At 50.7% G+C, this 69,544-nt stretch overlaps 3 protein-coding genes and 1 long non-coding RNA gene across 22 annotated transcripts in view; 2 read left to right on the top strand and 2 right to left on the bottom strand.

The window, feature by feature from the left end:
* The window catches only part of RFC2 (replication factor C subunit 2), a 23,371-nt gene extending 20,780 nt beyond the window's left edge, over positions 1-2,591 (top strand). For 3 of the 4 annotated variants that reach the window (XM_070567790.1, XM_070567791.1, XM_070567792.1), the window contains 2 exons: positions 743-856; positions 2,222-2,591. In XM_070567790.1, the coding sequence (XP_070423891.1) occupies positions 743-856; positions 2,222-2,332 (225 nt within the window). In that variant the 3' untranslated portion in view covers positions 2,333-2,591. Of the gene's footprint in view, positions 1-742; positions 1,606-2,221 lie in introns of all 4 variants that reach the window. The other variant, XR_011524717.1, reaches the window with a different exon arrangement.
* A 1,613-nt stretch (positions 2,592-4,204) lies between these two features.
* On the bottom strand, positions 4,205-18,396 carry LAT2 (linker for activation of T cells family member 2). 15 transcript variants are annotated; one of them, XM_008508542.2, is made up of 14 exons: positions 17,120-18,396; positions 13,342-13,469; positions 12,885-12,924; positions 10,054-10,097; positions 9,829-9,889; positions 9,573-9,610; positions 9,227-9,262; positions 9,117-9,147; positions 8,991-9,035; positions 8,566-8,621; positions 7,606-7,665; positions 7,207-7,278; positions 6,697-6,818; positions 4,205-4,977 (listed from the first exon to the last, which is right to left on the bottom strand). In XM_008508542.2, the coding sequence occupies exons 2-13, from the start codon at positions 13,439-13,441 to the stop codon at positions 6,715-6,717; spliced, it is 687 nt and encodes a 228-aa protein (XP_008506764.1). In that variant the 5' UTR covers positions 13,442-13,469; positions 17,120-18,396; the 3' UTR covers positions 4,205-4,977; positions 6,697-6,714. The 15 variants fall into 15 exon arrangements, 13 of the variants coding, with proteins under 13 accessions (XP_008506764.1, XP_008506766.1, XP_008506767.1 ...); XM_008508544.2 differs by having other exon boundaries at positions 4,205-4,957; XM_008508545.2 differs by having other exon boundaries at positions 6,701-6,818.
* A 5,487-nt stretch (positions 18,397-23,883) lies between these two features.
* EIF4H (eukaryotic translation initiation factor 4H) lies at positions 23,884-48,184 on the bottom strand. 2 transcript variants are annotated; one of them, XM_070567793.1, is made up of 7 exons: positions 47,799-48,139; positions 32,926-33,113; positions 30,858-30,922; positions 30,675-30,771; positions 30,313-30,372; positions 26,065-26,202; positions 23,884-25,781 (listed from the first exon to the last, which is right to left on the bottom strand). In XM_070567793.1, the coding sequence occupies exons 1-7, from the start codon at positions 47,855-47,857 to the stop codon at positions 25,645-25,647; spliced, it is 744 nt and encodes a 247-aa protein (XP_070423894.1). In that variant the 5' UTR covers positions 47,858-48,139; the 3' UTR covers positions 23,884-25,644. The 2 variants fall into 2 exon arrangements, with proteins under 2 accessions (XP_070423894.1, XP_070423895.1); XM_070567794.1 differs by lacking the exon at positions 30,313-30,372 and having other exon boundaries at positions 47,799-48,184.
* A 151-nt stretch (positions 48,185-48,335) lies between these two features.
* On the top strand, positions 48,336-49,150 carry LOC139074860 (uncharacterized). Its single transcript, XR_011524722.1, has 2 exons — positions 48,336-48,471; positions 49,002-49,150. It is a non-coding gene; the product is annotated as an uncharacterized lncRNA (long non-coding RNA).
* The last annotated feature ends 20,394 nt before the right edge of the window (positions 49,151-69,544 follow it).

The raw sequence follows: 69,544 nt of genomic DNA, 5'->3' as shown, positions 1-69,544 counted from the left end.
TGGCACCGGCATGATTCAAGACCACTGGTCTGATCACAGCAGGCTTCCCTCCTCCTGCTCCTACCAAACTCAGCTAGAAGCCATCTGGGTTTAGGGCAGGGCCAGCCCCGCTGTGAACCTGGAGTGTGAGGCAGGGAGACTGGCAGAGAGCTGGCATGTGGCCTGATGGAGGCCTGCAGATTTATGAGCACAGAGCTTCCCCAACCGAAGGCACCCCAGTGCTAAAGCAAAGGCAAGACGACTGACTGCAGGCCCTGTGGTCCCTATGGGCTGGGGGTGGGAGCAAGGGCCTGGGGCAGAGAAGGCCAGAGGCTGGGGCCGCTGTCATCCCTGCCCCGCTTGGGGCTGCCCTGCAGGGGGCGCATTAGCTTGCGGCCAGGGAAGGCACAGCGGGTCTCTGGCTCTGCAGCTCCCTCTCCGGGCTCCTCCCTGGGATGAGTGAGAAAGCTTTCTGAGAGCCCTGGGTAGACATTACACGGACGTGGTGGTAGACCATCTTGCAGCAGGTTCTGAAACGTTTGCCATGTTGTTTCTGCCTGCTGGGAAAATTGCTTCACTTGCCCCTCGGGACCTGAAGGGCGTGGCCCGCCCACAGCTCCGAGGGGCTCAGCTCATTCTCAGAATCGCTTGGGCTGTCTGGGACCATCTGCCCGTTCCCAGCTTGTGACAGGCCGGGACTGGCGAGGCTTTGGCCTCGTCTTCCCACAGCGTCCTGTGTTCACAGTTACCTTCTCGCGTCTAGATCCTTGCGCACCTGTGGCATCTCGGCTATTCCCCAGAGGACATCATTGGCAACATTTTTCGAGTGTGTAAAACCTTCCAAATGGCAGAATACTTGAAACTGGAGTTTATTAAGGTGAGTGAGAGCAGGGCAACGCTGCTCTCCTCGGGAGTGTGGCGGAGCTGGCCTTGTCTTGCTCACAGGCCTGGCACCTGGGAGATGCCCGGTAAGTGCCTGTCGATGGTGGGGGCAGGGGCTGCTGTCCTGGGGGCTGGTGGCTCATTTAAGCCGCCTCTGCCAGTCGGTGACCTGCTGTTCCTTAGATGCCTCTCTTCAGTGGAGATTAATTTGTTTATTTCTCTTTAAGGTCATTTTAATTGAGGCATTATTTACCTAGAGTAAAATTCAGCTTCTTAGGTGCATTCTGTTGACAAAAGAATTTGGTCTTGTAAACACACCACCATCAAGGAGTGAACTCTGTCATCCCCTCAAATTTATGTGCCCCTTTGCAGTCAGCCCCTCCCCTAGCACCTGGAAATCACTGATCTATTTTCCGTTTGGGGGCAGAATTTTCCAGAATGCCAGAAATGGAATTGGGCAGAACATAGCCTTTTGAGTCTGGCTCCCTGCACGCAGCTTCAGGCATTTCAGACTTGTCTGTGCCGTTGTCGCCTCTGTCAGCGGATCCTTTCTGTTGCTGAGTCATGTTCCACTCTGTGGACGGACCAGTCTGTTCACCAGTGGAAGGGCGTTTGGGTTTCCAGGTTTTGATGGCTTTGAAGAAAGCCGTTATAAGCGTTTGTGTTCGTGAATTGTTGTGAACTTGGGCAGGCGTTCTTGCTTCTCTCGGGAGAGCGCCAGGAGGGAGGCTGCTCGGTTGAGCGGTAAGTGGAGCTTTAGCTTCAGAAGCAGCTGCCGCCCTGTTTTCCAAAGCGCCGGGAGTGTGTGCGTTGCTGCCGGCGCCGCGCCAGTGTCCCAGGCCGTGCGCGTCCTCGCCGGTGCCTGCACTGCTCAGCGGGTTTTGGCTGTTCCGACCGTGTGTATGGGCTCAGGGTGGCTTTCATTGCATTTCCCAGTGACGAGTGACCTCAGGCACTTTCTCATGAGCTTATCTGCCAGCTTCTGTGCTGAAGTGTCTGTTCCAGTCAACCCATTTTTTAATTGGGTTGTTTTCTTATTCCTGAGTTGAGAGTTCTGTATATATTCTGAATGCAAGTCCTTTATCAGATGTGTTTTATAAATACTTTAATATTTTCTCCAAGCCTGGCTGTGTTTTTGGTTTTTGTTTTGTATTTTCATAGCAGTATCTTACAAAGAAATACCAATATCCTTTTAGGAACTAAATTGAATTTTAGTGAAACGTGATTCATTACCACTCAGAGTTCGTTTTCCAGTTTTGAGTTTGAGACCCTGGCATCAGCTTTGTGTTACCCCCAGCTCGGAGTTAGGCGATGCACCCCCCTCACTGTGAAGCAGGTCGGGGTCCAATTTGTTTTCCAGGAGATCGGATACACTCACGTGAAAATAGCGGACGGCGTGAACTCCCTGCTACAGATGGCGGGGCTCCTGGCCCGGCTGTGTCAGAAGACCATGGCCCCGGTGGCCAGCTAGGGCGGGAGCTCGCTGGCTGGGTACGAGCATCCTCCTCGTGGAAAGGCGGAGCGCAGCCTTCTGACGTGGGAGATCGCCGCCCGAGCCGCCCGCGGTGGATGCGCCTCGGCCTCAGACTCACGGGCGTGGTGGAGGGAGGGAAGGCCCAGAGCCCCTCCAGGGCATGGCATCTGATCCGGGCGTGTGTTGGCATTTGAGCTAATAAAGTCATGCAGTTTTGTTGGCAATAGGGGACAATGCAAGGCTGCAAGGAAAGCCAGCTTCCTGTCTCTGTGTGTGTCCCTGGTGTCCTCCAAGTACAAAAGGTGACTTAGGGGGCTGGCCCTGTGGCCGAGTGGTTAAGTTTGCGCGCTCCGCGGCAGGCGGCCCAGTGTTTCGTTGGTTCGAATCCTGGGCGCGGACATGGCACTGCTCATGAAACCACACTGAGGCAGCGTCCCACATGCCACAACTAGAAGGACCCACAACGAAGAATATACAACTATGTACCGGGGGGCTTTGGGGAGAAAAAGGAAAAAAAAAAAAATCTTTAAAGTGTTTAAAAAAAAAAGGTGACTTAGATAATAGACTGGACAAGCTAGTCTCACTTTCCTAGAAGTCTGGGGGACAGTTCCAGGGGGCGAGGGCAGGGTCTGCTGTATTTTACTGACTGCGTAGACTCCTGGATACGCTCTCAGGACAGCCCGGGCCCTGAGCCTCCAGAAGGGCCTTGCCGGCCTCCCTGAGGAGGCAGCCGGGCGCTCCCCCAGCTCGCCTTTGCTGCGTGGCCGTGTGCGCGCCTTGCTCTAGAGTTCCCCAGGAAATTTTGTATTAATTTGTAGGATTGCCTTTTCCTCCCCACAAGTACTGTCTCCTTTAATTGTGGAAAATATCAATTGTACGTGAAAGTAGAGAGGATGATAAAGTGGCCCTCGCACATCCCCGTCCACCCCAACAGTTTTCCCAGCGGGGGGCCGGTCTCATTGGCTCTGTTCCCACCGCCCTGCCCGACCTCGGGGTTGCTCGGAAGCAGATCCTTGGTGTCATTTGAGAATGGTGTCGAAGGGGGTGGGCTGACTCAGCATCCCCCCATTGGTAGCTGCCCGGAAAGCTTTGACTGAAACGGACTTGGGTGGAGCGCTGCCTCCTGCCCTGGGGCTCCTCCCGTGTGCCCCGAGAGCTCCCTGACCTCGCCCAGCCCGAGCTTGGCTCTCGGCTCTCGGCTCTGCCCCTCTGTCCTGACTTCTGGTGCGGGAGGCAGCAGGTGGGGACAGACCTGATGGCACTTTACTTTGCGCCCTCCCTCCCGGGCAGGTGCAGTCGCTTGTCCAGACCGCATTGCTGAACGGGGACACTACGGACACAGGAAAGGCTCCAGGATCACTGGCCCTTTGGGTTAAGGTTTTGGTTAAGAGGGAAAAAAACAAGGTCCTCAAAAACTGCCAGGTGAAGTTTTACAAAATACGCTCTCATTCCTTCTCAGTCTTACTGTTTGTCTGGAGCCCCCGGATCCCAGTGAGGCGCAGGAGGGATGGGGCCCATTTGGCAGGTGAGGCCCCCAGGCCCACAGCTGCTGCCTGTGGAGGCTGGATCCCGCCAGAGCCCCACCACTCCTTTTCTGGCCTGAGTTCTGTCTCTGAGTTCGTGGGGTCAGGACTCTGGGGTGTGAAGACAACAGTTGGGCTCTGGATGTTTGTTCTCAACTTACCACACCAACTTCTCGTGGAAAGAATTGGAGTGGTGTCCTGGACGGAGGGCTGGACCCAGGGACCAAGTGCCTGTCCCCAGGCTTCCACGCTCCGCGCCTCAGGGTCCCCTTCTAGTCAACAAGAGGCTCGACCTTCATCCCCTTGGAAGGGGTCGCATGGAGCAGGGAAAGCAGACGTGGGAGAGTTTCGGTGCTTGCGCTAGAACAGTTTATTGAGACATTGTGTTTGGAGGAGGCCTTTTTATCCCTCACTCTGGCTGTTCTGACTCAGAAGGGCCCCTCGGGCCCCTGCCCTCCCACGAGACCGTCGTGTTTCTGCCCAGTCGGCTCAGCTGAGGCCAGCCCTGGAGCAGAGGATTTCCGGGGCCACTCCTGGCCACTCCTCCACTCTGCTGTTCCTTCTCCAGAGCTTGTGGTGGCTTGTCCACAGCAGACACTGCCACCGAAAGGTCATCTCCTGAGTGAGCCGAGGCCCAAAGACAGGAGTGCCCGGGCCCCTGAATGTCTGCTGAGGTTACGTGTGTGTAATGCTTACAGGAGGCCAGACAGACAGACGCTACCCGGAAATGCAGAATGTTAAATATGGCTCCACCTATATAAATTAACTGTGCAAACTGACCAATCACAGCAAACCCAGCAGCCGACAGCAGTAAGCAATATGCGATCTAAATCCAAAGCAAAAAGGATGCGAACACCGGAGTTGTGCCATGAATTTTAGATGTGGGCGTGGGAGTGTGGCTGGCCCTGGGCAGCCGGCCAGGCTCCTGCCCCCTGGAGGCTGGTTGGAGGGTGATTCCATGTGGGACTGTCCTTTCAGGTGGATGGTCCTCGGGACGTGCTGGGGTCACCGTGCCTGGGGTCTAGGAGGCGAGCAGCTCTAGAGGAGGGACTCTCGGGGGGCGAGTGACAGTCCTGTGAGCTTGGGGGTCCCTGGGCTCCTTCAGTGAAGATGGAGAGGCTGTGTTAAAAGGAAAGGTTTGCCTTGGCAGAGCGGCTGGTTCGGGTGAGGGAGGGACGCGGCGATGCTCGGTGTGCAGGTGCCCTGCATCTGTGAGCAGCCTTTGCCATGTTTCGTATTCCCAGTGCTTCCCTTTTTCTTTGAAACCCTGACTATGCTGGTCCTGGCCAAGGCCTGGTCATTCCCACCTGCCCTCCATGTCCAGCTCCAGCCTGACCTCTCCCTGAGTGCAGGCGCAGGTCTCTGACTGCCCACCGCATCTTTCCCCCTGCATGGTCATACCTCCAACCCAGTGGGTCCAGAATAAACCCACCTCGCCCCCAAACCTGCTCCGCCTGCAGCCTCCCGGATCTCAGTGCCATGGAGCTCTCCTCGTGGTTCAGGCCCACCCTGCAGCCTCTGCCCCCTGCACCCCACCCAGGGTGGCAGTGAGCCCTGTCAGCTGCACCTGTCATTCATCACCCGCCTCCACCACTACCTCCTGGGCCAACGGGTCATCTGGATTCTGGCTGTCACGTCTTGGTCTCCTGCCCCCCTGCTGTCACCCTGTATTCAGTTTTCTACTCTGCAGCCAGTGTTCCTTGAAAGAAGTCTCTCACATGCCCCATCCCAGAAGACACCCAGTGCCCCTCCCTCCACCTCTGCAGTCCCCAGTCACTCCCGCCTCTTCCTGCTAGCGCCAGACCCCTGGGCACACTCCTGCCTGGGGGCCTGGGCCTTCCCTCTGCTGGGTGAAGAGGGGCTCCTCTCAGATCGCGCCACTGTCCCATGGTACCCCTCCTGCCAGACGGGTCCCCACCCGACACGAAGCATTTCCCTTCTGTCCTCTCATCTTGTGATCATCCGTTCTCTACCCCCGGATGAAAGTTCAAGCAGTCGGGGGTTTTTCTGTATTTGTTTACTCCCATGTCCCCAGCACTTGAGGCAGCACTAGCCCCTGGCAGGTGCTGGGTAACTGTTGGGTGAATGAACAAGCAGTGGGCTGCTCCTGCTCCTGGCTCTGGACCAGCCCGGGCCCGCTGCCTGCTGAGAGGATTCCCGTGTCCCCAGATCGGGACATAGGACAGCCTTCAAGGGCCCTTGCCTCCCACACAGTAGCAGAGCCTGGGCTCCAATGTCGGAGTGCTTGGGTTTCCGTCCCCGTCTCTGCTCAGCATGTGAACTCAGGCAGGTGGCTTGTCTGCTGTGTGCCTTTGGGGTGCCACGGATGGAGTGTGTGAGCGCTTGGCACCATGTCGGCTGGTGCGGTGGCTCCCCAACATTTCAGCCACTATTGTCATTGGCACCGCCTCCCAATCCCACCCCCGGCCCCGAGTCCACCCCTGGCTGAACCCTGCTGGGTTCCTGCTTCACACCCAGTGTCTCGTCTAAGACATAGGGCCCATTAGCTCCATTTTGCAGGTGAGGAAAGAGCTCCCTGGAGATTCACTCACTCCCCTGGGGCTGCAGAGACCCCCCCCCCAGAGCCCACCCCTTCACCCCACGACTCACCAGCCCTCCCTGCCTGACACCCCCTCTGCCTGAGACTCCGTGTCTGCCGTGAGTTGGCCACAGGAGTCGGGGGCAGGCAGGCTGGACTGCTCGGGAGCCCAGCACCCTGCAGAGCTGCCCCGTCTCAGCACTCCTGGGTGCTGCCCCACGGCCCCCACCGTGGCTCCTCCGGCCGAGCTCCCTCCTTTTCCCTTCGAATGGGGCCCCTGTGGACCGAGGCAGCTGTACCTGCCTCCCAGGTCTTCTCTAGGCTTCTGTGGCCACCACATCCCCGTTCACATAGTCGGGCTCCCCGCCGTCCTCGTCCGGGCTCCCTGCCCAGGCGGCAGGCGCTTCTCTCAGGACTTGCTCTGCGGATGGACGGACCAGTGGGCAGGTGGTCAGACAGATGATTCACACGGACACACGCAGGAAAGGCTTCCCTGGCCGGTGTGTCTGTCCCGTCTCTGGGATTTGCCAGAGACTTGTCCTACCCCAGGAGCAGGCAAGTGTGACCCCATTCCTGCAGCTGGACGGCCTCCTGCCCAGGAGGACCTGCCCTCAGGGGCACTGTTCAAGGCCTCTGCAGCCGCCGATGCGCCAGAGGCTTCCCTGTGGAATCAGCTGGACTGGCTGCGGGGAAGCCTACCCAGGGCTGGCCCTTCCCCGGCAACTTCCCCCACCTCCCCTTCCAGGCCAGGCCCCTCCGAGCCTGCTGAAGGTGCCCATCTAGGAGCCCCCTGCTTTCCCACCACTTACCCACGACCCTCCTGGACTCCTGCCACTGCTGGATGGATGCCGAGTTCTGATAGTCCTCAGACCCCTCATCGCCTGCAGGGAGAGCGCCAGGAGAAAGGCTGGCAGAGGGGCAGCCACCGTGGCAGTCCTCAGGCCAGCAGGGTGCCCTGGCCTCCAGAGAGGCGTCCTGGCCCTCGTGCTGGGCGGCCCCTTGGGGACGAAGGGATCCCTCAGTGCGTTCCCACTGAGGCCCACGACTCATGGGGCCCCATCCCGGGACACGAGGCGATGCTTTACCCAAAGGCACCAAGACATCGGTGAACCTTCAGGCTTCAAGGCCGGTGACGCCTTTGAGCATGTCCCCTGTGCAGGCGGGGAGGAGACCTGGCTCCCGGCCCGGCGCGGGGCTGGCAGCCTCACCTGACTCAGTGGTCTGCTTGCAGATGAGCACGTTCTCATAGGAATTGGCATCATCGTCATCTGCAGGGAGAGGGGAGGGCTGGGGATGTTGGTGGGCCTGGCCCCACAAGCGGCCTCTTCCTCCCTCCCTCCCTCCCTCCCTCCTCTACTCCCTTGGCAGGTGACCTGTCCTGCCAAGCCCCAGCCCTCTGGGTGCCCCAGAGCCTCGAACACTTTCCTAGACAAGCTTCTTAATGGGCGCTGGCCTGGCTCCAGCAGCCTCCCCCCGGGCTCCTTCATCATCTTTCCAGGTCACCCCTGATTACAGTGGGGAGGGGAGGTTGAGCTGCAATCAGGCCCACAATGGATAGGTGGAGGGAGGGAGGCCCATCTCTGTCAGGCAGTGAGGGACTGGCAGAGCTGCTGGGCAGAGGAGAGCAGGAACCAGGCAGGGCAGGCAGGCTCAGGAGGCTTTGCCCCAGGGCCTAGGCTGGGGGTGGCATGTTGGAGCCTGGCACCCCCTCATCACCCGTGGACCAGGGAAGCTGAGCTCTAACCACCGCCTCACCCATCTGGGGTCCATCTGGGTCAGAGGGGCTCCAAGAAATGAGGCCCCTCCCCAATTCAGAAGCAGCAGGGGCAGCAGAGCCCTCTCTCCAGCACCCCAGCGCGGCCCAGGCAGGACCCCAGGTCGAGGGGCTGGATGTGAGCTCCAGCCCGTGCACCTCTCAGCAGGCACTGCCCACCCTTGGTCCTCAGTTTCTCGTTCTGGAAAGCAAAGCTTAAGGGCCTAAGGTCCTAGTGTCCTCGGAGCCTACGGGGCTTGGCGTCCGTCGGCAAGGCAGCCCGTCCAGGGCCTTCCCCTGAGGCCCCACAGGTGCTCATCCCATGCCGCCTGGCCCTGAGGAGCCAGGACGACCAGGGGCCCAGCCTCCCTGCTGCGCCTGCCTCCTCCCTCCTCCTCCTCATCCTCTGCCTCACCTGCCGGGGGCTTCTGGAACCACCCCCAGTTGTAACACTCCATGGTGATGGGGTCTCTGGCAAGAAAACAGACATGGCCTCAGTCGCTGCACGGCAGTTGGTGGGGCATTGCGGGGCCAAGGCTCTCCAGCTACCGTGCCCCCAGGGCCTGGGGGGCCTGACCAGCTTCTCCCCCAGTCCCTCCATCCCGCTTCCCTGTGCTCCTGAGCCACCCTGGGGCCGAGGGCTGGCAGCCCCGCTCTGGCCACCTCGCCGTGTGACCCGAGGCAAGTCCCCGCCTGCCCTGGGCCTCAGTTGGCCCATCTGTAAGATGAGGAGACATCTGAGGGCGCTTTGTCTCTGGGGTTCCATGGAATTGTCTCTCATGGGATGAGGCTCCTCCCCAGAGCAGGGCCACATGTCTTTCCCCACGAAGCCATGGCCACCTGAGGGGAAACGATGCTCCCGCGAGCCTGCCTGGGCGGTGGGTCCTAGGGCAGAAGGCCTTCACAAATGAGGAAGCTGAGGGCAGGGTGGCCGGGGGAGGCGGCGCCGGCCGGGAAGCCACTCACATGTAGGCTGCGTCTGTCCCATGCCTGCTTCCTGCAGGTGGAGGCAAGGATTAGGCCTGAGCCCGGGCTGTGGGCCCCCAGCGCAGCCCCCCTCCCTGGAGCCCACCCACCTTTGCTGAAGTCCTGGTACCTGGCGGATGCAGGATCTGGAAGGAAGGCCGGGCCCGTGACTCCCTCGCCGGCCCTGCCCGCCTCCCGCTCCAGCAGCCCAGGGAAGGGCCTGCACCCCAAGGCCTGGCTGTTTCCCACCTACACTCGCTCTGTCCCCTCCCTGCTCGGCCAGTCCCAGCAGGCCTCCCAGCCCAGCCCGGGGGTCTCCTCTGCAAAGTCCTCCCCATCAGGCCCGGCTCCCCTGGCCTGGCACAGGCCCCCCCCTGCACAGTGCCTGTTCCACCAGGTAGTCGCCTGTCCCAGCGCCCTGGCCCCTGCCCCGCCCCGTGTCTGAGAGTCGCTCACCCTCGAGGCTGGGGGAGAAGCGCAGCAGCTTGTCCTTCCTGCAGGGGACGGGAGGGCAGGGGCTGAGGAGGCGCCGGGGAGAGCCCTCTGGTTTCTGGGGGTCTGAAGGCCACAGCCCCGCAGCACTGGGGCCTGGGGCCCGAGGAACGAGCGAGGTCTTGGCCCGGGCTCAGCAGGTGGGGACCCCAGGGCCCTCCTCATCGCCTCCTGTGGGGCTGTGAGCCTCGGCCTGGGATGGACAGGGGCTCGTTCCTACCTTGCCAGCTCCACGTCAGAGGCCGTGTCCGCCAGGGGCCCCGGCCAGGCCTGCCTGACCACTGCAAAGGAGAGGGGTGTCGGCCGGGCCCCCAGGGCAGCCCCCACGTCCTCGCCCTGCCGGGTCAGGCCTGGTCACAGCCTCAGGACAACAGGGACAGAGGGGCTTTGATACGGGCACCCCAGCCCCGAGCACCGCCCTGGACCCTTCCATCCGGGGACTCACAGGAATAGGTCCGGGCCACTGCGAAGCTCTGTTGATTCTCATGCCTGGAAACACAAGGGACTGTGCTGCACCAGGGCTGGGCCTCCTGCAGCCCGAGGGACAGAGAGACAGGCGGGACGGACAGACAGGGACGAGGAACAGAGGGAGGGACAGAGCAGGCAAGAGCGAGGAGCAGCTGCCGCCCCTCTGGGCCTCAGAGCCAGGGCTCCCGGTGGCCCTGTTCCCTGGACTACTCCCCTGCCCTCCACCGGGTCCCCCCTTCTCTGCTGCCAGCCAGACCCACTCCCTGACGCGCCTCCCGGACCCCCAGAGAGGCGGCCCTGAGACTCTGGGCACGAGGGGGTCGGGGCAGCTGCTCAGGGACCCAGCGGTGACTTCAACCAGGAGGGACAGAGAGGCTGCCCCCACCTGCCACCCCAGGAGGGTTTAACATTCCCGAGCGAGTGCTCCCCTCTCAAGATGTTCACACACCCCACACTCCCGAATGCCTGGGGGGTGGCGTCAAGGCTTAGCGGACACAGCTAGGCGCTGGTCTCGCCCAGTGTCCCTTCTTCCTTTGAAACAAAGCCCTGGTTTTTGTTTTTGAACATAATGAGGAAGATTGGCCCTGAGCGAACATCTGTTGCCAATCTTCCTCTTTTTTTTGTTTTTTTTCTCCCCAAAGCCTCCCAGTACATAGTTGTTTATCCTAGTTGTAGGTCATTCTAGTTCCTCTATGTGGGATGTCGCCTCAACATGGCCTAATGAGCGATGCCATGTCCACACCCAGGATTTGAACCGGTGAACCCCTGGCCGTCGAAGCAGAGCACGCAAGCTTAACCACTTGGCCACGAGGCTGGCCCCAGAACCCTGGTTTTTATTTAGGCAGCCACGTGCCCATCTAAAAGACTCTATTTCCCAGCCTGCTTTATACCTAAGTGTGGCCACGTGATTAAGCTCTAGGTCAATGAAATGCAAGCCAAAGGTGTTGGGACTTCCAGGAAGGCTCCTTACAGGAGGCACTGCCAACTGAAGTGCACCCTTTTTATCGTTCTCTTGCCTGGAATGCAGAGATGAGGGCTGGAGCTCTAGTTGCCATTTTGGACCATGAAGTGCCCTTGAGAATGGAAGCCACCACTAAGGATGGTGGAGCAGATTACCTAATCATTAAAGCATTTGGGCTCCTTCCGTGGGCCCAAATGGGGACCTGGCTCAGCCTTCCAGAAGTTCCTGGGGGCTCGGGGGTCAGGGTGATCTTATTTAGGAAGGATGTTCTAAATGCACAGGAGAGAGTCAGGCATGGGTTGCCAGAGGAAGTGATGCGGGGACTCGGTCTGGCACACACAGCAGTCGCTTCACGTAGGCTGGCAAGACTGAACCCAAGTGAGGAGGGGAGAACCCAAGTCTCCTGTCCCACCTCCTTCCACCCAGACCCAGTTTCCCACCTCCCACATGAGGAATTTTAGCTTCTGGCTCTGACACTCTGCAGTTCTCAGATCACTCAGGGCTCTGGAGTGGGCAGGACTGAAGGAGGAGGGGAAGGGAGACACTGGGAGAGCTGCCTGGGGCAGGGGCATGGGGGGCACTGGGGGAGCCCAGCCCAGCCCTGGTGGAGGTTGCGGGCGGGCGATCCAGGGGACCAGGTGGCCAAAAGAGTCTGGAAAGGTCCAGCCCCAGTGGCAGGGGTGGGCTTGGATGGGAAAATTCTATTTTCAAATCTCATTGTGGTTTTTCAGTTGCAAAAGGAAATGAGAAAGGGTGTGTGTGCGCATTTGTATGTGAGTGCCTGCCCAGGCGTGCACACAAGGGCTGCATGTGGGAGAAGTGCACGCATGAGCAAGTGTGCAGGGAGCCTGTGGGTGTGAGCGGGCGTGCAGGCCTGTGCACATGTGTGCACGCTGGTCTCAGAGGCCCCGCAGCCCTGGGTCAGTCACTCTCCTGCTCCACGTAAGGACACCAATAGCCACTGCCCTCCTGCGGGGGGGTGTTCCTGGGCCACCCCCTGGTCTGCAGCATCTGGCACAGCTGACCCCCCAGGGCCCAGAGAGCAGCCACCTGCCCCCGAAGTGCCTGGAACTCCACCCCACCTGGGTCCCAGCACTCCGCCTGGGGTCAGTGACCCCAGTTCATGTCTACCCCCACCTCCCTCCTTCCTGCTGCTCACAAGCCCCTGCTTCCTCCGTGGCTCCCCTTGGCCCTTAGGACAAAGGCTGCGGCACCCCTCCCCCGACACAGTCAGGGCCCTCCTCCCTCCCCATCCAGCTCAGCTCTCTCAAGACACCTGCACCTGCCGCCTCATCCCCGGAAGACAGTGTCCACCCTGGGCCTACGTCAGCAACTACCCACTGTTCTCTCTCTCTGGAACGTCCCCTTTTGCCTTCACTCTTGCGTAAGATCCTTCCCTCCTCCTTTGTCGGTGGGGGCTTCCCTGATCCCCCAAGGGACATGCCCACAGCCTCCCCTGGGCTCCTTTGACGTTTTCCAGGGGACATTCGGACACGGCTCACATTCTGCTTCCTGCCTGGGAGGTGGGATTCCCCGTCAGCCTCCAGCACCAGTGCAGCGGGCGCCCCTGGGCTGGGGTCAGAGGCGGGATCTCTGGAGGTGCTCCTGGGCAGGCAGGAGAGTAGCATCGCCGCCTCCCCGAGCCCCGCAGCCCAGGCTGGGGCCGGGCCTGGAGCCCCTGGACGCCCCCTCTCTCTCCCCTACTGCTGGGAACAACTAGAGGCCGGCATGGATGAGGTGGGAGTGAAGGGTGAGGACAGGGTGCAGGGATGTGCAAGGGGACTTCCGTGCAGGTGCCCACGCCTGGGCACACGAAGTCACCAGGCTGGGGACACCGGGGCACTTACAGGCTCCTCTGCTGGTAGATTTTCTCAGACCGCTTCGTACCTGCAAGAACGGACAGACTAGCGGGAGTCCTGGACCTGGGTGGGGGCTGAGACCCAGGCTCCTCGGCTTGTCTCCCCTGTGCCCTGTGGGGGCCTCGGACATGGAGGCCATGGGGGCCGAGCCGCCATCGCTGCGGACAGCCTGACACTGACAGCACGTTCACTTGCCATTCATTCAGGAGACACAGCCAAGCAGCCCAGCCGCCCCTTGTCCAGAGCATCCCCCAGCCTCAACCCTCGCCCTGACCCAGAAAACCCAAGCCCCCCAGTGAGCCAGCCCCATAGCCTCAGGGGCCGGCCCTGGGGTGTCGCCCCTGCCTCAGGAGGCTGATATGGCTGTCCCTCCCACCGCAGCAGGGCTGGCCCACGCAGCCCCGGGAGGACATCATCTCCTCCATGTCCCCACGCCAGGCCTTACCTGGGCGGGAACAGCGCATACACAGGCCGGCCACTGCCCCCAGCAGCAGCAGCAGGGCCGCCCCTGGCCACAGCAGCTCAGTCTCAGTCTCGGTGCTCATGTCCGCTCTCGGCCACTCCTCCTGCAAGCTGCAGTGTGGGCGCCCTGTGAGCCAGGTCAGGGGCTGCCGGGCCACCCCGCCAGGAATCTGCGCAGCCCCACGCCCTCAGGTTTCTGACCCGCACTGTCCCCTGACAGCCCCACAGCTGAGCCCAGGCTGAGGGACACCGCTTCCCTCCCTGCTCCAGGACCCGTCCGGGTGGAACCAGCCCTGTTCCCCTTCTGACCCCAGACCCCGGGGCCTTGTCAACACTTGGCAAGTGCTGGCAGGGTCTGGGCACCCAGCAGACAGCCTGACACGTGTGTGCACACTCCTGTCCACACCCTTGCCTAATTCACACAACCACCCTTTGAGGAAGAGGCTCGCTCCGTTTCACAGGTAGAGACACTGAGGCCTGATCCCACAGCTGCTAAGTGGGAAGACAGAATGCAAGCTCTGGCCTGCGGACCCCGACTCGGGCTCTGCTGTTGCATCCCTTTCCTCCTGTCAACCCAGCCCTGCTCTCCTGCCCCTTCTGTGCAGGGGCCCCAGCAGTCTCCGCCCCAGGGCTCTGCTCTGCCCCATCCATAGCCTTCCATTCCTTAAACGCCTGCTCGCCCAGGTTCCTCCTGCCCTGGGAGCCGGAAGGAGGGAGCCTGAGGGGATGAGGGGAGAATGGGGCTCTGGGCAGAAGGACCTGGTGGGCTGCCTGTGGCGGCCAGTGGTGGGATGTGCTGGGAAGGTGGGGCTGGAAGGGAGATGCGGCAGGGCGAAGAGGCCTGAATCCCTGGCTGGCGTCAGGCCACTGCTTGGTCAGTGGCTGGGCCTACCTCGAGGCCACACTGTGGTTGCCAGGCCTCGGTGAAGCCACAGGCAGCCCCACACCAGGGCCTGGTGTGAGCAAGGGCAGCCCTCTTGAGGGGGCTCCCAGAGAATCGTTGTGGCTATAAAGACACAGCCCCTCACAAAAGGCCGGGGACCCAGCTCAGGGCAACAGAGGGTCTCGGGCTGGCCCCGTGGCAGGCACAGGAGCCCCCACTACGGAGCGCCCACTCTGTGCACAGCTGTGTTCCTCCGGCCTCGGCCACCTTGGAGGAGGGCTGCTCCCCGTCTTACAGCTGGGGAAGGCCAGGCTGGGAGGTCCCCTGAGGCCTGTGCTGCCCCTGCTCCCCTCCCCCCAGCTGTGTGGCCTTGGGCGAGGCTGGAAGCCTCTCTGAGCTTCCCACATCCCCATGGCAAAGATGGCAAGGAGTCTCCCGGCAGCACGGAGTCCCGGAGAGGCCGCCTCCCCCTCCCCAGAGCACCAGCGAGTCAGTGGGAGCACGCGGATGCCCGAAATGCACGACGGGCGGCCTCCGAATGAGGAGACGGGACGACCCCATCACCCATGATGCTGTCCCAGGGGGCTCAGCGCTACCCCCTCAGGGCCTGGGCACTGCCTCCCTCCTGCGACCCCGCCTCCGGCCGGCAGCCCCAGGCAGACTCTGTCCCGACCCGCAGCCTTGACCCCAGGCTGTCTAAGGCTGCCGGAGGCTGGGAGCACCTGGGCTCGGAGGGAGGACTCCTGGGTCACATCCTGCCCGAGCCTCAGTCCCTTGGCCTGCTTTCTCATCGATAAAGTGGGGATCCAGCCAGGGCCTTCCTCAAAGCGCTGCCGGGGAATGATGAACCTGGCCCGGCCTGTGGTCGGGGCTCCTGAGAAACGTGCTTGGGGTCTCGTTTCCGGCCGGCTGGGACGGACGGCTCCCTCGGGCCCCCGACCCTCGGCATCTCTGTCCTGCGGTTAGGACAGATACTCTTCCCACCCCGAAGGAGATCTGGGCACAGATATGCGGGTGGGTCACGCACAGGCTTGCCGGGAGCGCCAGGGTGCCGGGGTCCAGCCCTGGCTACCCTGGGGTCTGCTTAAGACCCCAGGAGCAGGTCCATGCTCTTGGCCTGGCGTTCGAGGCCCCGGGAGCTGGTCTGCTCGCCCCTGCCACCTCCGGGGAAGGGCGGCCCTCCATTCCAGGGGACCCTGACCCCCGGAGGCCCTCTTGCTTCCTGGACAAGTAGCACCCTGGGGGCGCCCCCAGCTCTGGTGATCTCCCCCCACCTGGCACTGGGTGAGGAAGTGGGGGACGTGGCGCACCAGTTCTACCCCAGTTGCTGAATCCCAGCGTCACCCGGCTTTGGTGGCCCCTCTTGTCACATGGGGGAAATAATGACACTCCTCCCTCGGTTTGTCATACCAGGCCCAGCATAAGGCGCTAGTGCAGGATGGGGCACGGTCCCCCAGGTGCACCCTCCCCCCTGCCTGGTCCCCCAGACATGCAGCCTGAGCCCCCTCCACTGCCCCACATGGGCGTCGTGCTGGGGCGCCTGGAGGGGTGGGGTCTGAAGGGGTGTGTTGCTCATGCCCCAGCCCCTCAGCTGTCACAGACACGCACAGCCTCACAGGGGAGACGCAGCTCCTCTCTTCCAAGGAAGGAAAGGGAGGCCCAGAGGGGTGAGTACACTGTCCAAGGTCACACAGCTGGCCAGTCACAGAGCCAAGATCAAACCCAGGGCAGGCTGGACCTGAAGGCCATACACCTTTATCCCTTTCTTGTATTACCTTTTTAAGAATCATGAAATATTTTTTAAAAGAAAGACTAATTTGAGGGAAAGTCCTGTGGCTGCCCCCCAGACGGAATAACTCTGCCCTTTCTCCTTGCTTTGCCACCCGGGTTCTGAGAGCAGGGGGAGGGAGGGGGCTGAGCCCCAGGGGAGGCAGGCCCAGCAGCCCCGGGAGGGCCCCAAGGGGCCAGGCAGACCTAGGGGGGTGGCCACAGCCTGACTCTGCAGGCCAAAATAACACAAAGGGAAGTGGGCAGTTTTCATATGAACAAAGCTCGCAGCAAGCTGGCTGCAGAAAAGCCCTCGGGGCTGGGCTGGGTGGGCCTCCTGGAGACCAGGCTGCTCGCTCTGCAGCCCTCCTCATGCTGTAGATGGGGAAACTGAGGCCCACCCAGGCTCAGGGCTGGCTGGGGGAGTGAGAGGTCCCCTTATCTGCAGGTTCTCCTCGGGGCTTGTTCCGTTTTCCCAAATGACCTTGGCCTTCAGGTGAGGCTGACCTAAAGGCCACTAGCAGAGGCCCTTAATGCCCAGGGGGTCGGCCAGGGGCCTGGACAGCCCTTGGCCCAGGGCATTGGGGGGATGGTGAAGGCCAGGGCCACCTGTTGACAGAGCCGCTCGAGCTCCCCGGGGCCCACAGCCTCTCAGTCCCCAGCAGGGAGCTGGCAGGCCAGGCCGGGCCCGGCAGGTGGGGGCCCAGGGATGGCTGCTCCCCTCTGGCCTGGGGCATGGCCTGGAACGCTTGCCTGGAGGCTCACCCATCCTCCCATTTCACATAACGGTTCCATTTTATAGATGGAGAAACCAAGGCTCATGGGCTGGCCTGGGGAGCTGCTGTCCTGGCCAACTGGCTATCTCTCACCAGTCTCTGGAAGTGATGGGACCCCCCCCGGGGCTGCCCGGGGCTGGGCTGGGAAGGCCGGAGCCCCTTGGAGGGCCGCAGGGCCAGGACTGGGGCCAGGGGAGGGAGCCAGGCGCTTCCACCCCACCCAGCCGGCCGCCAGTGCTCCTGTGGGCCACTCCCGGCCCTCTAGGGTGGCAGGGGGACAGCGGTGGGACCCCCACCTCAGGACCAGGCTCCAGGAGCTCCTGGGAAAGGCCTACCTGGGAATCGGGGCTCCTCACTGCGGCTGCCTCATCCTGACCCACGCACCTGCCCCAGCTGCCAGCAGACGCCGCAGACACTGGCGGGCGGCCGGCCCGGTGGCGGGCTTCCTGTCAGCCCCTGAATCATCCTCACACATCCGCCGCCCTGCTGGACAGGCCCTGCCGTAACAGGCGGGCCCGGGAGCCACTCACAGAGAGACAGAGGGACAGGGACAGAGACAAGGACGGGCACAGGCGCAGAGGGAGCAGAAAGACACGACACACACATGTAAACGTAGTCAGGGAGGGGAAGGGCCACATGCAGAGGGACAGGGAGAAGGAGAATGAAGTGGAGGGGCTCACACACACACAAACCACAGTGAGAGAATGGGAGACATGGAGACACACACACACATAATACACAACACACAGAAGTACATACCACACTGACAACACGTGCACACATACACACCCCTAGACACAAAGAGACAGAAAGAGACGTAGAGGCAGGGAGAGAATGAGAAACACATATGCACACGCGCGCACACACACACACACACATTCACAGAGGGACAGAGAGAGACGGGCAGAGACTGGGCCTGAGATGGACCAAGAGACACAGAGGGAGACGCAGGAAGACAGATTGACAGAGACCCCCAGAGGGAGGGAGGCAGAGACAGAGACACTCAGAGAGCAAAGTCCCAGAGAACCAGACACACGTACACACACACACACGCACACACACAGACACAGACACAGAGCCTGGGACATGGATGGGTGGGGCGGACAGAACAAATGATGGAGACATACAGACAGAGGAACGGACAGTCACAGGCATCAGAAGATGCAGGACAGGGCCGAGCTGAAGGACAGAGGAAGGAGGGACGTCAGGACTGCTCCAGTCCCGGGAGCCACACCTCATTAGCTCTCTTCTCCGGATGGGGCTCAGGGGCATGCAGAGCCCTCCCTCGGGGGGGCCTACAGGGCAGGGGGGAGCCAGGCAACCTGACCCCACCCTGACCCCTGCCCCACCCAGCTCCTGCCCTCAGCGGGGGACCGAGGGGCTGGGAGGACTGGACGGTGGCCTGCGGCCCTCGAGCAGCTGCTTAGTAACCACACACGTCCTTCTGGGGGCCTCGTGTTAGGGGTCATTAAGTAACCTGCCCAAGGCCATTGAACTGTTAGTGGTACCCCACCTGCTAGAGACCCCAGGGAAGCCTGAGAGGCGTCCCAGACCCTGGGCTCCCCAGCTCTGGGGCCGCTGTTGGCCTGGGACTGGGTTTCTCTTCAGCCCCATCCGGTGGCCCAGCACAGCCAGGGCTAGGCGTGGGTGGCAGCACAGACAGGAGGCCAAGCGGAACTGAAACAGAAACCAGGGTCCTGGGCTGCCCGGTGCTGCCACCCTGTGGGAGAGAAGGGTAGCACATGGACTGGAAGCTTGGGGAAATCCCGGGGCCGTCAGGGCCGGGAGCTTGTCTCTGTCCTCGTAGGTAGTGGGACCAGGTCTAAGGCTCACCCCGTCTGACTCCCAGACCTGTGTGGTGCGGTCAGCGCCGTGCTCCCTTGTTCCATGCTGGGCAAAATGCGACACGTGATTCCCATGGTAACTCTCACCAGCTGGACATTAGTTTTCTGACACTGCTGAGACGACTGGAGGCTCATGGAGCTAGATTTGAACCCAGACCCCAAAACCTGTTGTCTCCCCACCACCTGTGAGCAGGGACATCCATGGGTGTGCACCAGCAGCCCTGCTCCGCTAGGACCACCTGCCTGGCCCCTCCTCACACTACAGGGACAAGCCTGAGTCAGTTTCCATCCATACCCGGACTACGGGCCTGCCTGGCATTTCCTGCCCACGGGACGGACAGAAGCCCCATCACGTACAATGGGAATGGAGCATCTCCACACTCCCGGCTTCCGTCCCGGGCCCAGCAACGGCAGGTGCTGGACAAGTGACCTCTGACCACTGGCAAAGTCTCAAGGTCAATCCACAGGGGACCTAGGAGCCCTTCAGGACCCTCTCTGAGCCTGTTTTCTGTCAACAAAATCAGGGGCCTGTCCCTCCGAAGACCCTCTTTGGACCTGAGTGGAAGGAGGACCCTGCCCCCTTTCCAGGCAATTCTCAAATTCCTCCAAGTTCTCTTTTATCTATAAACCATTCCATTGTGAACTAGAAAATAAGCTTTAAAAAACTAGACAGTTGGGGCTGGCCTGCTGGTGTAGTGGCTAAGGTGGTGCACTCTGCTTTGGTGGCCCAGGTTCATGGGTTCAGATCCCAGGTGTAGACGTACGTCAAGCCATGCTCTGGTGGCATCCCACATACAAAATGGAGGGAGACTGGCCCAGATGCCACCTCAGGGCCACTCTTTGTCAAGCAAGAGAGGAAGATTGGCAATAGGTGTTAGCTCAGGACCAATCTTGCTCACCAAAAAAACCCCCCAAAACAAAAAGCTAGACAGTTTTTAAAGTCCAGTTGTATAAATTCTAGTGCACTAAGGGTTTTTTTTTTTTTTACAATTCAATGGTTTTTGGTGTCTTACATAATTTTTTTAAAGTTGTGACAAAATATGTGTAACTTAAAATGTACCATTTTAACCATTTTTAATTGAGCAATTTGCTGGCATTAATTACATTCATAACGTTGAATGGTCATCACTGCCATCTATTTCCAAAATTTTGTCGTCACTCCCACAGGGCCATTCGGCTGCTTGGTTCACAGCTGAGTAACAGTTGTGTGCATGTTTGTTCCAGAAGCAAGATGCCTGGGTAGAAATGCAACAGCTCTGAGAAATAACCAATTCCAAGGCTGAGAGGAAGCTATGGCTTTTCTGCAGAAAAAGGCATCTTGGGGCCACCCCATGGCTGAGTGGTTAAGTTCGCATGCTCCGCTTCAGCGGCCTAGAGTTTCACCAGTTCGGATCCTGGGTGCGGACATGGCACCTCTCATCAGGCCATGCTGAGGCGGCATCCCACATGCCACAACTAGAAGGACCCACAACCAAAATATACAACTATATACTGGGGGGAGAAGATTAATTTAAAAAAAAAAGGAAAAAGGCATCTTCAAAGTGTATACAACCTTCTAGAAGCCCCTGGAGTTGTCTATGTCGTCTGACTGCCACCCCCAACTCCTAGGTGCAAAGGAGCACCGCTCTCCCCTCATCCCCAGCCACCCACAACACTTATCTTTGGTCGTGAGCCCACCACCCAACGGAACCTAGAATATTCCCCCAGTTTCCCGCTTCCCCCAACCTAAGTAGCATCTTTTTATTTTGTTTTTTGTCACCTACATGTATTTCTAAGGTTTTTTTTTTTTTAATTTTATTTTTCTTCTCTCCCCAAAGCCCCCCAGTACACAGTTGTATATTTTTAGTTGTGGGTCCTTCTAGTTTTGGCATGCAGGGTGTTGCCTCAGCATGGCTTGACGAGCGGTGCCATGTCTGCACCCAGGATCCGAACCGGCGAAACCCTGGGCCGCCGAAGCGGAGCACGTGAACTTAACCACTCGGCCACAGGGCCGGCACCCAAAGTGTTTTATGTGTAAGAAAAGGCATCCTGCTGTCTGTAAGCATTCGGGACTCATTTTCCACCCACCATGTTGCTGTGGTCCACACACATTGCTGTGTGTGGCTGTAGTTCATTCCTTTAGATGGCTGTACAGCTTTCCACTCTGAACAGTTTTTGCTGCTGTGACTGTCGGTTCTCCTGGGTCCGTACCTGGGAGGGGAACCACTGGGCTCCAGAGTACGGGAACATTCCATTTTCAAGTTATTGCTAATTTCAAGTTAAACTTCCAGAGTGGCTGTGCCCATCCACTCTCCCACCTCTAAGACCCGAGATGCACAAATTCTCCAGCAACTGGTTTAACAGGCTTCTTGATTTTTGCCATTTGAATGCGTGTGAAATAGTGTTTTATTTCTCTGCAGTCTTGACTTAGAATTCCTTGATCGCTAACGAGGAAGAACGTCATTTTTTGGCCATAGTTCCTCTTCTATGCAATGCTTAATATTTTGCTTAGCTTTCTATTTCTCTTACCAATTTGCAGGAATTCTTGACGGACTCGTCTTTCTTTAGTTTGTAACTTTTTGCATTTCGCTTATGTTGTGATAAAGTACTTTCTAAATCTAGTGAGCATATTCTTAATTTCAAGAGTATAGTACATAGGAGAAAGACTTCTAACAATAGCACAAGGAAGCTTGTACTATTTATAGAATCTCTGGGCTGCTGAAAAGCTGCTTTGATCTGCTCTCCCAACTTCGAGGCCAGTCATGATTTTACTAACATTTACATTGTGTCTCTCAGCTAGAAGAACGGGTACAGGAAACAAATTCTCTCTCGCGCCCAAAGTGAATGCCAGGGAGCCTGCCACCGTGGAATGGTCTGCTTTTCTTTGTACATTTAACATCGTGCAGTTATGGGGGAAGAGATGAGTGGTAGGTTATAATTAAGTACATAGACTTCATTATTTTGGTTCATTTTCACGAGAAAAAATTGGAAAAGGAAGATTCTGAGATACTAGATGTGTTTCTAAGCCCATTAACATCACACAAGTGAGAAAGTAACTGAAACAGCTCAACGTTGTTAAAGGTTGGTCAAGAAAACACTAAAGATAGGGCACAGCTCCTCACCAATAAAGGATGTGTGGCCAGGCCTGGGCCAGCCGCTGCTTCACAGAGCATAAGGAGCCCGGCCCCAGCAGCCCGCCGCCTGTGCAGTGCCCCCAGGGGGACGTTGTTGGCTGTTTCGCCACCCTACACCGGGCAAACCACCCGGGGAGGGGAGGGCAGAGCGAGCGACGATGATGTGACACGCACATGCCCTGCTGTCCTGGACTGAAGGTCCTTTAAAGCCCTGGATGCAGCGCCCGCCTGCCCGCCTCCCCTCCTGACTTCCCTGAGAGCACTGGCGAGGGGTCCCACTGGAGGCCCAGCCCTCTCCCCTCGACCCCGAAGCCCCTGCACAACTGCACTCGTCACTGCAGAGCGAGCCCTGCCTGTGTGTGACCCTGCGTGACCTGATGGCCATCTGGAATTTGAGCAGAGGCCCCAGGGGAATCAAGGAAGTGTGACTCGGGAAAAGTGCTGAGTGCCAGGCTGCTGCAAACACAGGCCCACGGACCTCGAGGCCACAGAGCACTGCAAAGAAATGCTGTTTCTGGTGAGTCGGAGCGGCATTACACGTTGAGCTAATTAGTGCTTCTTGTTCTAGACTAAACTTCTACCACATAATCTCCTCCACCAAGAAACCAGGCTACTCCTTTGAAATCACGAACAGGAAGCGGACGCCAGTGACAGTTCCAACACTTTCCTCCATCACACAAACGCCCCCCTCCTGACCTCTTCCCTTTCTGCCTCCTGCTCACTCAGACCTCCCTAGAGAAACGAGACATCTGAGACATGGTGGGAACCCAGGCTTCTGAAGTCTGCTGTGGAAGCTTCCTCTCCTAGGTCCTGGGGAAGCAATCTGGCCCCTGACAATATGGACTCCAGGGTAAGGACATTCTTAGGAACCTGAGTCCCTTAGTACAAGAACTCACTTGGCACTCCATTTTTGCCCTCTCTCAAGCCAGTTCAGGAGTAGCAGAGAGAAACCAGGCACCAGCTATCTGTCTACACTGCTCTCTGGAACATTGACACAGTTGGTGCTACCTTTTATGAAAATGACCCTTTTTATTTAGGTGCTTATTTGAGAAGACATACCCTCCTCTCTTCACTCGTTTCCTTTACTTACTTATGGATGGGAGGCAGCTCCCAGAACACTTTCTATAATATTTACTGTCACATGGCAAGGGAACAGGAGCTTAGGAGAACCCACCCTTATGAAGTTACAGTGACATCAGGGGAGGCAGGAAGGCTGCGCAGCTGCACAGGAGACATTTCAATCCGCAGAAACTTCTGAACTCCTGGGAGACCTGGGTGACTCCTTCAAGGGTCTGCACATTCCACACGCCCTTCCAAGATGGAACCCAAAGGACCCTGGGAGAGAAGTCTCAGAACTGGATTCCGAGTCTCTGGCCACCAGCCCGTGGAAATCCCTCCAGGAGACCAAGGCCCAGCTCCCCAGCTTAGGGCAGAGGGTTTTCAGTCTCGGGGACTGTCCCCTTAAAGAAAACACTGGCAGGCATCCGGTCCTCTCCTCCACACTCCTGCTCGGGGAGTCCCCCCGCACTCGCTGGCACAGCACCCAGCTCCCCACCTCGTGTCCAGGTTAAGCCGCAGTCGAGGTCCTCCGTGCAGGCACTTCTGCACGGTGCCGGGTCTGCACAGCCGCGCTCCCCGCCAGCCAGGCCTCTCCCAACACGGCTCAAAGCCCTGCCCCGTACCCACTGGGCAGAACCCCACCCAGCGACACAGCAGCACCTGCGAGAACACATGAGCTGCTTGCCACAAAGCGGCGCCCATCGCGGTCAGGACGGGCACCCAGAATTCCTTCTGAAACCAGCAGCCGTTAAAGCAGGCGCATGCTGCACAAAACACGAGTTCCTTCATCCAAGGGAAGAGAGTCCCCACATCCAACCAGAAGCTAGGATCACGTTGTAGCGAAGGTTTCCGTTAGGAAAATTATTTTTAGGAAATAAGAGGGAAAAATACAGGAAAAAAATTGGCATCCTATTTCTAACCATCACTAGCTTTTAGAATAATTTCACCAATCCTGTAACTCTGAAGAGCGAGATGCTTTTAAATCACAGTACACCTGCTAAATGTGGACACTGCTCTCCAAATTCAAACTTGTTTTTTTCACGAGCAGCTAAAAAGAAAGAAAAAATAAAGACAAGCATTAAATATTACGTAAGGTTTTCTTTTATTTAAAAGATCATTCACAAAATACCATATCCATAGATTTACTTTCTGTCATATAGCTGAATGTGTTAAGTGTTTGGAATTCCATTCTTACATTTAAAAGTCAACTGGATTGCCCAGAAGTTGAGAGGAACTTGTGTTGTTCTTAATCTTTCCACACTGAAGACGTGAGTAGGTCATCTGAGAGCATCGTCTGATTACGACCACAGAATGCATGTCTTTCTTAAGTTAAGTACTGGTGTTACACAAATGGTTCTTATTTCAGAAGCAAAGGTGACAGGTGGAAGCAGGAAAGGAGGGAGAGTTCTGTGAATTGCTGAGACCTCATAACATAGACAAAGTAAGAGAAGCCAAGGGTGCCAGCTGGTGACAAATTACAACCGGAGCACACTGCGCCGCGGGCAGGCTGCCCTCGGCCTCCACGCACGCGGGGGAGGGCTCTAAGCGGCCGGCCCACTCCAAATTGCTCCCAATGGGACAGACTGGACTCGGTGCTAAAAACTTTCATCTGTTCTCACATAGGTGCCCAGCCCCTAGCCCTGAACTGCTGAACACTGTATGTGGGAACAAGAAACTGCCCCAAGGGGGAGCCCTCATGCCGCACAGCCACCTACCAGTTATCTTATGATTCTTGGCAGCTCTGCATAGTAACATTCTCAATTCATGAAGTGAAACAGAGTAAAGTGCCAGTTTCTAGGTCCATTTTCATCATGAAATTAAGGGAGGGCGAGAAGCACGCATCTCATTCTGTTCCTTCTATCAGGAACAGATAAACACAGGGAGAGATGCTGAACACAAGCCACAGGGGCGTGGACAAGAGCAGCGTCTGCACTACCCAGCAGGCCTGGCGCGGCTCTCCGCCCACACCCTCTGTCCCCGCAGCATCTCTGCCCAGTGGAAAGGAAACCAGACAGCTGTTCGCTAGATCCAGCCTCTAACACAGCGGTTTAAAAGAGGGAACGAGTTTGGACACGGCTGTGAAAGAGCACTAATGAAACCTCGGGACCCTCCCTGGGAATGCCGCGCCAACCTTCCACCTCCTTCTTCCCTCAGGTTTCATGTGTGAAAGGCGAGCCTGTTCTGCCCGAATCACCCACGTGGGGAGGGAGTAAGAGACAGGACTACCTATAAAGAGGGACAGGAAGGAATCTGCGAGGATCAACACATCTTTTATCCTTGCTTTGAAAACAAGGTGTCTCAAATTCTGGATGTTCATCACAGCTGAGTACAAACGAGACTCTCCAGTCTGTGACTTCTCCTCTGGTTTGTTCTCGAAAGCCACAGCAATACAGAACTCAACATGCAGGTCGGGAGAGAAGCACTGAGCAAACCAAAGGCAACGACTGGACCTGGCCAGTGCGTCTAAAGTAAAGAGGAAGCAAAGGAGAGCACGAAGCAGCGCCTCGATCCAAGGAGCTCCCACACGGTGGCGCCTTCGCTGCGCCAGACACACTCGTGCGCTGGAAGGAAAGGAGGAGCAAAACAGAAAAAAGGACAGAAGGGAAATGGGCAAGGAGTGGCAGAAGGAAAAAAAAGCACGGAACAGGCACTAGACAGCAAAGGCGAGGATGTGCTAAAAACCACTTGTTCACTGCTGACATGCGCTCACAAGCTGTGTTTCCGCTGGAAGAAAGGAGGACAGAGGGCAGGCGCAGGAGCGGTGACCGCAGGGCTGCCGGTGCGGAGGCCGCCAGCCGTGGTCTCGCTCTGCGCGCCCACGCCCCACTCCCTCCCGACAGCAGCTCATTCCTGCTCCTTCTGGACCTCCTCCCTGGGCCGGGCGCCCCCGAAGATGGCGGAGTTGGGGTTGGCTACTTGATTGAGCGGCGTTGCAACTGTGCGAGGTTTAAGCTGGAGCCGTGGTCTCTGTGCTCTTTCCTCTGGAGGAGGCAAAAAACACGGCTTATAAAGAACGGATCCCAGTCCCCACCCGGGGAAAACGACCAAACTGATGCTGATCTCTACAACCCAGGCTAAATTTCTAAAAATTAATAGCCCTGAAGAGCCACTGAATCCCCAGACACCCGAATAAAGGGAAACCTACTAGTCAGCCCAAGCGGGGGGTCTACCGGCCGACCGAGCACGGCCTAAGGTGGCGAACGCTGCGGGGCGGAGCCCGCGTGCCACGGAAAGACGCCCTCCACTCACAAGTCACTGCCATACCTTCTGTTGGTTCTCTGAAATCCATGCCGGAGCCTCGAAGGGGAGGGCCATCTCTGAAGCGACTCCCCATTGGGGGGCCCGTTCGCCGGTCACCTGGGCGACTCCCCCCCCTGCCGCCTAGGAAGTCATCCCTGAAGGCTGAAGAAGGAAGAGGACGCTGAGTTACTTTCTAAACGACGATCACAAAGCTGATTACAGAGCCTGTGTGAATTGTTTGAGTTTAATTCTAAATTCTTTAGTCTGTCCAGCATTGGAAGTTTTTCCAAAACAAAGCGCATCGAAAAGGAGTCCAAATGTGAATCTGCTGGGTAATTTCAGTGCTAAGAGACTTTTTAAATAAAAAAGAATCTTAGGCGAGGAAACGAAAATGAGCTAGAAGACACATTCTAATATGGCTTAAAACAAAACAAAAAAATCCTCAAAGCACATTTTATTCTGTTTTCTAATATAAACCTATAACGTTATTAAAAAGACCTGAAATTTAGATGCAAGATCACAAGAAAAAGCTAGATATGAAGAAATACAAATAAGACGTCACCTCTGGGTGACACTCCCCATTTTTCTGTTTCTGTTGTGTTTCTGGTGTGGGTCAGTCTAAAAGCAAAGCACCTGTGTGGTAAAGAAGGAAGTTATGCGAGCGTGGCCCTCCCAGCTCGGGGCATGGGGAGGCGCAGAGCGCCACGCCCCAGCCTGCACCCCGCCCCCCTGCCCTGTGCATGTGCGTCTGCATCACAGTGACCACCAGAAGCACAGCGCACCTCATCTAGACTCCTTAAGAGGAAGTGCCAGTGTCCTCAGTGTGCAGAAGGAAAAATATTTTCTCCATGGGCTTCATTTTAAGAAGCTTACGCCTTATTTAGTTCTGTATTTAACTGAAGATCTTTCATTGAGGGAGCGTTTAAGCTAATTAACCTTTTAACAATATAGTTTATTGAAGTTAGAGTTAACTTTCAGTAAAAACTTTAAGAAATACGATTACAATTAAACAAATGAGCTCACCCCATTTAAGCTCCCAAGAGTGACAACTTTACTCACTCCAAGGATGGTGCCGCTGCTCAAAGCTTTGTAGGAACGTATCTTTAGGGAGAATCCTGAGTCTGAGGAATATTCTTCTCTATGTAGCCGATGCCCATTACTCACAGATTTTTTATTTATAAATTAGTCCACTCACTAAATTTGTTTGTCACCCCAACCAGCACCGGCCGCGCTTTTGCTGGATGTGGACAGCTGCACAAGAGCCGAGCCTCCTGCCACACGTGTTCCCAGCTGAGGTCCAACCAGACCACACCCTGCCTTCCTGCTTCAGCTTGTCCGGTGTGAAACAAGCACCCTGTTCCCAATCTACTGCGTGCCAGGTGTCTGCTCTCTTATGCTTTCTGCTGGTGATTCCTCTGCTTAAAAGGGCACCCACAGGGGCCAGCCTGGTGGTGCAGCGGTCAAGTGCTCATGTTTCGCTTCGGAGGCCCGGGGTTTGCCGGTTTGGATCCCAGGTGTGGACATGGCACCGCTTGGCAAGCCATGCTGTGGCAGGCGTCCCACGTATGAAGTGGAAGAAGATGGGCAGTAGTTAGCTCAGAGCTAATCTTCCTTAAAAAAAGGAAAGAAAAAAAAAAGGGCACCCACAGCGCTCGGGAGCTGCCTAGTGTCCCAGGGTGCAGGAGGGCTGCCATGTGCCTGATGGACAGTGTGTGTGAGAGGAGGAGCTTCCTTCAGACAGAGTTAGAGAGCTGCTGGCCACGAGCTCACTGTTAATCAATCAACAATATATTTCACATAAAGCATCTTTAAAACAGAAACACAGCGTACAAGGTCATGTACTGACTGGTTGACAAAAATATTGCAACCAGAGGCTCAGAGGAACCTGCCCTCACGTCCCCCAGGAGCAGCGGTTCACTATTCACTAATTCTGTGCTCCTAATGATCCGACAGAACCTAACCGCCGGAAAGATGGAGAATCAACTCTATCTACAGTGGCGAATTTTTCTGTTCTTCAGAGGTGTCCAGGAATTTGGAAATCAAGTTATCTGAAACCCAGTTCAGAGACTGAGCTGAACAACATCAATTTTATCAAAGCAAGGAATGAAAATAACTCTAAAAAGATTTAGACCAACAGGAGCACTGCTTTGGGGGAGAACACACCTGGATGCACACAGTCAAGTACAAGGTTCCTTACAAAGTCCTTCTTTAACAAGCAGAGCTTCTGTGCACTAAACAAGCTTAATTAGTATTCAGACATCTAACCTGATATTTTCCTCAACCAAGCTGTGAAGTGTACCTTTCCCTGTGAGTACAGAAGGAAAGTTACTCTCCTTTAATAGGGGAGTAAATAATTTTTTTCTGTTGGTGAGGAAGATCGTTGCTGAGCTAACGTCTGTGCCAATCTTCCTCTACTTTATGTAGCATGCTGCCACAGCATGGCTTGAGGAGTGGTGCTCGGTCCACGCCTGGGATCCAAGCCTTCGAACCCTGGGCCACCAAAGCAGAGTGTGAGAACTTAACCACTAGGCCACCGGGCCAGCCCCTGAAAGTAAATACTTTTTGCTCCCAGTGTTTAGCATAAAACAAACGGCTTGCACCCATGTTGACAAGGCAGATAAACGTTGACTGCTGCTTCGTCCAGGGGCACGAGACAAAGGCTGGTAGAGGAAATAACCAGGGCACATGAACATCAAGTGGCAGCCTCATTTCAAAGTCTCTTAGGATACGAGCAATGGGAAGACCATGAGGGAAGAGGAGGGTTTGACATCAACAGATATCTTTCATTCAAGTTTGATAACATTTCCAGGAGGCACACTGTTCATGAGAAATCTTGTTTTTTCTTTACAAACTTTAGTTGCACACACTGGCTATTTCTGACGGCGGGACTTTCTTACTGGCTTTCTTCTCTGTATTAATTAATTAATTAATTTATTTTACAATGAGTGTGTGTCATTTAAAAAACGGCATCATTCTTTTAAAATGTAAAAAAGATCTATTTTCACCAATAACGCATATAGGCGTTACTCGACTGTGTGGGCACTCCTGGTTTCAGGAGTCACTCAGACACTCCAGTTCACAGTGGAACTGAGGTGGCAAGGCGGCTTCTCTGGCCACGTTCACTACGTCTCTGCTTCCGAGTGAAAGGCCAAGCTAAGCCAACGGTAGAAAGCACGAGTTATGTGGGACCGTCCTTAACTCTGGGGCCAAGAGACCATGTGCTATTTCTACAGCACTAGGAGACACAAAACTGGCAGGTCCAAAGCCACCGCTCACGCAGCCACTAACTGCTGCGCCTGGACTGGCTGTGAAAAGACATTTGTTGCATGTTTCAATCAGAGACTAGCTTATACATAAAATTACAGGTTTACTGGATTATACTGTACTTTTATGAATAAGCTCGTTTCTGATTGGCTATAGGAGTTTTAGGAATTAAATTATTCAACAGACACAAGCCGTCAAGTGTTTTCTAAAGCAGTACTGGAAATGAATTTCTAAAAATTTTAGACTCATAAGATACCCTGTACCAGTTCTTCCCATACTTACCAACTCCTCGACACTGAGTGTTTTTTCATTTTCTACCTTTCTATTACAACTGACATGTTTTATCACTTACATGAATTACTTATATAATTAAAAAATAAGGTAAAGAGATGAAGCAATGTTTAGGAGATCAACCCTTCAAAGCAGAGGCCGGGCGTGCAAACTGGCCCCTTGAGTTGAGACCAGGAGGCACCTACTGGTCTGCCTGGGTAAGTTAAGAGCAGGAACGGTAGAGTGGGCCACGTCCACCACTGGGGATAGGAGTGCATGCCCTTCAGGTGAAAACAGGCCACCAGGACTGCCTTTTACCATCTGCGAGGGTGCCACCAGGAACCACAGTTATGAGGCTTTCTGTGCATTTCTAGAACCTCCACACTATTTCCAGAAGTAATAGTACTTCTGTTTGTGCCATTCACACAAGAGCCACCAAGGGGCTAGCCCCCGAGAAAGACCACTGCGCGAGATGGAGACGCCTGTGAGAACAGCAGGCTAAGGAAAGGTGACAAAGCGAAGGGGGTCAGCGGAACTCGCCCACAGGGTGGAACGCTCCAGTCCTCCCCCCGCAGGCAGGTCCTAACAGAGGCTACTGCACGCCTGGGTACCGCAGGGGGAAGTGTCATTTGTGAAAGGAACTAGGAGTAGTCCGGCCAGGCGGGCTACTCACAAGAAACGTACGACAGCAGCAAGGCCGCTGAAAGAGGTAAGCGATGATACTTTAAATACTGATACCAGAATTGGAGTCATCCCGGGAATCCCAGCCACCTCTAGACTCTCGAGAGCCACCCATTCCTGAGGATACACAAAAAGGTAAAGTTGAGCTCGTATCATTACCTTGCTGCACAAACAGGGAAAATTCACTGGGAAGACGGACATCTCATGTGATGGGAGGTTCAATGAAATTATGAGAGTTTTTGTTGCCAACAGGAAAAAAACCCCTGAAAAACCCAGGCTTGCAGAAGCATCATCCATTCTTTCTAAAATTTTACACGTTAGAGAGTTCTACTAGTAACCTTCAGAGCTGTAATCAGTGGGCAGTCTATGTAATCGCAAACACAGCAAAGTTTATGGTCAATTTTAGAAGAACTAGTCACCTCTGTCATCTGGTCCACCTTTCCTGAATCCAAAGCCACCTTTATCTTGTTTTCTGCCCTCTGCAATGTCCACACGAAGCGACCGATCGCCCAACAGCTAATAATAAGGGAAAAATAATGTTAAGTATTGGCAAGAAAAAAATTCCATTATTAACATGACAGAGAAATCCTGAAGATACTTACTGCACCATCGTATGTCAAGGCTTCCTTAAGGGAATCCACCTCGTCAAATTCTACATAGCAGAATCCTGTAAGAGAAAACAAACCCCAATTTCCTCAAGGACTTCTGGGCTACAGATGTGGTGGGATCCCTGTCTGTACCATTTCCCAGAGCAGAACGAGCACCTTCCTTGCATCTAGATGACAGCAGACTAGCAGAGCCTGAAGGAGCATGTTATACTTTTCAATCACCAGAACTCGACTGGCCTTGCTCCCTCTCAGTTATATTCTAGCAGAAAGTGCTAATCAAACAAGCACTGAGGCAGCAGCTGCGTTTGTATAAAGCTTTCTTTTTCTATATTTTAACCATAATATTGAAACCTGTCTTGGGTCCTTGAAGAACTGTTAGTTCTGACTTCTGAATGGCTTTAATATAACCTAATTGGGGCTTTAAGAGAAATTTCAAATTCGATACTGAACATCTTTAAAGGAACAGGCTGAAGGTGCCTATTACTTACTGCTCAGGTAGCTGGTATAAAATTCACTTTACAAAGCTAAAAAATACACCCTCAGCAACAAGGCAATCTCCTCGGGGTGCTAATTAGAAGGCAGAGGGCCTCAGTTCAAGCATGTAGTATTGACACCTGTGTTCCTGATGCTAGATTCTGACACAGGCTCATAAGCAGAGAAGATTCCAGGCAGAGGAAACCACACCTTCCTTCTCACCTGTGAATAAGCTTCTCCCTCTACCTGCAGCACTCTAGTCCACGCCCCTTCCTTGCCGCCTGGAGTCTACATCTGGGTTAAGCATCCCCCTGCCCCAACATGCTCCCACTGCACCCTGGCGCCACCCCACGATCCTCATCCTGCGTCATGGGTACACCTCACCTTCAAACCCACTACACCAAGCGCTTCGAAGGCCTGGGTCCAGACTTCTCCTGTTCACTGTCTGCTGACTACTCCTACACAAAGGATGCACCGCTCAGCTGGAGAGGGCACCTCGCCCCCGCCTGCATCCCCTTCCCCCTACCTTCTCCCCTAAGTAGATTCAATGTTTGGAGGAATTGAGAAAAACACTCCCAAGTTCAAAGAGGCAGCAACAGCCCTGTCACACACGTCACACACTAGAGCTGCCAGAACTGAAGACGATCCTGAGACAAGCCTTAAGACTTGCTGCTACAGATGCAGCCCAAAAGCTGGCTCCACCCACACATCTGCACCCTAAGTGTGGACTCCAAACACTTGCTAGGAGGCAAACTTGGGCGGGACTTACTTTCACAAGCTTAATGTATTTGTTTTCATTGTTTGATCACTTACTATAACAAGCCTTCAGGTTCTAAAGTCAAAAAACTTTGGAAATGATAAAAATACCACCTACATAAAGAACTACTCAGATGTCTGCTTCTTGTACAGCTGCCACCATAAATCACTCTGTACTTTTCAGACAGACTTCTGGATAAAGAACGTAAACCAAATGCCCGTGTACCTTGCACCATGCACTTAAATACTGAGCACGTTTCCTCCAGGAAACGCTGAAAGCTAGAGGATAAGGCCCATCTGATTCTTCAGCCTTACTCCTCTGCTCCAGTGCCCTGAAGAGACGAATCTACAGACACTAACTTTATCTGAAATCTGAGCCAACTCTGTCCCAAACACATGCTCCAAGGTCCAAAATGTTTAGTGACAACACTTCCTAGGTTATCTTTCGGATTTTATAATAAATAACTAGATTAAAGAAAAATGCCTGAGTCAGCCAAGGTGAAACGCATCTGACACGTCCTGTTTCACCTGTTCATCCCTCTCCGGGTAACTCCTTTAGGGGCAGAGGCAGAACTGCTGTATAGGTCGGGCAAGCAGCAGATTTACTTGGGTATCTGCCACATATTTCTACAAACCACATTATGTGTAAAACATTTTTTTCCCAAGTAGAACTGAAGGCCTATGAGTTAAAGGGGTATGTTTCTTTCAGCTACTTGGACCAGGCAAATATTAAAACACTTTCATAATTAGAGCTCTCTGGTTCGCTAACACATTTTGGCTTAGGCCTTCCCCCTTACAATAAAATAAACAACGAAAACTCCCCCAAACTCACCTTTAAATTTGTCTGTGTCTTTGTCTCTGACTAGCCGTATGCTCCTTATGCTGAGATCCTTAAAGATAGCATCTATGTCACCCTGCACTGTATTAAAAGGTAGGTTTCCTACATATGCTGTGTAGGGGGGCTCTGTGGGCAGCTCCTTCTGGCTACGGGAACCATGGCCACCAGCACTGCCACGGGACCTAGGAGGGAAACAGACAGGGTTCAAGTCCACCCATGTGTTCCTGCCCCAGAGCAGGGACAAGGGGAATGTCTTCCATTCAGCCACATCACCCAGGTGAAGTGCTCCACTCTAACGACAGTAACCTCTTCGTGAAATTAGAGTAGTCCAAAATATTGTTTATGAAAAAGGTCCTTGTGTTTTGGTGACAGACATATCCATGGAAAGACAGAATCTATGTGAACATACATTTCCCTGGAAAATCAAATCCGAATGCAACATATCCTCCTAAGACTCAGAATTAGCATCTGCAAAGTGTTTACATCCTAAAACCTGAGCAAATGCCCCTCCCACCTGTTACTGTGCGCACAGAGAAATGGACCGCCAAGAGCTACTGCATTGTATTCGGGAGGCGTCACTGAGGCTGCTGATGTCCAACACGTTCCTAATACAATCGTGTCTCGCTACTGTGTGATGATGGCTAAGAATGCTCTAATAAAATTTTTAGACTTTGTGCAGCAAGTATTATGTACACACTACTCTCCACTCCACACGCACTCCTTCACCGGGTCCTTGAATTTAAGGTGCCTCTTACTGGTCCATCTAAACCTCAATGCCATTTCCTCAGCTCTAACAAGAGGTGTTTACTTGTCCACGATCACAAAGATAGAAAGCGGCAAAGGCAAGGCCCTGACTCGACTATATCACTGCTAATTTGCAGAGGTGCTGGGTTAAAAGCCAGCTCTGCCACAGACTTACGCCACCATGTGCCCCTGAGGAGCTACTCAACTGCTCTAAGCTTTATTTGTAAACTGGGTTAGCACTGACACAGACCTTGAGTTACTGAGAAATGATAAATGCAAAGGTGCTTCAGACACGCTGCCTGACACAGAATACACGTGCAGGCTAACAACTACCATTGTCACCGCCATCTACAACTGAGGTGAAAAACGGTTCACAGATAATTAACAAATAGATGGGCCATTATACATTTGTCAAAACCCAAAGAATGTACCACCCAAGAGTGAACCCTAATGTAAACTGTAGACTTTGGGTGATAAAGACATTGTCACTGGAGGTCAGACTGTAACAAATGTACTACTCTAGTGTGGTTACTGATAGCAGGACATGTGCCCCTGTGCATGTGTGAGGGCGGGGCATTTGAGGACTCTGTACTTTCTCATCAATTTTGCTGTGAACCTAAAATTGCTCTAAAACATTGTCTATTTAAATGAATGAACGGGAAGGGGAGCTAAGAATGTCAGCTAATAGATGCAGAAGGAATCGTGCAATGAGAAATCACTACTCCGCAACTACCGACTGAGGCAAGGCTCGTCTAAGAAAGCCAGAGCCACTGACTGGACAAGTCCAGCACCAGCACCTTTACTAGGTAACTGAACCAAGTATCACTCATAGTCAGACAAACATCATGTACCTTCCATTCTGACACAGATTCTTCAAATATGTCAAAGTCATGAAAGACAAAAAAGGCAGGGGCCAAATGACACACAAGAACGAATGCTACCTGTGATCTTTGGATCCTGGAACAAACAGCTATAAAAGAAAAAGCCCCGATAGAAACGTGAACATGGTGTGTGTCGCTATCAGTGCAGCAGCGGCACAGCTCTTCGGGCGCTAACGGCGCTGCAGGAAGGAGAATGCCCCTGTTCTCAGGAGAGACAGAGGACTCAGGAGTGGGGCGGCACGACAGCTGACATTTATTTTCAAAGGGTTCCACGTTAAGGGTATGTGTGCGTGCACATACATACACACACATGATAAAGCAAACGTGAAACGTGCCGATTGACCAGTGCCCACTGTATCTATCTATCAACTCAACTGTAGGTTTGAAAAGTTTCAAAATAAAATGTTTGCAGAACACAAGAGGGAAAAAAATTGAAGAGGGAGGTGGTGTTTCTTTTTCAAGAAACATTTAAACTAAACGAGTCTCCTCACAACGATCAAAGATCTGCTCAAAGCCACCCTTTCTGCAGGGAAAATCTTCTGAGCAGCCTTGGAAAGCCACTTGATTTTTTAATCTATACAGTGCTAGAAATACCACGAAAGAAATTCCACAATTCCCTGAGATAAATTCCAGATATCGCAAGTATGTACCACTCTTTAGGACTTTTCTCGAAAGCAGAAGAACCACACCATGACGTAACTCTTAGATGGCTAAAACTTTTAAGTTTAATAACTCAGAATTCTGCTACTTCCCAATAGGAAATCCTGCATTCTGTTCTAACAGCAGAAAAATAGGTTTACAAATGACTTGTAGTCCACTTGCTCCCACTTCCCCACTCTCCCAAAGTTTAGCAAATGTGAGTTATTTTACATTTCAACCCTCTTTGCAACACTTCTGCTCTCACCTCAATAACCATAAACCTAAAATATTTTCAATAAGATATTCTTTGGGTCTGGACACTAAATATGTAAGATACAGTATAAACATCTGGAAAAATGTCAACATGGAGGATGAACTATAATAAAAAACACTTTAAATTCATTTAGTCAACACAATAACCATCTGGTGGAAAACAGTCCCGTGCCCTCAAGCAGCTCACAACCGAGTAGCATACAGAAAACACAGATAAACCATGTACGTACACATGCGCGTATGCTTGTGCATATGTAAAAAAGCAAAAAGCTTCAAGGATTTTTGAGAAATTTAAGGTGAAAATAAAGAGATGAAAAGTCAGCAGGCGAACATTTGATGACCCAGGAGAATGGAGGCAGGAAGGCTCGCTGAAAGTGCACAGCAAACCTTTGCTGGAGAACGTAAGCAGGGTCCTGGCTGCAGGACTGAAAAGGGAGGGCCAGCGGCCCTGACTGGCCTCCGAGCAAGTCTAAGGAGCCAGGCGAGCCTCCTAAGTCTGCTGCCCAGGTGAAGGCTGAAGGATGACGGGAGCACTAGTAGCAGGCGGTGGGCTAAGAAGCCAGCTCCGGCTCAGGGAAGACAGAAGGGCCGGTTCAGGCGAGCGGTCCTGTAAGAGCTAGAGACGTGGAAACAGCTCCCCCCAGCCCATCAACTTGCTCACTCCACCTGGCCGCACAGAACTGCCAGCGGCTGCCTGCTCCAGACCTTCCCAAACAATCGAAGCCGTCCTGAATACCAGGCACCCTACCTGATGCCAGCAGCCCCTCAGGACTGAAGCGTTTTGGCTTTCCATTGCGTACTGAAGATGCTACAGGGCCAGGGCCCGGGGCTGTTTAAGCACATTCCAACTTACTCCCTCACGGACTCACGTGCCTACAGTGTGCCAGCAACCTGAGACACAAGGGGAGGGAGAGAAGCCCCATGCAGTGCATGTGCACATCATTAAACGATAATTCTGCTATCGACCAAATGAAAAAATCAAATGTCAGAAAATTCTTTGAGCTAAAACTCCTGTGAGATACCTATGACACTAATTTAAGTTTAGAGGGGACTATTATCTGAATACATAGGCTGTGTCACCTGAAAGCACTTTCTAAACCAGGTTAAAAATAACACACGAAGACTCATCTGACACCTTAGTTCAGCGGGCGCAGGACCTCTTCCAAATCCCCTCTCCCTCAGCTTTCTGGCCCGTTCTTCTCTACATATTTCGAATCTTTATTTCATAAAGAAGTTGAAAATTAACTATAAAAATACCTCATAAAGCCTGACTGCTTTGTAAAAGTTTAGTAACAATTCTGACCCTGCTACGGGTAGACTAAACACACTTGAGGCCACGCTGTCCGTGCAGAAGGAGGCGGACCCGCAGCCAGAGACGTGAAACCAGAAACAGAGGGGCGAAGCGGCAGGTCAGGGCAGCCCCCTCCCCGCTCGGATGGCGGCCTGGAGCTCTGTGCTGCGACCTCCAGGCTATGACCCTGACACCGAGCCCTGCTCATCGCCATTTCTGTCCCTTGGGGACAGTCTACTGATTTGTAAAACAATAACTCAAAGTTTTAAAGCAATAAATGTAGCTTAGTACATTCCTCAGTAGTTCAGAAATCCAACTTTCAACTCCAAGTATGACCAAAATCCTACAGACAAATCACTTTTCTTCACCCAAATCAATTACAGCTCTGCACGCCCATGAAGTGCAGAGCACACTACAGAGGGCACAAACCTTAGTCTCAGTTCCTATCCTCAAGGAGCTGGTAATTCAACTGAGGGGCTCTGGGCATCTAGACCGGAAAGAGAAATCACACCCCAAGCAAAGGCCAGCAGAAACCCAGGAGACAGGACTGAAACAGCCTCAGCGGCGGCGGCGCACAGAAGCCCGGACTCCAGCTTCCAGACAGCAGACAGGGAGAGCGCGGAGTTCTCAACAAGACGATGCCGACGGCCAAGAAGATGAAGCAGCAAAGACACCAGGGAGTGAAGGGAGCCAAGAGGGAGGGTGACTGTAAGGGAGAGAGCAGCAATGATCAGGGCTGGGGTCAGATCCAGTAAGCAGATGAGAGACACAAGTAAGTGCTCAAGACTTGCTTCCAAAGTATAAAAGATAACGAAAAATGAGGGGCACATGCCAAGTTATTTCTGGGAAAAGATTTTATAAAGATTTCTAGGTGCATGAGAAACCATACAGAATTTAAGCACTGTTGCTGTCACTCCTAGAACATCAAGACCAATGCCCAGATACAGAGACTAGAAAGCAGGCACCCTCTCTTCAGTCTCTGAACATCAGGTGTTCGCCTTCTGTCACCTCTAGGAGCTAAGTGAGATAGTTTCATTAGGGCTGATCAACAACTCTAGTCTTTCATACGCCATCCAGAAACACTTATTAGCATTCAGTGATTGGCATGTGGCTCTATGCTAGATCCTACATAAAATCACAGTTAAGACTGCCTTTATAAGAGTAAAACGCAAGTAAGCAACAAAGACAAAATCCACTGAACATGCTTTAAAAAAAAAAAAGAGGGGCCAGTCCCATGGCCTAGTGTTGGGTTTGCTGTGCTCTGCTTTGGTGGCCTGGCTTCGCAGGTGTGGATCCCAGGCTTGGACCTACACCACTTGTCAACTGTGCTGTGACAGAGACCCACATATAAAGTAGAAGAGGACTGGCACAGATGTTATTAGCTCAGGGCTAATGTTCCTCAGGAAAAAAAAAAAGAAAAAAGAAGGAAGTAATGATCAAAATGTGTAACCTATCTGATTTCTAGACAATAAAGGTTAACCTCTTGATCAAAAAGCCAAACCCTTAGTTCACAAATACCATTTTATACTACTTACAACATCCTACATTAGTAAGATACACTGGTTACAATCACTGAACCAACACTGATACATTATTAACTAAAGTTCAGTTTATTCAGATTTCCTTAGTTTGTACCTAACGTCTTTTTTTCTGTTCTAGGATCCCATCCAAGATGCCACATTACATTTCAGTGGTACCTTGGGCTTTTAAAAACCAGCCCAATGCAACCTGGACTAAAGGCACCTTATTTCCGAGCAGACCTCCCTGCTGAGCGTGCACATCCTTCCAGGCCTTCACCCAACACTCAGAATCAAACCCCTTCACCCTGAAAGCTGTCGTTACTACAGGACATGGGTGAAAGCCTCGGCAAGTTTCTGCTAAACACTGGGGGCAGTGTCCATGGGGAATCCGTCAATGAGCCCTATTTCAAGAAGCTCTTTTCTGCTATAAATGGCATCTGAATAATTCAATCACATCTGTAAGATATAAAGTCTTGAAAGGAAATGCAAAATAGTTCAATGGCAGGAACTCCGTCTTGTTTACTGCTTCATCTCCAGAACCCCAGAACTAGAACTACCATAGCACCTGACACCTACAGGGGTGTAAGGAACGAAGTCACGGGCCTAGCAACTACTTTAGTATTGCAAACGACTTCTTTCACTAGTATGGCCATTCATATTTGGAAAAAAAATTAAAATACAGGAGGGGGTTACAAGTATTTAGATGACATCTTCAAGTAAGTACTTAAGGGGGGCCAGCCCAGTGGTGTAGTGTTAAGCTCACACACTCCGCTTCAGTGGCCCGGGGTTCACAGGTTTGGATCCCGGGGGCAGACCCAGCACTGCTCATCAAGCCACGCTGTGGTGGCATCCCACCTAAAACAGAGGAAGACTGGCACAGATGTTAGCTCAGCGACAAGCCCCTCAAGCAAAAAGAGGAAGACTGGCCCTGAGCTAACATCTTTTGCCAACCTTCCTCTTTTTGCTTGAGGAGGATTTTTGCTTGAGATTGGCAACAAATGGTAGCTCAGGGCCAATCTTGCTCACAAAAAAATTAAAAAAAAAAATTAAGTACGTAAGTGTTTTTCAAAAAGGTTTTTTGGCTGTGTACAATGGCAAGAAATACATTTTACATCGTGACTTAATACATGCATACACATACCTGCATATTAACTGTACAAATAATTAAAAAAAGCTTGCCCAACAGTACCAACTCATAGTATGATGTACACTACTCTCTATTCTATTTCATCTTAAATGCTGTCAGGACCCACTAAACTGATTTCATCACCTACCACTAGGACACAGCAGGCAGTCTGAAAGCCTTGTTTGGATGAATGGTGAACACAAGAGGGACTTGTGATGTATCTATTTTTTTAAGGGAAGTTTTTCTTACTAGGAGGCAGGCATTTATTATAATATACTAAAATTCTGGACTCTCACACATTAATGAAAGCAAATAAACGGGCTATTAATAACTTCACATGGGTGAAAAAGGTTACTCAATCCAAAAGTTCCAGATTTTTCAGAGGAAATAAAATCTTAAACCTCAAGTTATTTACTGATCCTCAGAAAATACCACCCCCAAAACATCTGTCTTAAAGCTATGGATTAGTTCCGAACTTCAAAGGCCCGGAGTTCGTTTTGTTTTTCCCCAAGGGAAAGATTCACCCTGAGCTAACATCTGTTGCCAATCTTCCTCTTTTTCCTCCCCAAAGCCCCAGTGCATGGTTGCATATTCCAGCTGTAAGTCCTTCTAGTTCTTCTGTGTGAGCCCCTGCCACAGCATGTGGTTTGGTGACCGGGAAACGAACCTGGGCCGCCGAAGCGGTGAGAGCCACATTTTAACCACTAGGCCATCAGGGCTGGTTCAGAGTTATTTTCTTCTAAATTATTATTTGAGCTTTTACACTCCATATACCACCAGTTCCAATTCATTTTAAATGAAACCACACTTTCACACAACGTTGGATTTGATATGACCTACAAATAACTTACAACTATATAATTAATTTTAAAATTTCAATGATTTAGGTAACTACAAAATGCCACAGATCACCATTTAAAATCTAGAATTCAAAGGCATACAGTCAGAGCCAAAAGTTGTTCTCTTCTTCATTTAACATTTGAAAAACCATAAAAACCTAAGTAATTTGTACTAAAATACACATATATGTATTAAAATACTTAATAATGATGATGTTAGTTAATACCAAACATATTTTTAACTCACTACTACTTCACATATGGTACAAGAGTTAAATGTGTTAAAAGTGCCTGGAAAAAAGCCACACACTCTCTAAAAACGAATATCCAAGAAAAAAGAGGAGGAACCGATCAATTAAGAGATTTAGTAGGCACAATGACCAAATGCAACGTGCAAACCTTGTTTGGTCCCAATTCAAACAAATCAGTTGTACATCAAAACTTATGACTAATTAAAGAAACCTAAGTATTTCCTGGACTATTCCTATATTGTTTTCAGATGATATTATGGTAGTATTTTTAAAAGTTTTTACCTTTGACACTCATACTGAAGTACTTCTAGATGAATTAAATGATAGTGACATCTAAGATTTGCTTTAAAATAATCCAGAAGAGTGTAGGAGGAGAGTGAAGTGGGGAGGTACAGATGAAATAAGAGTGGTCACTTTTTAAAAAAGTGGGTAATGGGGGCCCAGCCCCAGGGCGTGGTGGTTAAGTCTGGCATGCTCTGCCTTGGCGACCAGATTTGTGGGTTTGGATCCTGGGCATAGACCTACACCACTCGTCAGCCATGCTGTGGTGGTGACCCCCATACAAAATAGAGAAGAATGGCATCAGACGTTAGCTCAAGGCTACACTTTCTCAAGCAAAAAGAGAGGAAGACTGGCAACAGACATTAGCTCAGGGCAAACGTTCATCGGAAAAAAAAAGGGGGGAATAGGTGCATGAGGCGGTCATTATATTAGACTTGATTTTTGTTTGTATTTTCAATTTTCTATAATCAAGTACCTGTTTGCAGATTCAAACAAGCCAACTATACAAAGTAATCTTGGAGACAACTGGGAAAAATTGAACATGGACTGGGTAATAGGAAAACTGGTGGTTAAACAAGAAAACCCCTAGGCTGGCTTGGTAGTATAGGGGTTAAGTTCACACACTCTGCTTCGGCAGCCTGGGGTTCGTGGGTTCAGATCCTGGGTGCAGACCTACACATCATTCATCAAACCATGCTGTGGTGGTGTCCCACATACAAAATAGAGGAAGACTGGAGCAGATGTTAGCTCAGAGCCAATCTGCCTCACCCAAAAAAAAAAAAGCCATATCAATTAAAAACACATATTCAAGCATTACAAGTATTTAAGATAGAATGACAGGGTGCCTGGGCTTGGCTTTGAAATATTCTACCCCTCCCCATATAGTGCGGAAGACAGATGAAACAGGAATGGCAAAAATTCTGATAAAGGTAAAACTGGGAAATGAACAGAGTGTTTTATGGGTAGTTTTTGTTTGAAAAAGTTCTGGAAATAGGTAATGGTAATGGTCACATAACCCTGTGATTACTGAATTATAATCATTGTGAACACTAGTGCTACCAAATTGTACAGTTAGAAATGGTTAAAACTGTAAATTTTATGTTACACATATTTTATCTCACAAAACCAACAAAACCCTGGGTAACGGCCATCTGGGGGTCTGACACACCAGTCTACTTCTGTTTATGTAGGCACACGCTCAGAGCCATTTTTAAGTGTTAGGCACAATGAGCAACTGGTAAATTCTAGCCCAATTTAGACCGCACTGAGGTTCCTCCATTAACAGAATTAGCTCAAGAAGCAATTCTTCATATTTTCAGACAGTCTCTAAAAGAACACATCGGCTTCCTGTGGTTCCAGCTCTGCCTCCAGAGCCACACTTTTCTTCCAGTTAACAGTCCTTCAGGGCTGCCAGGTGTTGTATCCCTGCCAAATCTTCTTTTTATCACAGACCTACACTGATCTCGAAATTGTCCCCAGCATGAATTAAGACAGGGATACCAAACCACACTGCTACTTGTTTCACCAGGCACTTTGCAGTATTTAAAAAAGCCAGATTCAGGGCCGGCCCCGTGGCCGAACGGTTAAGTTCGCGCACTCCACTTCAGCAGCCCAGGGTTTCACCGGGTTGGATCCTGGGTGTGGACATGGCACCGCTCGCTGGGCCATGCTCGGGTGGCGTCCCACATGCCACAACTAGAAGGACCCACAGCTAAAAATATACAACTATGTACCGGGGGGCTTTGGGGAGAAAAATGAAAAATAAAAAATCTTTAAAAATATACAACTATGTACCAAGGGGTTTTGGGGAGAAAAAGGAAAAAACAAACAAAAAAAGACAGCTTCATTAGAGAATGTCTTTGATAAAGCAGTAAAAATGATTAATTTTATTAAATCTTGACCCATTTTTTAATATCCCATGTTATGAAACGGGGACAAGGCACTTCTGTTGCTACAAAGTACGACGGTTATCTCCCAGAAAAGCACTCATGCAACTGAGTTACAAGTTGAACTAGCTCTTCTTTTCATGGAACACCTTTTTTACCCGAAAGAAGAATGAACAAACTATTATTCAGACTTCGGTACTAGGCAGACTTCTTGCAAATAAGTGAGCCTGTCACTTCAAGGAAAACTAACAGTATCTGTTGCCAATGATAAAATGCAGGCTTTCAAGCAAAAAACCAGAATTTAAGAAAACTTGTATCCATCAACACACGCTTGACAGCCTCCCAACTCTTGAAATTTTTCTGATGAAACTGAGGGTGATATTAATGAACCTGACTTTTGATACTGTATAATGAAATGTGTCAACATTTGGAGGACTTATATAACTCAGTGAACTGATATTTTCCAAATGACCAATGCATCATGTTACAGAACCATCCGCTCGTCAAGGATTCACTGAAAACATGACAGATCAGTGGATTTTAATGCAACAGTATGAAAAGTTTATTGATCAGGTTTCAGATTCCGCACTGTAACTACCCGTTATGGAACTACTGCCTGTCGAGTTTTGGTGTGGTAGCAAATAGGAATATCCACAATTACGTGAAGAGACTATTAAAACCCTCCTCCCTCTTCCAACTACTTATTTGTGTAAGGCTGGATTTTCTTCACATGTGTCAACCCCAGCCTATCTCAAGAGTGAATACAGAAGCAGGTATGAGAAACCAGCTGTCTTTTATTAAGCCAGATATTCAAAAGGCTCCCAAAATGCAACCGATTAATTATACACTACTGTGCAGAACAGGGAGATTACAGTCTCTACCTACCCTATGCTGGAGCGCAATGCTTAACTGAGGTGTTACGTTTTCAGTGGAGCACACCCAGAGGGCCCCATCACGAAGGAAAGTTTTACAAATCACGGTATGAGGAAAATTTCAGAAAACTAAGGAGGTTCAATTTAAAAAGCCAACTTAGACATTATAGCTGTTGGGTTTTATCAAAATCAAGCACTTACACTTATTTCGTGGCCTGAGTGCGCGGGCCTAACCAGCTGTACGAACGATGAAAAGGCAGAGAGGCACGGCATCCTCGCCTGCCCAACTCTCCCTCCCATTTCTAGGGGAAGCTGGAAACCGGAAGATGAATCTGACCCAGAAGTGATACTCGCCCCCCAACCCCCTTCTGCTATGTATGTTCCAAGCTTCCAGGAAGGCTTCTTGGATTTGTGTGACGTCTTCCCAGAACACTAAGGTTAATTTCAAACAGAAGTACAAATTTAAAAAATACACTAAGAAAGTTTTTAGAAATATCAGACGCATTTATATTGAACATTCCAAGCATAAATTCTGTAACAAATCAATAATTTACAAGAATGAATTACTCTGTACTTATTTAGATTACTTATGGTATCCTAGTCATAAACTGCTTTATGCCATAAAATGAACAGATTTCTCTTGGCTTTAGAAGTATAGCCAGGAAAGTAAAAACTCACTTCAGTTAACTCAAGAGAACTTTCCCCACCCCTACTAACCCCAAGGGAAGTATTTTAAGACATTAAAAAATTATAAATCAAGAGCAACCAATTATTAAGTACTTTTTAGGTACCAGATACTGTTCTATGCACTTAGACATGTCATTTACCCCACCAGCCCTTTATAGGAGTTTCCATCTTACATGTGGGGAAAATGAAGCTCAGAGAAATAAAGGAACTTGTTTCAGATCACACAGCTAATACATGGCTGAGCTGATACTCAAGCTCTGGAGCGCCTGATTCCAAATCTAGGGCTTCTGACTGAACTGTCTCCCAGAGACCTCTTGGCAAAACCAAGTATTCATATGACACTTTTCATAGGGGATACTGACTTGGAATTAAGCATTGGGAGACTAGGGAGTGAAGAGAAGGATGACAACAAACCCAAACAACTTGCCATTAGATAGGTGAATAGGAGTTTAGAATGAGCTTTTCAATACCTCTACAAATCCCGGTATCAGTGGAAACAGCTACGCTTTCATGCACGGCTTTCCTTCCTGCTCTAAGTCTTAAAATACGCTTAGAAACTTAGACAGATGCCAAGCTTAAGTGTTACAAGACTCAAAGGTTAGAATTCTAAACCCCTAAGCGGAACCTGATAAAGAATACTTCAATTTGTCGTTTGATCAATTTTTAGTAGCTACCATTTCAGGATTCTCAGTTCTTGCTGACTCCGAATTCCAAGCTGATCCTCAGGACTGATGGTTTTACAGGGTAACACTGGAAAGGTTTGGCTGCAGTTAGAAATGCAACATCAGTCTTACTTTCCACTTTGTTGCCAGTGGCAAATGAAAAACTGGAACCTCAGAAAGATAATTTAGCAAACTGCAAAAACAAAATACAGTCAAGATCTGGTGTAATCAACTCCTGAGAACTTGAATTTTGTTTTGGCTTGCTTTCTGAGCAACAACGGAGTCCCTGGTTCTCTCCTTGGCTTCTGGGGGCATGCGGCTACAGGTCGTCCAACAGTGCTCCCTGAGAACCGCACTGGCTATTACGTACAACTACAAAACAAATGGACGGGGAATGCATAGTTATTAAAACCAAGGTTTTAGATTATGACTGTATATTTCAAACCTGCTGTTCCTTTCAGCTGTGACCCAGTGGTTTAGAGTTGAACAATTTAATCTAGCTAAGGTGTTGAGGTGCCTTAAAAAAGTAGCCAACGAGGGCCGGCCCCACGGCCAACCGGCTAAATTCGTGCACTCTGCTTGGTGGCCCAGGGTTTCCAGGGTTCAGATCCTGGGCATGGACCTAGCACCACTGATCAAGCCATGCTGAGGCGGCATCCCACATAGCAGAACCAGAAGGATCTACAACTAGAATGTACAACTATATAATGGGGGGCTTTGGGGAGAAGAAGAAAAAAAGATTGGCAACAGATGTTAGCTTGGGGCCAATCTTGAAAAAAAAAAAAAAAAAGTAGCCAACCCAAGACTAGCTTTCTATAGGTGGGATCTATAATGCTTAAGCATTGTATCTGAACAAACAGCACCAACACATCTCCTGATGTGAACGCTATTCAAATAACAACTGAAATGATCACTAAACACTATCTGGTCACCTAACCTACCATTGTGCTAAATTTCAGAGATCCCAATAACTGATATCTCCTGATCAGATGAAATTAAAACATGGAAATATGAAAAACGAAATAACAGTGACTATCTGGAATAGAAAAGCTTTGGCACAGACCACACCACTACATGCCCGGGCCTCTCTTAAATTTGCAGACCCACTCCAGACACTGTCTAAATGCACATACAAATTCACCAACAAGTGTTTAAACCTACTTTTAAGAATCTGAGCAATATTTCCTAGGTACTTTTACATGGCTATGAAATCAAATGGAAAATTCTAAGAAGGTCAGATGTAGAAGATGCTTAACCGTAAAGAGACTTTTTATTAGTTTAAGCTTGGGAGATGTAGAGTGCTAGCTACTATTCTCTCATACCAGTTTCTGGAGCACATCTGAGCACATGGCTAACACTTTCATTTGTCTTTTGATATCTGAAAACAACAGCATCTTAAGAGAATTTTACTTTTGATCACTTTCTATTGTTCAAGGCACTCTGTCAAAATTTGACAGTCACTAAAAGTTTAGCTTGAACAGTTCAAGTCACCAGAAGAGCTGGCAAATTTGTCAAAAGGCAGAATTAAAAAAAAAATCCCCAGGATTATTATAACATGACTAACTTATTGTAGTCCCAAACCAACTAAAACTCCTTGAATCTGCCTTAAATTGAACCACTTTGTTTAAGGAGTTTCCCTGGGTACTTCTGAATGTTTCTTGAAACTAGGGGGAAAAAATCTTAGTTATTAAATTTCAAGATGACTGAAGTACAAATTTGATGTCTAGAAACCTACCCCAAAGGCAATAATTTTACATGCCATCCAACAACTATTTCTTTTTTATTACCAAATAAAATAGTCTTTGAAATCACAGGTGGCTCCGCCTCCCCCAACTCCCATGTTCCAGTGTCATGAACATTATTGGGTACACTCCCGCACCAAAACAAGCCTTTGAGCCATTCCCAGACCAAGGTATTAAAAGATCATTCTTCACCAAAGGTACTTTTGGGATTGAAACCCCGGAGACTGGGCACCTCAGCAGGTCCTACTGTGGTGTTATCCTGGGAAAGGAACCCTTCTGGAAAAGCCCAAAAGGCCAAGTGTGTCCTTGACCAACAGGAAGATGTTTATAACCTATCTTCTAAACTCTGTATGAATTAACTTGTGTTTACAAAAAATAATCCAGTGCGGGTTCCTGGAATTAAACACCATACGCTTTTTACTAAACAGTCAAGGATTTTTCTTTTAAACACGGTGCCTCAACTATCATATATAGTCTGTATACGACCAGAATCAGATTCCTTCTCCAGGTCAGAGCGAGACACTAAGGAGACATAAAATTTCCGGCCAGCAAGCACGCAGCACTTATCAACAAGGTGCTCGGACCCAAAAAAAAAATAACAACGAAAGAAGCTACGATATGTTTCCTTTGGTCGGTCTCCCCCAACTCTGGCCTGAATCGGACCAGTCCCGGGCTCCAGCCGCCAAATCCCTGCCTCACACGTAAGGGGAAGGGAATCGCCCCCCTCGGCCCGCCTCGTGGCGAAGGGGCCAGGCGCCTGCAGAGCCGGCGGACCGCGGGGCACCCGGGCTGGAGCGGCGGGCCGCGCCCCCACCCCCGCGCTGCAGCACCCCGCCGGCCTGGGGGATGGGGCTGGCGGCGGGCGCCCGTCCTCCCGGCACTCGCGCCGCTGCGGCCTGGCCCTGCGGCCGAGGCCGGGGAAGGACCACACGTCGTCGCCGGCCGGAAGAGAGGCAGGGATCCGACCCGCGGGCAAGCCCCAGGAGCCTAACCGCCGCCGCCCCCTCCCCGAGCGCGCCATTTCCAGGCCCCGGCCCTCCAGGCGCCTCTCCCGGCCTCCGCGGGCCCGCCGGGCCCCCGCCTCTCGCCGCCCCGAGCGAGCGCGGGACGGCCGCAGCCCCGGGGCCCTCGCCACCGCCCGCGCCGCCCGGGGCCCGCGCCGCCCGCCTCACCCTCTGCCGCCGCCGAAGCTGCTGTAGGCCCGATCGTCGTAGGTGTCGAAGTCCGCCATTTGCCGTCTCCGCTCCGAGAGGAACCAGGGTGAGCGAGGAAGGACCCCGCAATATAACTCCCCCCGCCCCGCCGCCGGGGCTGTCCGCCGCACCGCCTGATCGCAAATCGCACGCACGCACGCGCGCGCGCGCACGTACGCCGCGCCGCGCCCGGCCTGGGCCGACGGGCTGCTGCTGTCCCGGCGCGCTCTGCGGCCCACGTGGTACGGCGGCGCGTTGGCCCGGCGCCTGGCCCGCGCCCCGGCCCATTGTGTGCTGGCCCGGTGGTTTTACCCTTTGCCGCCGCCGCCGCCCCGCCCGCCCCGCCCTCCTGTGGACGCGGGCCTGGCCCTCCCCCGAGAACCTCCGGGGCGCCCCCTGCGCTCTCTGAGGGCCCCTCTCCGGCCTGGCCTGAGAGCCTGCGCCGGCCCGTGCTTTCTGCGGTCGCTTAGGGTTTGGTCCTTCACACCCTGCAGGGACCCCAGAGGCCTGCCCCACTGGAATCCCCGCCGACCCCCTCTTCCCGGCCAAGGGCGTGCCGGCTAGCGCCAAAGTAAGGGCCACATCCTCCAGGGCGGAGACCCCGGAGCTGGGAACTCAATGAGAAGGCACAAGGGCAGAGGGCCTGGAAAGGGTGAGACTGGGGTCAGGATCCGAGGGCGCGAGGCGATGCGGATGCGAACAGGAATCCTGCCTTCAAGGGCCCACTCGCGGCCTGGCTATGGGGTGGGCCCTGAGATGAGATTAGAGTGTAGGTTGTCGTTGAACTAAGGAGAGTCGGCGCATCTCGCTTTTGCAGAAGTCATTGCACTGGAGAAGAATCCTGTCTTGACTAGAATTTCATCTAGCAATAGCAAAGAATGGATACCAATGAAAGTTAATTACCCGGGTCATTTCTCAGGTTTGTGATTGAGATTGTGGTAATATTGGCTACTCCAAACCTTGATGTGTCTAGGCACAGTTTGAAAGAACCTCATAGAATTCTTGCAGTGTATACCCACTAAATATAAAAGTAAGTATACAAAAGAACTGTACCCAGCAGGTAGAAGAGTATAAAAATGCTTTTATATTTAAGCATTTTCTGCTACTTTATCCCGGTACTGGGATGGACAGAGCACTATTAACACATTTTTTGTTTTTCTGTCTCTTTTTCTTTTCAAGTAGTATTGTCAGATAGACCCACAGTAACCTGGGTTCTGCCTCAAGCAAGTTACTGAACCTCTTTGACGTCTCAATTTTGTCATCTCTGTAAGGGGAGGGTATCACCTACCTCCTCAGTATTGTAAAGATTAAATGAGGAAATGTTTGTAAAATTCCTGGTCCACAATAATCTGTCTTGAGCACCTACCTACTATTTGTCTGGCAGCATTATGGGTATTTTACATATATAATTCCCAAGTTTCTTATGTTACAGCTGTGGAAACACCGAGAGAGAGGAAGTGACTTGCACAAGGTCACACAGCTTTATCTCGTAGCACATAGCTCAGAGAAGAACCAATGGTTTCTTCTCTCTTGCGCAGTTTAAACTTGGACCCCCCATCTCTGCCCCATAACTCTATTATTCTTAAAGTGCAGTTAAATGCATTTGATTACTAAATGAAAACTTCTGTATTTATTCTTTCTTCTTCCAGTTTTATTAAGACCTTAATATTCTTGAACGGCCTTACATTTTTTTTTTCCAAGTCTCCCAGTCCAAAGTCACCTCAAGGCGAGATCCTGGAGGACAGGAACCATGTTGAGAGGATTCTCTCTGTCATCTGCTGTGGGGCCCTACATAAGGACGAAGGGGGTAATTTAATCGTTAACGAAGTAAAGGGAGGGAAGACTTCTGGAAGGCCTGTGGCTGGGGCTCTCCCAGCACCAGGACCATCCTTGGGTCATCCGCTCTCTTCAGTCTCAATCCCCATTTCTACCCAGCCAGCACCCGAGACCAGTTCCTACGGGCACACTCCTAGACCCTACTGTCTGTAGGCCCTTTCCCTTTCTTTTGGTCTCCAGCACATGGCCCACCTCCCACCCAGGATCCAGAGAATTTGAAGCCAGCACTAGAAAGTTCCATAAACATGGTGACTGCCTCCATGGCAAAATTAGATCCACCCTCTCCTGAGCATGAGCTTGGATCCTGATTTGTTCGCTAACTTGTTCCCCAGAGCGGAAATCCCAGCCTTCACCAGTCCCCTTAAGCCCCAGAAGTGGGGCCTGCAGCCCTCTCGAAGGTTCTGCTCAGATACCACTTTCACTGAGGAGCCTTGAGTGTAGCGGTGATCCTGTGGGTTGCATTTCAAACTGCCTGTGTTTAAATCCTGGCCAGGCCACTTACTACCAGCTGTGTGACCTCAAGCATGTTTTTCAATGTGTCAGTTCTTTGTCTGTAAGACAGTAATAATCGTGATTGTGATAGCAGCTTTCAGTATTCGTGCTATTCTTAGGTTCTGAAATGTTGCTGTTTTGTCGGTGTAATACTCTTAACTTATCTAAAATAGTCTAGATATGAGCCATTTTTATGTTGAGATTAAGATCAGGGACTTAAATCTTCAACTTACGTGAAAAGACACTGATAATCTGTAAATCCATACAGATCTGCACCGGTGTCAGTCTCATTAAGCATCTGTCTGGAGCCACTACAGAGCTTCTGTTACAAGCATGAGTGTTACTCTAGGTCGAAGGCTTTCCAAACAAGTGAACAGAAATATGAGAAAAATTGAGATTGACACATGGAATCGCCATCTATACACGATGAACATAAAGAAGGAAAAAACCGTGCTGAATATGCTTTCTTTGTAACAAAACTATAGCTTACTAACAGTAAAAATGTGCAGACTTTGCAAAATAACTCAAAGACTTCAAAAAGAGCTCCAGTATATCAGATAGGAGGTGGAAATATGTGAAGAAGGATGCTTCAACTCTGCGCCTTTGGTCTCTTTTCCACAAGCAGCCATAGTGTTTCTTCCAGCCTAAATCAGGGCATATCACAGCTCTGCTCAAACCCTCCCGCCCTCCTCAGAGGAGGAGCCAAGACCTGGCTGTGGCCAGAAGCCTGCGTTCGGCAGCTCGCCCTTCCGGGCCCTCCTCCCTTGTCTCTCCCAGCATTTGTCTGCCCAGCCACACCGGCTTTGCTGTTCCTCTAATCCCCCATTCACCTTCCTGCTTCGAGCTTATGCTTTCCTGTCCTCCGATACTCGCGTCGCACTCGTCTTTGCTTCCTTTAGGCCTCTCTTCCAGGAAGCCCTCTCTAACCACCCTGTCTGAAATAGCAACAGCCCCCAAGTTTCTCTCTCCTGCCCTGCTGGTTCTTTTTCCCAGCACTTGTCTCACCCGATTTCTCATCTGTTTGTTGTTTTCTTATTTCACATGTCTTCCCTGAGAGCAGGCGGTTTGCTTTGCTTGCTGATGAAGCCCCAGCACCTGGAGCAGGGCCTGCTTCATAGACAGAGCTCAGGAAATACTGGTGCTTCTACAGAAACGGTCAGATGAAAATATCTGGAGTCAGATGAAAACTGTTTCTTCATCATCCCATTCCTCCTGTCCCTCAACTTGGGTAGCATCGCAAAGAGCTTCTGCAGCCACTGGAGCTCTTTGGATAAAAAGACCCTGTGGCTCAACAACGGCACCATTCAGGTGCTTTATTATTATTTTTAACAGTTTAATTGAGGTGTAATTTACATACCACGTAATTCAGCCATTCAACGCGCGCGATTCAGTGGTTTCTGGTATGTTCACAGGGTTATGCAACCATCAGCACAATTTTTGAACATTGTCATTACCCAAAAGGAACCCTGTTCCCCTTAGCCTTAACTCCTCAATCCCCACATCCCCCCAGAGCTGGGGCGCAACTAATTTACTTTCTATCTTTATAGATGTGCACATTCTGGACATTCCATATAAATGGAGTTAGACAATATGTGGTCCTTTATGACTCACTTCTTTTGCTTAGCGTGTTGTCAAGGTTCATCCCTGCTGTAGCATGTATCGGTATTTCCTTCCTTTTTATTGCCAAATAAAATTCCATTGTATGGGTATACCACGTTTTGTTTATCCATTCATCAGTTGTTAGACATTTGGGTTGTTTCCGTTTTTGGCTCTTACGAGTGGTGTTGCTGTGAACATTTGTGGACAAGTTTGTGTGTGGATAAGTGTTTTCCCTTATCTTGGATACGCACGTGGAAGTGAAGTGCTGGATCACGTGGTAACTCTATGTTTAACTATTTGAGGAACTTTCAGACTTTTCCAAAGTGGCTGCACCATTTACGTTCCTACCAGCAGTGTGCAGATGCCAGTGTCTCCACATCCTCGCCAGCACTTGTTATCTTTTTGATCATAGCCACTCATGGATGTGAAGTGGTGTCTCATTGTGGTTTTAATTTGCATTTCCCTAATGACTATGAACATCTTTTCATGTGTTTATTGTCCATTTATATGTCTTATTTGGAGAAATGTATATTCAGAGCCTTTGGCCCATTTTTAAATTGCATTTTGTCTTGTTATTACTAAGTTATAAGTGTTCTTTATATGTTCTAGATACAAGACCCTTATCAGATATATGATTTACAAAGCTTTTCTCCCATTCTGTGTTCTTTTTCACTTACTTTATGGTGTCATTTGAAGCAGAAAATTTTTAAATTTTTTTTCTTTTTTCTTTTTTTTTTTAAAGATTGGCACCTGAGGGGCTGGCCTTGTGGCCAAGTGGTTAAGTTCGCATGCTCCGCTTCAGCGGCCCAGGGTTTCGCTGGTTCAAATCCTGGGCGTGGACGTGGCACCACTCATCAAGCCGTGCTGAGGCGGCGTCGCACGTACCACAACTAGAAGGACCCACAACTAAAATATATATGCAACTATGTACTGGGGGGCTTTGGGGAGAAAAAGGAAAAATAAAATCTTTAAAGATTGGCACCTGAGCCAACATCTGTTGCCAATCTTCTTTTTTTTTCCTTCTCCCCAAAGCCCCCCAGTACATGGTTGTATATCCTAGTTGTAGGTCCCCCTGGTTGTGCTGTGCGGGACGCTGCCTCTGCATGGCCTGATGAGCAGCGCCATGTCCACGCCCAGGATCCGAACCAGTGAAACCCAAGACCGCCAAAGCAGAGCATGTGAACTTAACCACTCGGCCATGGGGCCAGCCCCCAAACTTTTTAATTTTAATCATGTCCAATTTATCTATTTTTTCTTTAGTTGCGTATGCTTTAAATGTCATATCTAAGAAAACATTGCCTAATCCAAGATCACAAAGGTTTAGCCTATGTTTTCTTCTAAGAGTTTTATAGTTTCAGTTCTCACATTTAGGTCTTTGATCCATTTTGAGTTAATTTTTGTGTATGGCGTGACATAGGGGTCCAACTTCGTTTGCATGTGGATATCTAATTGTTCCAGCACAATTTGTTGAAGACTGTTCTTTACCCATCAACTTGTGTTCGCACCCTTGTCAAAAATCCACTGACTGTAAGTGTAAGAGTTTATTTCTGGACTCTTAAATCTAGTCCATTGGTCTGTAAGTCTAGCCTTATGCTGGTACCACATTGTCTTGATTTCTGTAGCTTTGCAGTAAATTTTGAAATCAGGAAGTGTGAGTCCTCCACCTTTGTTCCTTCTTTTCAAGATTGTTTTGGCTATTTGGGGTCTCTTGAGTTTCCATATGAATTTTAGGATCAGCTTGTCAGTCTTGAGAGAAATCAGCTGGCATTTCAATAGGCATTGCACTGAATTTGTAGATCCGTTTGGGCAGTACTGCCAGTTTAACAATTTTCAGTCTCAGGATCTGTGAGCATGGGATGTCTTTCTCTTTAGTTTCTTTCACCAATGTTTTGTAGTTTTCAGAGTATAAGTTTTCAACTGTTTTTGTTAAATTTATTCCTAAATGTGTATATATTTTTTGAGGAAGGTTAGCCCTCAGCTAACATCCGCTGCCAATCCCCCTCTCTTTGTTGAGGAACATTGGCCCTGAGCCAATCTGTGCCCATCGTCCTCTATTTTATATGTGGGATGCCACCACAACATGGCTTGACGAGTGGTGTTAGGTCTGCGCCTGGCATCTGGACTGGTGAACCCTGGGCCACCAAAGCAGAGTGCACGAACTTAACTGTTATGCCACCGGGCTGGCCCCCTAAGTATTTTTTTGATACTGTTGTAAAATGGAATTGTTTTCGTAATTTTTCAGTTTGCTCATTGCTAATGTATAAAGATTCTATTGACTTTCGTGTATTGGTCTTGTATACTGCAACCTTGCTGAACTCATTTATTAATTCTAATAGCTTGTAAGTGGATTCCTTAGGGTTTTCTATGTATAAGATCATGTCTTCTGGGCTGGCTCTGTGGCCAAGTGGTTAAGTTCGCGCGCTCCGCTGCGGTGGCCCAGGGTTCGGATCCTGGGCGCGGACATGGCACCTCTTGTCAGGCCACATTGAGATGGCGTCCCACATCTCACAATAGAAGGACCTGCAACTAAGATATACAAGTGTGTACAGGGGGGGTTTGGGGAAATAAAGCAGGAAAAAAAAAAAAGATTGGCTGGCAACAGTTGTTAGCCCAGGTGCCAATCTTTAAAAAAAAAAAAAAGATTATGTCTTCTGCAAATAGAGACAGTTTTACTTCTCCCTTTCCAATCTAGATGCATTTTTATTTCATTTTCTTCTGTAATTGCTCTGGGAAAACTTATGCAGTCATGTGTGACATAATGTTTCAGTCAATGACAAACTGCATATATGGTGGTGGTTCCATAAGATTGTAGTGGAGCTGAAAAATGCCTATTGCCAAGTGATGTCCAGCTGTGGTAACTTCCTAGTGCAACGCGTTGCACATTTGTGGTGCTGCTGGTATAAACAAACCCAGTGTGCTGCCAGCCGTATAAAAGTATAGCACATACAACGATGTACAGTACGTAATACTTGATAATGATAATAAACAACTACGTTAGTGGTTTATGTATATACTATACTTTTTATCGTTATTTTAGAGTGTACTCTTTCTACTTATAAAAACATTTACTGTAAAATAGTATGCCATGTCATGCAGGCAGTAACCTCATACATCTCGTGTTTACCGTGTCTGTTGATTGCATCATTTTCTCTTGTGCTTGATTTGATCTCATGCTGTTTTGTTCTTCATGGCCCCTAAGCATACGAAATCCACTGCTAATATTGCCAGTAAGAGACCACGTTGAGTGATTGACCTGGAAACGAAATTTAAAGTGATTTAAGGCTGCGAAGGTGGAAAATCAGTGATGGTTATTGCTTGCCAGTCAGGCGTGTTCCATTCCACCCTAGCTACGATCTTGAAGAACAAGAACAAAGTGACAGAAGCTGTTAAAGGCTCTGCTTCATTGAAGGCAATGAGACTAACACAAATTTGAGAAGGGCCTAAATCAGACATGGAGAAACTTCTAGTGACCTGGACTGAAGACCAGACACAGAAGTGTGTCCCTCTCAGCACCGCGACAGACACAGCCGAAGTGAAAGTTTGCAATGTTGAATGACAAGGCTGGACCCAACTACGGTGTTGAATTTACTGCTAACTCTGGGTGGTTGAAATGATTCAAGAATCGTTGTTCATTACGCGATGTGAAAGTGGGGGTGGGTCTGCGCGAGCTGAGGTGAAGGCAGCTGGAGAACTTTCGGAAACTAGAGAAGCTGATTGTGGGGGAAGGCTACTTGCCAGAGCAATATTCCACACGGTGAAGCCTCCCTCCTCTGGAATCCGATGCCTGAGAGGACTCGCAGCCAGAGGAGGCCAAGGCCGTGCCAGGCTTCAAGGCTATCAGGGACAAGATAACAGGCTCACTTGGGGGCAGTGTTGCAGCCTACAACTTGAAACTCTCGGTGATCTGGCACAGTGAGAGCCTTCAGTGAGGGTCTTCAAGCATATCAGCAAGCACACACTGCCAGGGTACTACGGGAGCAATCAGAAGTCGTGGATGACGCAGCTCCTCTGCCAAGGTGCCCTCCTGAATTGCTATCCCAGTGAAATAGTGAAGTACTGTTTGGTGAATAACATACCTTTCAAGAGCTTGCTTATTGTTGGTAATGCTCCCGCACATCCTCTCTTTATTGGTGATCTTCATCCCAGATCAAAGCAGTGTTTCTCCCTCCACACACCGCCTCTTTGGTCCAGCTGATGGATCAAGGACTTAGAGGGTTTATAAGGCCTACTGCCTGCGGAGGACCTTTGCCCAGGCTGTTGCTGCAACTGAGGAAGACGCAGAGAAGGCAATGATGCAATTTTGCAAGGATCACAACGTCTGTGACTGCATCAAGGACCCTGCTTGGGCTTGGGGGTGAGGAGGGTGTGGATGGCATCTGGAAGAAGACACTCGGAGGTTCATCTGTTACTTCAAGGGATCTGCCAAGGGTGAGGAGGCTGCAAAAATCAGCCAGGCTGTGGTGGAGACGGCAGACAGCTTTACCCTGGGTGTGGACGAGGACGACGCTGAGGGGCTCCTGAGGGACTGGCCGGTGCGGGGTTGTTGGAGCTGGAACAGGAACGCGCACCGAAGAGAAGGCAAGGGAAAAACTTGAAGAGAAGAAGAACCCCCAAGAAAATTCACCGTGAAGGTTCAGCAGAAGAGTTTGCAAACCTCAGCAAGCTCCTTAAGAAGTTTGAAAACATAGACCCCAACACCAAAAGCTTCTCATTAATAGAGAATAATGTTTATGGTGCATTATCCGCTTACAAGCAAATCTATGATGAGAAAAAGAAACCAAGCAAATCACCATAGACATATTTCTGAAAAGAGTGACATCGCCTCAAGAAGAGCCTCAGGCAGGTCCGTCAGGAGGTGTTCCAGAAGAAGCATCGTTATCAAGGGAGATGACAGCTCCATGCGTGTGACTGTCCCTGAAGACCTTCCAGTGGGTCAAGATGTGCAGGTGGAAGGCAGTGATGCTGATGATCCTGACTCTGTAGCCTAGGCTCGTGTGTGTTTGTGTCTTAGTTTTAACAAAAGAATTTAGAAAGTAAAAGGAAAATTAAAAAATAGACAGAAGATTATAGAATAAGGATGAACAAATATTTTTGTGCAGCTGTGCAGTGCTAAGTGTTATTATAGACAGACAAAAAGTTAAAAAAATTAAAATGTTTATCAAGTAAAACAATTACAGTAAGCTGTTTTATTTATTCTTAAAGAAAATTTTTTTTAATAAGTCTAGTGTAAGGTACAGTGTTTGTCAAGTCTGCAATCGTGTACGGTGATGTCCTGGCCTCCACATTCGTCACCGCTCACTGACTCAGCCAGAGCAACTCCCAGTCCTGCAGGCTCCATTCGTAAGTGCCCTCTATGGATGTACCATTTTTTATCTTTTATACCATATTTTTGCTGTACCTTTTCTGTGTTTAGATACACAGATACCACTGTTACAACTGCCTACGGTATTCGGTACAGTAACACGCTGGACAGGTTTGTAGCCCGGGAGCAGTAGGCTTTCCGTACAGTGTGCAGTGGGCTGTAGCATCTAGCTTTGTGCAAGTATATGCTATGATGTTCGTACAATGACGACGTCGTCTAACGACGCATTTCTCAGAACGTATCCCCGTTGTTAAGCGACACATGCCTGTGTGTGGGCATCCTGCATTATCCTGTATTTTTTTCTGGCAGCCCTGGTACAGGGCCTCTCTCCTGTCACTCTTGGTTACTGACCCTCGTTGACACCTAAGAGAAGACGCGTTGTCAACTCATTGGCTGTCATCGGCGATGTTTCGTCTCCTCTTTGTTTCTGGACTCCTGGGATTTCCCTTTCTTTTGTGGGAGCTCCACTGTGTATTTAAAATAAAATTTTTTAATTTTATGAAACATTTCAAAGACTTTTACTGGGAGAGTTTCCTGGTTGTCTTAGCCTGCCAGATCAGAAACATACGGGGAGGTTTTTCAGAAGGTGTTTCGTGGCCTCTCTTCCCTGCAGAATTCTGAGCCGGCCCCCTGGGGAGTGCGCCAGAACCCGCGTGGAGGCGGGCTCCTCTGGGGTAATCTGACAAACAACACACAGCTCGCTTGCCTAGTGTTCTGATTTGACTCCTGTCTCTTAGACCTGCCTCCCCAGTGCTTAACAGTTTCAGGGCCCGTAGAAGACACTGGGTAAATGAATGCTGAGTGAATGAATGCGCGAGTGGTCACTGGCGACACTGTGGTCAGCATAACCCCCTTGGCGCAGGTCTGACACTCAGTCAAACTAGATAGTGCCTGACAGCCCAGCCGTAGTAACTGCTCCGTGGAGGTCACGTTCTTCCCCTAGAACAGGAAGGAGGAGCTCACCTCCGCCCCACGAGCTTGGCAGGCTCAGGGCAGACAAATCCCAGGGTGGGGACAACTTGCATCCCAGCCTGGGTCCAGCTGTCCGGCGACCCTGATGGAGGGCACGTGGGAAGCGTGTGGCTTGGCCTAGATGCTGTTCTGTGGACTTGGACACATCGGTGCTGGATGAGTGGGCAGTCAGCCTGGAGGACAGGACCTAAGGGTGCCACAGGGGTCTCTATTAGGCCCCACCTATTTCTCTGTGTGGGGTGTGGCACAGAGTTGAGAAGGATGAGGGACACCTTGAGTGACAGTCAGGACCCAGATGGCCTCTTTTGCCCCTGTAAAGCCTTGGCTTTCCTCCTCCATCCCCTTCCCCGACCCCCTCCACCCTCAGCCCTCTCCCCATCCTCAGACTCTGCAGAGAGCTCCTCCTCCAGCGCGGCTGCCTGCCCTGGGGCTCCGGCTCTGACTCCAGGTCTCCATCCTGTTGCAGCAAGCTCCCAAAGGGTCTTCAAATCCGCGTGCCCAGTCACAGACTGACCCTCCCCCAGCATCCCGCCCTCCTGTGATGCCATCTCCACAGTGTCATCCTTACCCGTCAGTCGCCCACACTGGACACCCAGGCGTCGCCCTGGACTCCACCCTCCCCCTTCCGAATCTGCTTAGTCACCCAGTCTCCCGGATGGAGCCCACCTCTGGGTATCTCTGCAATCAGGCTCTGCCCACCACCCTCCCTGCTGTGGCCTGAGCTCAGCCACCAACACTGCCCTGTGCATCATCACACCTCCTAACTCATTGCAGCCCCAGAGGGTGGCCCCTGAGCCAGATCGGGGCCTGAGACTTGCTTTGCCTCCAAGAGTGTCTTGTTTTGCTTTTGTTTTTAAATGGGTCAACACACTAGACAAGAAGATTTCACATACAAAGAAGGAATTCTGCCTGCTCTTGGGAATTTGCTGGACTCACACGCATTTCGCCCCCTTGGCGGGAATACTGGCTGCCCCCGGTGGCAGCTGTTCCCTTCAGAGGGAACTCATATCTCCCTGATGATCACAGACCCCAACCAGGCTGTCTTGCCCCTCCAGGCACTTGAGATTAAGACTCCTGTTTCCAGTCCATCATCATCCTCGTTGCTCCCGACTCAAATGCCAAAGTTGGCCCTGCCGCTCAGCAGCTTGCCCGAGGCCCTGCAGAGATCAGCCTTCCTACCGTGGCATTCAAGGTCCTTCCCTGTTCCACCCAGGCCACCTCTCCAGCCTCACCCCAGTCCTGCAACCCTGGAGCTCCTAGCTGACTGCCTCACAGGTCTCACAATTCCCAAACACATCCGCTTCCCAGGCCTTTCTGCATGTAGATTGGGGGTTTGGTCCTCCTTCATTTACAAATAATTGTACAGGGCTGTATACACAAAAGTGAGGACAACTAGAATAAAACTCTGTCTTTGAGGAGAGACTTTGCCCAAACTTATGATGTCACAAACATTAAGAAAAGTTGAATAACAGGTTAACGAGTTCCTCATGCCCACCACTTACAAAATTGTTAACATTTGCCTATGTATATATAGGGTTTGTTTGCTGGTTTGGCTGAACCATTTGAAATTAATTCACAAACGTCACAAATGTCGTTGATACACAGTGGATGCTGATGGCTCTGCAACATGTGGGATGGTTACATGAAAAGAACTGGCTCGCCCAGGACGCTACTGAGAACTTCTGGGTAAGAGGTTGGCTAGAAAACAACTGTCAAACGTCTTCTTTTGTTTTTTTTTTTCTTGCTGAGGAAGATTGGCCCTGAGCTAACATCTGTGTCAATCTTCCTCTATTTTGTTTGTGGGTTGCCACCACAGTATGGCCACTGACAGGTGGTGTAGGTCTGTGCCCGAGAACTGAACTCAGGCTGCTGAAGCAGAGTGTGCCAAATTTAACCACTAGGCCATGGGGCTGGCCTCTTTTGTATTTTTTGAAAATTCATTTAGTATTTATTATCTTTTTTCCTTCAATATATTTTTTGAATTGAGATACAATTGTCATATAACATTCTATTACTTTTAGGTGTATACCATAATGATTCAATATTTGTATATATTGTGAAATGATCACCAGAATAAGTCTGGTTAACATCCGTCACCATATATAGTTACAAATTTCTTTTTCTTGTGATGAGAACTTTTAAGATCTACTCTCTTAGCAACTTATACTACACAGTGCAGTATTATTGACTATATTCGCCAGCACCGTGCTACCCACAAGCCACCGCGGTACTGATTTCTCACACCAGGGCATAGTTTTGCCTGCTTTTGTACTTTATATAAATAGAGGATTTTCTCTTTGGTGTCTGGCTTCTTTCACTCAATGTTACGTCTGTGAAATTCATCCACACTGTTTGTGGTTGTAGCTGATTCATTCTCACTTCTGAGAACCACTCCACTGAATGAATACATGACAGTTCATTTATCCATTCTACTGCTGATGGGCACCTGGGCGGGTTCCAAGGCTTAGTTCTAACTAACAGTGCTGCTGTGACCATTCTCGTCCACATCTTTTGATGAACACAATTCTGTTAGGTATTTCTCATTGGTATGTACCTATGAGTGGGTTCCTCACTTGATTTTTTTCGCTGAGGAAGAGTCACCTTGTGCTAACATCTGTTGCCAGTCTTCCTTTTTTTTTTTTTTTGGTGGAGGAAGATTAGCCCTGAGCTAACATCTGTGCCAATCTTTCTCTATTTTGTATGTGGGTTGCTGCCACAACATGGCTGACCAGTGGTATAGGTCTGTGCCCAGGATCCGAACCTGCAAACTCGGGCCACTGAAGCAGAGTGCACCCAACTTAAGCACCGTGGTGAGGGGCTGGCCTCCCTCACTTGATTTTATGGCTGTACAGTAGACCATTGTGTGGATGAACCATAATTTATAGATATTTAAATTGCTTCCAACTTTTTTTCTGAAATAATCTTGTACATATATCATTTCCGACAAGTATGAATACATCTGTATATTAGACATTGAAAGTGGAATTGTGTTTTAGGGCTCTGTGTAAGATTTGTTGGATCACTAAAATAAAACTCAAATCTCCTCTTCTCTTCTGACCCTTCCCCCTGAGTTTCTCTGTGGAGGCACTCTCTGCGTTTAGACAATCTTTACCCAAGAAGTGCGTTCACCAAACATCAATTGCACTCCCCAGGCATGGAGTGAATTCAAAAAAACGTGCCCATGTGTTTCCCCTCCCGGAAAGAGCGTTACTTCTCCTAACGGGGATATTGTCATAACCAAGGTGGGAACAGCCTCACCAATATTCTTGATTCATAGTACACCTCTGTTGGAATACGGCCAGGGACGGGGATCTCTCTCCCTCACAAGTCAGTGCCTCCATTCCGGACAGCTTGCATCACTGTCCAGTGCTTCCTCAACAAGTGGGTGGTAAGTCTGACCACACTTCAGCCTCAGGAGTTTTGCTTCTCCTGGCTAAAAATCCCCAGTTCTTCCTGATTTTACATATAGGAAAATGTCTGTCTCCAGACCTTTCCACGTACCGGAAATGAGCATCACTTTCTTTGTCTAACTCTAAAACTGCACTGCTCAGAGCTGCTACGCTTCCCTGACGGGGGGGCGGGGGGCACTCGCTCTACTCGATTTAGCCTTTGCTAGTCGAACTCTGATGCTCACTGGTGATGGAAACGGACTCAAACTGGCTCGAGAAAAACGAGGTAAAACAAACATCAAATCCAGTGGCTCACACAGCAGGCCCAGCCTGGCAGCCCAGCAAGGGAGGGTTTGCCTGCCTACAGATGTGTGTCAAGCCCAGAGAAGGCTCCCGACCGACCTGCTGGGTCACCTGCACACCGCCTGGACCGACCCCTGTCCCCAGGAAGATGAGAACTACGATTGCGCAAGCCTGGATTCTATGTCCTCGCCTCCATTCCTCCCGAATGCAGGAGGAACAGCGACCCTGGCCACCGAAACCAGTGGATATCTGTTATGTTACCTTCAAGATTGATGGCATTTGCTTTTCGAACCGGAGCTCACCGCTCTCAGAATGACTTGGGGATGGCTACAGATTCCACATCAGCACAGCTTAAAGCCAGGTCTCACGTGTGATAGCAATGCTCTTAGCTTTTTAAAAACTTCGTTTCTTCGGCAAACACAGCTCCATGCCCATTTGCCGGCACTTCCGTAGGTGGATGGGGTAGAAATGAACCCCGCATGGCTCTTGCGCTGGAGGACCCACAGCATGGTGGGGGAGGCAGACGTGCCACCAGACAGTGGTGTGGAATCAATGCTGAGAGGCTCCCTGGAGGAGGCAGCATTTGCAATGAGCATGGAAAAGGAGTAGGCCTTTGTCTGGTGGACACATGGGAGCAGTGAGGATGGAGAGGGAGTGGGGCATTCTGGGAAGTGGGAGCAGCATGCGCAAAGGCGCAGAGGTGAGCCAGGACTTGGAGGGTTTGGGAACCACCAGGAGTCCAGCCCCATAGGAAGACACAGTGTGGGGGAGGGACTGGGGCTGTTTGGGTAGGCAGGACCAGATGGTGACTTCCGGACAAGTGTGGTGATTCCTGCAGCCCCAGAGTCACCAACTTCCCTGGCTTTTACAGCACAAACAGCCATCATTCCAGCACCTGTTCCATGTGGTCTCAAGAAGCTCAGTGTCTCCGCCACCAAATGCCCCTGAGGTTCTCCAGGGAGGGTTCCATCTCAACGTTGTCCTTTGTCACCGATGCCCGACTTGCTGCTTCAGATACTCTCCCTGCTCTCTCCATTTTGTTCGAGCTCTCCGGTCCTCTTCACTCCCAAAATGTGGGCCTTCCCTTTCTACCCAAGGCTTGAGCTAGCAGAGCAGGAACCGGTGCAGAAAAGAAAAGCTTAGAGTGGGTATCGTGCATCAGGCTTCTCCAGGCCAGCAGCTGTGCCTCAGAGGGTCTCCTCCTGGCATGGACCCTCAGCCCTCATCCCCTATCCTTGCAGGACCCTATCCCTCAATGCCCTTTAACCTCTCCCTTCCCTTTGGTCCCAGCTCTTTGCTAGAAAAAAAATTTTTAGAAAAAGAAAAGAGGTTTAGCGATGGTCCCAATGGGGCAGCTCTTGCACAAGTTTGTCCGACTTTGCGTGTACGACCTTGGGCAGTTGCCCTTCTGCACGGCCCGTTTCAGAAACCTCCGAGCCCGTCCAAAGAGGAGCAGCAGCAAAATTCATCTGCAAATGCCTGGATCCATGAAGCATCCCGGCTTTAATTATGACGTCCCTATTCAAGAGGACTGGAGGGTGTTGCGTGCAGGGCCCCCGTTCCATTCTCTGTCAGGCCTCCGTCATTGCACGTGCTGTTGTAAGCACTAAAGGAGAGCATAATGAGTGTAGCTCCCCTGCCTGGGGCCTGGCCCGCAGCAGGTGCTCCTAAGTTTGCTGGACTTGAACCTAAATCTTGCTTGATTGGATAGTCACAATATTCTTTGTAAGGAGAAGTCAGCACTTGATTTCAAAGCTGGCATTTCCTGCTCCTATAGAGCTGCCTCCCCTCGGCCTCTCCCAGCCGCCTCCCCACGTCTGCCTTCCCGGGGGATGGAGGTCTCCATGACACCTTTTCAAGGGAGTTGTGTTTCCACTGGTATTCCAGAGGAGGTGGGAATACCCCAGGCTGAAACATTTGCACTGAGTTATGTCGCTGTAGTCCCGGAAGACATCAAGAGCACAAGGCACTGCCGGGAACCAATCCCAGCTCGCGTCCTCGGGGGCCGCAGGAAGCTGGGGGAGAGTTTTGCAGTAGCGCTGCCGTCCATTCTTCTGGCAGGAGTTCACAAGTTTGAGTTTAGGGCCAGACCCCTCCTTACGCCTCCATTATATCCCCTCTGACTATCCCAGACGCCTGTGCCCACATGGCTGCGGTTTGCCCGGCATGAGAGTCAGCCTGCAGAGAAGGGACCAGGCTGTCTGCCCTCCAGGCATTTGCTGTCTGCCTGGCAGGTCAAAGGAAATCCACCTGGCCCTTGAGGAAGGGTGTTCACGGTGTTGAGGGCCAGGGGTGCCCTTGGGAAGGGGAATTGGGTGGCCTGGAACCCAGGGAGTGGGAGAGACAGAGTTTTTACTATAAACCATGGTTTATGTTTTACCATGGGTGAATTTTGAATCTTGCACATTGTACATGCAAAGCTTACTTTTAGAAACAAATTTTAGATATGTGTCTATGTACATATATATATAGACACATATGTATTAGAATTGATAAGAAACTTTCACATATTCAGGTATATGCAGAAGCGATTCTGGTTTAAACCTGATTTGGCCCGAACTGCATGTGAATGAAAGAAGCCTCACTTCCAGCCTGTCAAGCACACTACGTCTGCTATACCCATTGAAGATAAGGACGCTTCCAACATTGTCTCAGAGTGAGGAGTGCGTGCCCTGAGAGAGGCACGCGTCCCTCCTGTCCTGCGATGCCAGGGTCGGACTCCTTGAAGACAAGTTTCCCTTCCCAGCAGTCAGGGTCATGTTGACCTGCTAATCGGTAACTAAATATCTCTGAAACTTTGAGGAATATGTGTCCTGGACTAGTTCGATGTATATTCTTTGTTCTAAAAAGGCATAAAACTTTACTGAATGCATCTCTGGAACGCTTTCTTCCTCTGTGGAGACTGCCTTCCCAGGCTAGTCCTCAGCCTGGCTCAAGTGAAACTCACCTTATCTGTCTTATCTATAGATTGGTTATTGGTTATTTGCATCAACAGAATAGAACATATATTTTAGAGTTTTGGGGTGTAGAAGTTGGGCTTTCCAGAGGAGGTGACATTTGAGATTGGTTTTGAAGGAGAATTAAAATGTGCCCAGCAGGGGAGTGGTGGGAGGTAATGGAGAGGGCGTGGTAGGAAAGGGGAACAGCCTGGGCAAAGGCCCACAGGCTTGAGAAAGCAGGATGTGTGTGGGGACTCATGAGAAGATGTGTGAGGCTGTAACTGAGGTGCCCAGGGGAGCCGGAGCCCCAGGGCAGGCAGCCGCGCTGGAGGAGGAGCTCTCTGCAGAGTCTGAGGATGGGGAGAGGGCTGAGGATGGAGGGGGTCGGGGAAGGGGATGGAGGAGGAAAGCCAAGGCTTTACAGGGGCAAAAGAGGCCATCTGGGTCCTGACTGTCACTCAAGGTGTCCCTCATCCTTCTCAACTCTGTGCCACACCCCACACAGAGAAATAGGTGGGGCCTAATAGAGACCCCTGTGGCACCCCTAGGTCCTGTCCTCCAGGCTGACTGCCCACTCATCCAGCACCGATGTGTCCAAGTCCACAGAACAGCATCTAGGCCAAGCCACACGCTTCCCACGTGACCTCCATCAGGGTCGCCGGACAGCTGGACCCAGGCTGGGATACAGGTTGTCCCCACCCTGGGATTTGTCTGCCCTGAGCCTGCCAAGCCTGCGGGGTGGAGGTGAGCTCCTCCTTCCTCTCTAAGGCTGCATTGTCCAATATGGGAGCCACAGGCCACATGTGGTTATTTAAATTTCAATGTTAATTAATTAAAATTAAATAAAATTTAAAAATCAGTTCCACAGCCACATTAGGTGCCTTTCAAGTGCTCAATAGCTCAGTGACTACCTCCTCAGGAGTTTCTGACTTTGCATTCTAAAATAACCTGACATCTTTCTCATCACAAACTCCTTAAAATGGGCAATGAAACAGAACAGGAATTATTTCAAATGCACAACTGAGTTCCCAAGAAAGAAAGAGAAATCCCCAGATGCCGGAAACAAGAGGAGATTGGCCCCCACAGATGACAGGGAATGAGCTCGCCCTACTTCTGCCCTGGGGTGAGGATGGGGTGAGCAGCAGGGGCTCGTGCTGAAAGCTCCTGTGGGGACAGGTGACAGCCTTGGGGAACACCTAAGGTCAGAACTGGACCCGACAAGGCTTCTGAGGCTACTGGAATGTTCTGTGTTCTGACTCAGGTGCTGGTTCCAAGGGTTGTTCAGTTTTTGAAAATTTAGTGCGGTGTCACCTATGATTTGTACACTTCTGGACGTACGTTGTGATTCAATAAAATGATTTAACAAATGATTAAAGGAAAACTATTAGAAATCGGAACTCTAAAGAATAAAACATTATGGGGGGCAAGTTAGTAGAAGAACCAAATAGAACTTTTGAAAATGAAAAATGCATGCAATGAAACAAATTTTTGAAAAGATTTATGAGTTCCATGACAGGTTAAATGTAGCTGAAATGAACATTAATGAGCTGGGAGACACATCTGAAGAACAGATTCTGTGTGTCCAGCGTGCACAGAAAGCTAAAATGACGGAAACTATAAAAGAGAAGTTAGGGGACGTAGAAGAGAGAATCACAAAATTTGATGTAGATCTAATAGGATTCTATGAAGACAAAGGAAAAATAGGGGAAAGACAGTATTCAAGGAGATAACGATTACTGAATTTCCAGAATTGACAAAAGACACAATTTTAAAGATTCAAGATACAATGTTGAGGGGAGAGCCAAGATGGCGCCGTGAGTAGTCCTCTTTGTCTCTCGCCCTTCGAGTCTACAATTATTTGGACACTTATCGCTTGACAAAGGATATCCAGACAGCATCTCAGGACGTCTGAGACACCCACGCGACTATACATCGGAAGGCGGATGGACTTTCCTCCGGGAGAATGTGGAAATAGGTGAAAACTCTCCGACCCCGACGGGCAGCCTAGTACCCGCAAGCGGCTTTCTTCCAACGGACGCCCCCAGAGGATCCACACACATCTAGGGCAGGAGCAAGAACACAACAGAGGAGCGACGGTGGAAACAGGTGACCAGAACCCTACCTAAACCCCCCGCAATTACTCCTAAACGCAGAGGGAAACTTTGGAGTTGCACACCTGAGCCCGCGGGGAGAGTCTCTCCCCGCCATTGGCGGGGAGACCCAGCCTGGTGCTCGGGGCGCCCGGAGGGTCCCAGAGAGAGACACGGAGGGCACGGAGGTCTCCCAGCTGCCGTTGCCCGCCCCGTGGGACTAGGGATTGCCGGAGATCTCGGAGAGGACTGGGGCTGGGGGAACTTTCAAAGGCCGGTTCGGCGACCCGGAGGGGAAGCGCTGGAGCTCCGCCCGGGCAGCAGACAAAACTCTCTGTCTGCCGTTAGCAGAGGGGCCACGCTGAGCACTCACAGCTCCGGGAGAGGCCCAGAGAGAATCCCAGAGGGCGGGGCGACCCCCAGCTGCCGTTGCCCGCCCCGTGGGGCTAGAGATTGCCGGAGATCTCGGAGAGGACTGGGGCTGGAGAGAGTTCCAGAGACCCAGCTTAGTAGCCTAGGGGGAAACCCTACAGGCTCACAGCAGCCTTAGGGAAAGCCTCTGCACAGCACCAGTAGAAGGCACCCAGCCGCCAGCCACAAGGCTGGAAGACCCCAGGGCAAAAGCAGCATAGCTAGGTGTACTAACCACAGACTGTAGAAGATGCCAATAGCTCTCCTGCGACCCATAGAGGACAAGTGAGATTTGGTGGGTGCCGACAGCAACGGAGCGACAAATATAAGTGATCCCACCCCTGGCCGCTGGAAAAGCCCATAACACCGTTGCAGACCCCAAGGAGAGAGCGCATCTAGGTGGGCAACAACAGTAGGCACCTGCAGCCTGAAGCCCCCCTGTGACGGCCCCCACGGCAGAGGAGGGAATCCAAAGGGCCACTGTGGCTACGAAGAGGGGCCCAGGCCCAGTTAGCAACTACGGACAGGGTTCCTGGTTGGTGAAGTATAAACAGCTGCTCCCCCCACTGCAGCAGCTGAAACAAGTGAAAGGAGCAACTAAACTCTATCTCCATGCGGAGGCACAAATCAACATCATCAAGCAATATGAAAAAATACATTAAATCTCCAGAACAGAAAGAAAGTAACAAATACACAGAAAACAATCCCAAAGAAAATGAGATATATAACCTAAATGATGATGACTTCAAAACAGCCATCATTAGGATTCTCAATGAGTTAAGAGAGAATTCTGACCGACAACTCAACGAGTTCAGGAGCTATGTCACAAAAGAGTTTGATACGATAAAGAAGAACCAAACAGAAATATTGGAAATGAAGAACACAATAGAGGAGATTAAGAAAAATCTAGATGCTCTGAACAGTAGGGCCGATAATATGGAGGAAAGAATTAGCAATTTGGAAGATGGCAATATAGAATTGTTGCAGGCAGAGGAGGAGAGAGAAGCAAGACTTAAAAGAAATGAAGAAACTCTCCGAGAATTATCAGACACAATTAGGAGATGCAACGTAAGGATTATAGGTATACCAGAGGGAGAAGAGAAGGAGAAAGGGGCAGAAAACCTATTCAAAGAAATAATGGCTGAGAACTTCCCAAATCTGGTGAGGGAGATGGATCTTCAGGTGACAGAAGCCAATAGATCTCCAAACTTTATCAATGCAAGAAGACCAACTCCTCGGCATATAGTAGTGAAGCTAGCAAAAGTCAACGACAAGGAGAAAATATTAAGGACAGCCAGGCAAAAGAAACTAACCTACAAAGGAACCCCCATCAGGCTATCAGCAGATTTCTCAGCAGAAACTTTACAGGCTAGAAGAGAGTGGAATGACATATTCAAAAATCTGAAGGACAAAAATCTACAGCCGAGAATTCTCTACCCAGCGAAAATATCCTTCAAATACGATGGAGAAATAAAAACTTTCCCAGATAAACAAAAATTAAGGGAGTTCATTGCCACAAAACCTCCTCTTCAGGAAATCCTCAGGAAAACCCTCATTCCTGAAAAATCCAAAAAAGGAAAGGGGCTACAAAACCAAGAGCAGAGGAGATAAGTAGAAGGACAACAACAGAGAGTAGCAGCTCTACATCAGAACAGATTAAACCATGGGACGAGAAACAAAGGAAACTGAAGAAAACCGGAAAACAAGACACAAAATGGTAGTGGTAGGCCCCCACGTCTCAATAATCACTCTAAATGTAAATGGATTGAACTCCCCAATCAAAAGACACAGAGTGGCAGGATGGATCAAAGAACAAGATCCAACAATATGCTGCCTCCAGGAAACACACCTCAGCCCCAAAGACAAACACAGACTCAGAGTGAAGGGATGGAGAACAATACTCCAAGCTAATAATGAACAAAAGAAAGCAGGTGTCGCTATACTAATATCAGACAAGGTAGATTTCAAAGCAAAACAGATAAAGAAAGATAAAGAGGGACAGTATATAATGATAAAAGGGACTCTCCACCAAGAAGACATAACACTTATAAATATATACGCACCCAACACAGGAGCACCAAAATTTGTAAAGCAACTCTTAATAGAACTAAAAGAAGACATCAACAACAATACAATAATAGTAGGGGACCTCAACACACCATTAACACCAATGGACAGAACATCCAGACAGAAAATCAACAAGGAAATAATAGAATTAAATGAAAAATTAGACCAGATGGACTTAATAGATATATATAGAACACTTCATCCAAAAACAGCAGGTTACACATTCTTCTCAAGTGCACATGGAACATTCTCAAGGAAAGATTCA

The sequence above is a fragment of the Equus przewalskii genome, chromosome 12 (genome assembly GCF_037783145.1).
Source record: "Equus przewalskii isolate Varuska chromosome 12, EquPr2, whole genome shotgun sequence".
Lineage (NCBI taxonomy): Eukaryota > Metazoa > Chordata > Mammalia > Perissodactyla > Equidae > Equus > Equus przewalskii.
Note: the sequence above shows the minus strand (reverse complement) of the source record. Positions and strands in the feature narration are given on the sequence as shown.

What these genes read in the sequence shown, in the direction of transcription:
- LAT2 (XM_008508542.2), bottom strand. Translation starts at nt 13,441, where the DNA reads ATGAGCACCGAGACTGAGACTGAGCTGCTGTGGCCAGGGGCGGCCCTG. An exon ending in ATCTACCAGCAGAGGAGCCT is followed by an intron (nt 10,098 to 12,884) that starts GTAAGTGCCCCG and finishes TTGTGTTTCCAG; the next exon opens with GCATGAGAATCAACAGAGCT. An exon ending in GTACCAGGACTTCAGCAAAG is followed by an intron (nt 9,148 to 9,226) that starts GTGGGTGGGCTC and finishes CTCCACCTGCAG; the next exon opens with GAAGCAGGCATGGGACAGAC.
- EIF4H (XM_070567793.1), bottom strand. Translation starts at nt 47,857, where the DNA reads ATGGCGGACTTCGACACCTACGACGATCGGGCCTACAGCAGCTTCGGC. An exon ending in AGCTTCGGCGGCGGCAGAGG is followed by an intron (nt 33,114 to 47,798) that starts GTGAGGCGGGCG and finishes TTTCCCTCCTAG; the next exon opens with GTCCCGTGGCAGTGCTGGTG. An exon ending in AGGTGGACCAGATGACAGAG is followed by an intron (nt 30,373 to 30,674) that starts GTGACTAGTTCT and finishes GTGTATCCTCAG; the next exon opens with GAATGGGTGGCTCTCGAGAG.